The sequence below is a fragment of the Bactrocera neohumeralis genome, chromosome 3, assembly GCF_024586455.1.
Source record: "Bactrocera neohumeralis isolate Rockhampton chromosome 3, APGP_CSIRO_Bneo_wtdbg2-racon-allhic-juicebox.fasta_v2, whole genome shotgun sequence".
In the NCBI taxonomy this organism is placed as follows: Eukaryota; Metazoa; Arthropoda; class Insecta; order Diptera; family Tephritidae; genus Bactrocera; species Bactrocera neohumeralis.
The window spans coordinates 73,999,848-74,071,936 of NC_065920.1; the positions used below are offsets into that span (position 1 = coordinate 73,999,848).

At 37.6% G+C, this 72,089-nt stretch overlaps 1 protein-coding gene across 1 annotated transcript; it reads right to left on the minus strand.

The window, feature by feature from the left end:
* Window positions 1-12,511: 12,511 nt before the first annotated feature.
* On the minus strand, window positions 12,512-47,281 carry LOC126753755 (laminin subunit alpha-1-like). The gene is made up of 5 exons (XM_050465425.1): window positions 47,260-47,281; window positions 41,348-41,682; window positions 13,542-15,478; window positions 12,956-13,294; window positions 12,512-12,887 (listed from the first exon to the last, which is right to left on the minus strand). The coding sequence occupies exons 1-5, from the start codon at window positions 47,279-47,281 to the stop codon at window positions 12,512-12,514; spliced, it is 3,009 nt and encodes a 1,002-aa protein (XP_050321382.1).
* Window positions 47,282-72,089: the final 24,808 nt, after the last annotated feature.

Sequence of the window (72,089 nt, forward strand, 5' to 3'; positions counted from 1 at the left end):
AAATTTTGCTGAAAATACACCACCTGCCACTCTATTATCTAGTTTGAAGCCATCCCTAAAGATGCTTATTCCTGTATCCCTGTTTTCTTCACTACCTTCCCGCTCTTCTCTGGACGTGAAGGCAATATAGGGTACAGAATTTAAGTTCAACTCTTTAGTATTTCGAAAATCCGCGGAGTTGGCTAGAAACGGGAACTTACTAAGTATCTTAAAATCTCCTTATTGTAATAACACTAGTAAGGAGGATGCTCTCCGTTTGAGAGCTGACTTCGTTGCCAGTTGTTTACAGAACAAGTCTGTTGGCAGTAAATATAAAATGATGTTTAGTGCCCAGCTTGGTGAAAAGTGAAAGGAACTGAAACTTATATTCATCATAATTTTTCAGAAATCAATTCATGTGTATTTCCTCCGCGAAATAGACTGGAACAGGTTCAATTTTGTTGCATGAATCTTCGTAGAGAAATCCAAAGCACTGAGAAGACTTTTCTTTGCGAATGGTTGACAACCAAGTCGAGATAATACTAGACATTAAACTCTCCTAAGAAAACGACCGACTATGGCATAAGACTCTTAAAAATTTCAAGCAGGAAATAACAACAATTAACATTAAAAGCAATAATCGCTAGAGTTAACTATAAAGATTGGTCTCTTTTCTGTATTTGTTCCCGGCAGACAAAAACAAACATACTTGTAGTGACATAGTATTTACGAATATTCGTCTCTCTAAAACATAAAATTATTGTAAAAACTTTGCTAACAGCCAACGATCCCCGGCATAGTAGGTCTAGTACAATCGAAGTTTAGGAAAATTGTGTGAACGATTTCATAGATAAAAGCGTGAGGTCTCAGAAGTCCAAAACTTTTGTTAATTAAAGAGGGTAACCATACGGATGGCTATTGAGTTGACCAGTTCTTGTATGAATATATACCGGCCGAAGCCAACATTTGTATGGATTTATTGAGACTATAAAATTTATTCAAATCAATAGTAATAGAAGAAGATCTGCAATAGATCTGTAATAGATCTGCTTACCCTCTCCTCTTACACCATATACATACATAAATACATAAGCAAACGGCAAACTAAAATGTATAGCTTTGAACCAAAATTTTCCCTGACATTTTTTTTCCCATCACCACCAAATTCCTGTGTCGAAGTAATATTGAAAAAAAAAAAAAATAGCAATATAATTTCTTGCAACCACACGAGCTGCTGCAGCCACCACAGCAGATATCTTATCTGTTAAGAAAGCAATGCAACCGTGACAATGAGAATGACAACCCGAGTAGCTACTGTATTGCGGCGCCGATTGTTGTAGGTTGGTCATTCGGTTGAACCACGGTGGCAGCGAGCTGCTGGTTGCTGCAACAAACGGAAGCCACTAGGCCATGGCAACAACAATAATAATCAACACCCACACAATGCATGCCGCAGCAAAAAAGAGGAACAAAAAAGACAAAAAACTATACAAAAAATAAAAAGGAAGGAAATAAGTAGCAAAAAATAAATAAAACAAGTAGAAAATGTAAAATGTAAAAAGGAAAAATGAGAGAGAGAGAGAGATAAAGATGGTAGGATAGCAGTAATAAAACTCGATGAAAAATTTGTGTTTGAATTGAGAACTTTTTTTTAAACAAAAATTAATTTTTTTTAAATATATTTAATTTTTATTTACAAAAAAATGTATGTAAAAAAATTAAATTTTATTTCTAAAAAATTAGAATTTTTTTATATATATATTTATATATGTTTTTATATAAAAAATTTTAATTCGTTTATATAAAAATTTTAAATTTTTAAACCAACTGGGCTAGTTTTTAAAATTTTTTTAAATACTAATTTTAAATATTTAAGTAATATATTTATTTTTAAGAGCAATAAAATTATAATCTATTTTCTTTCATCAAACACTGCTCTCATTTGGAATTAAAAAAATACATTTTTTCTTTTTGTTCTGAGAAAAAACTTGAATTTAATTTTTTTTTGAAAAAATTTCTAAAATTTTGAAAGGTTCACACATTTTTTTTTAATATTTTTTTCTTAATAATTTTTTAGTATGTGGAATATTAGTTTTTACTGTAAATATTTTTTAAAATTAAAATAAAAGAATTTTTATTTATTTATGTATTTATAAAACTATTTTATTTTAATTTTAAACTTTTATTTTAATTTATAATTTTTTCCTAATATTTTTTAGTATTATATATAGCTAAATTGTTTTTATATCAATTTACAAAATTATTAATTTTTTAATTTTTAAACTTTTTATATAAATCTATTATTCTTTTAACTTTTTTTCTTAAAAAGTTTTTAGTACGTGGAATATACATTTTTACTCAAACATTTTTTTGGAAATAAAACAAAAAAAAATTAATTTTTTTATATATAAATTAATAAAATAATTTTTTCAAAATTTTAAAATTTTTGTATAAATTTATTATTTTATTAACTTTTTCTTAAACGTTTTTTGGTATGTAGAATATTCGTTTTTACTTAAATTTTTTTTGTGAAAAGAAAACTATTAATCTTTTTATATAAATTTATAAAGGTTGTTTTCAAAATCTTAAACATATATATCTTAATATATATAAATCTTTTTAAATATATTTTCCCTTATCTATTTATCCCATATTAAACATATTTTTTATGTTTTTTGTTATAAATATTTTCTATTAAATTTTCTTGTAATAGTTTATAGGCGATTTAAGTTATTTATCTAATTTTCATATAATTTTCTTAATTTTTTTTCAATATTATTCACCTTTCTATAAATGTTATAAAAAAATATTTAAAAATTCCTCCACACCCTTTTTATTTTCCAACCCACCCTACCACAACTCGTTAAGTGTTGATAGTAGATCTTTTCATTTGATAGACAATAGAATAGAAAGTCACTTTGGTTCTTTGGTTGCACACAGAGGACATTGTCGCTGTGACAAAACGGCAAAAAAATGCAGGCAATGCCATTATGGACAAAGCAATGTAGAGAATGTGTAGCAACAAGTCACTCTATATGCTCACATAAATCTTCCTACACCAGTGTGTCTGCCTGTCTGTCTGTATGTGTACGTTTGTTGCCTATCTGTCTGTACGTTGTGTGTATTTGAAGCCAGAATTCATTGTTGCCTCTTTTGAAAGTATTTTTTTATCACAACGAACTATTCTAGTTGAGTAATTCGAGGCGAGTGACCAAGTTGCTGGTACTTTGAGCCGAAGACTGCATGGTCGAAAGATGCCACTTTGTTTTGTGTATGTTGCGCAACAATGTTGCGGGCGTTAAGTGTTGCTTAGATGTATTTGCTGTTGTAATGGATGTTGAATTACTGCGCAAACTTATAAAGATGTTGTTGCTTGTTGTTCGAGGATTTTTTAATATGTGCATATGTTGCGCAACAATGTTGCTAAGTTATGTTGATGAATAAAATCATTTGAAGGGAGCTTTATACTAATAACTAAAAAATAGAATAACAAAATATAAAATACAAATTTCAAACATTCCAGAAATATATAGTAAATCTGGAGATGATTTCTAGATACTTATACACAACAATTAAATAGTTCGGAAAATTATCAAAGCAATCGTGTATCTGAAATCGTATATTTTTTATATCAAGAATCGGGTATATTAAGTATGTCATAAAGTTTGTAACACCCAGAAAAAAACATCGAAACCCTATAAACTACATACATTTATAGATAAGCATAGCTAGCCGGGCCGATTTAGCCATGCCCTTTCGTCTGCCTGTATATAGGCAAACTCGTCCCTCAGTTTTTGAGATATTGATCTGAAATTTTGCACACACACTTTTCTCCCAACAAGCTGTTCATTTGTCGGAATCGGCGATATCGGACTACTATAGGGTACAGCTGCCATACAAACTAAACGATCGGAATCAGGTGCTTGTATGGAAAACTCTTTATTTAGATATCTTCACGAAATTTGGCATGGGTTATTGTCTAAGACAACGAAATAATATCCCAACATATTATTTAGATTAGCCGATTATATCATATAGCTGTCATACAAACTGATCGAATATAATCACGATAAAGGCCTGTTTGTAACCTTAAATGCCATAAGAAATACACCTGTGAAGGGTACTGTGATTTCAGGTTGTAGAATGTATCAACTTAAACCTCAAGTTCCCAAAGAGAACCCTAAAACTTAAACTTGAGTTTATCGCGCAATATTAAAGTACGTTAAACTGCAAAGCAAATGTCTCAAAGTAATTTGTTCGACACCTTAATTTACTGCTGCTTAATGCAGATCAATTTGTAACGACTTCCGTCATTAACTTTCTAAAATAGGTTCTGAGAAATATGCACTCCTAGCCAGTCAATTACATGCTCAAAAGCTCAAACCATTTCCGAAAATTCACCAGAAAGGCATTTACGACTCCCCTACAAATACCAAGCGTTTTTAAGTGACATTCAACGGTTTTAACCGACCATAACCTCAATAAAAAGCCTTTACAAATCCACAAAAGCCTAAGCTACCACATAGCAATTTGACAGCCTTTGCTTAGCCCATTAATGCTGCTCAATCAGGGAGCCAAGTTGCAAAAGTGCTACTGACCAAACCGTTTTACATGGAAATATTGCAAGCAAAATGGCAGTGAGCGGGCGCCTGCGGCAATAAAATTAGTTGCTTGTGGGTCTGTGTGCTGGTCAAATCGTCGAGTAACAATGTCACCGGTGCACATATATAATCCGAGTGTGTGTTTAAGGTGGCATTATGCTTTAGTGCATAATAACAATAGTAATAATAAAATAACAATGGCGTGTAGCCAAGGTGCCACAAGCGGCAACACAACGGTGGCTGTGGCAGCAACAGCAAGTTGGTTGATAACTCGGCATGGCTGGGCTTTGTTGGCGCACAGTTGTTCATATTCGCAGAAAATTTGCTTATGCCGATGTCAAGTGAGTTTATGCGCTTTTATGCTCGTCTATATAGTATGTAGAATATGGTGGGGTGTGCTTTTAAGTGACACGAAAGCAAATAGTTTTTGTGTTAAGTTTTTGTAGAAAATTAGTTTGAAATATTCAAATTTTCCATTCCTCAAATATTTGTTATCAACGTTATCAGTTTGTTGCAGACACCACACCAAAGGTTTTAATAAATTAGAGTAATTCTTGGTAACAGTTAAGTACACCAGCGGCATTAGTTAAAAAATTTTTACATGAAAAGTTTGAACATGACGGCAAATATTGACGACACTTAAACTGAAATCTTGGAAAAATAAACTTAATTTTTTAAAATAAATTTTAACAATTAATGAATAAATTTAAAAATTATTGACGTCAAAATGATGGGCTAGAATTTAGCCTCGAAGATATACTTATTTTAATGGAATATACTATCTGATCAAATTTGACCCGGACTGATCCATTCCAACTACGCGCGCAAACGTAATCGATACAATTTTTTTCCTAGTTTATCAAAATCTTCTAAAGTCTTCTTGAAATAAAGTCCACTCTGGACGAACAAAGAAAAAATTCTACAAAACATTTATCATCCCCATCCTGCTTTATTGCGGATGAGAGGAAGAAGAAGACCTCCACTTCGTTAGACCAGGTGGAGAAGGACTTGGAATCTCCAATTGACGTCAAACAGTGAAAAGGAAGAACGACTGGCCGTTGTAAACTCGGCTATAACCGTGTAAGCGATGTCTACGCCAATAAAGAAGAAGACTCAAATCACAGTACAAAACCGTTAGAAATATTTTAGAGGTACTTTATCAGGAACACAAGTATTTGAGCGCCAAAAAGTAATCAGTGAAGGTACTGAGGTCATCGAAAACTTGCCTCATGGTAGTCCAACCTTCTCTGTTAATGACGATAATATCGAAAAAGTTAGTGAAACAGGGTTTTGATATCAACGTGTTAGGATCAGAGAGATTGCAGAGGATCTCAATTCCCTTTATGAATTGACTCAACAGATTTTGGTTAAAGTTTTGGGTTGAATCATGTCAATCCTTGACTCGTACAAAAGATATGAAATTCAAACAAAAAGCAACGTCGAGTAGAGATCGAAAAATAAATTGTTGCAACGTTGCTAGGGACCTTACTTTCTTCAAATGAATCATATCTGGTGGCGAGACGTGTGTTTATGAATGTAACGTCGAAACCGTTTAACAATCTAGCTAGTCCAAAAATAATCGTAGCCGTGGGTTATAACAAGATTATGAAAAATTGGATTAAACGTTTGGAATGCTTTCTATTTTGAAGACGACAATAAAGATTTGTATTAAAATAGAGGTACGTGAAAATGTTGTTTGTTGTTAGGACAGAATCAATTCAAAGACTAATATTCTTGTGATACCCAATGCATGAAGCATAATACGTGATCTCGTCACCAATACTGAGCTATTGGAAGGATCTGATCATCCATGACTACTCCTTATGGACTTAGTAACTGAACTCTATCTGACATCGCAAAGGACCAAAACTGGTCAATGCGTGACTCATTGGCCTACCAGATTAACCTAAAGTAACCTAATTGTCAATATCATCTGAATATTAAATAACGTTTTGAATTCGCCCACGAAATTGGGTGTTTGTCAGTCACTTACAACTTCATGAATACATTAATTTGCTGACTGAACTTGTAAAAAATATATTTTGTGATGAGTGTTGATTAAAAAGCCATTACCGTTTTTTGTTGCAAGGAAATATTACCCACTCTCTCTCTCTCTCTCGAAGACAGAGGTTGACAATCTTAATGCGATCAGTAGTAAAATCTTTTGAATACTCCCATATTTTTATTTTACTTCTTTGTACTGATCATTTTATGCTTTAGAATAGCCATTTAAAGAATTCCATTGCCATTAAAAGCAAAACTAAGAAGATCAAGCAAAAATTGAAACTACCCGATGAAATATTTTAAGTAGACCTAATAACCAACCAAATTGTAGTTTTTTTAAGTAGCAAGCAAATATATGGAAACTATTTATCCTACTTTTTGAAAAGTTCTCCTTTTTCTTTGAATATTTGGCAAAAGAATATGCACTTATGGCCTGGAGTGCTTTGTTTTAACCATTTAAGTGTTTGAGCAAATAAAATAAGTTGAAATTGTTTCCCATTTAAATTGCTCTGGCTCTAATAAACCTGATTAATTTCATAATAATGCCATTGAAGACACTTCAAAAGCTTTCAAATTCAAGTGAAAGAATACGAAATGAGAAAAGTAAATAAACGAAAAAAGAAAATTAAATTACAATCATGAAATTAAGAATTCAAGAGTAGCGCTACTCGCCTCGACAGTGAGTTGATCAAAAAGAAAGAGGAAAATACTTAAAGCAACAGTGAAAGTTGCAACAGAGGGCTAAGAAGGCAAGTTGCCGCATTCTGACGGTACTTGTAGGAACAAAAGTGCATATCAGACAGGTGGAAGTGTGAAGAGAAATGGTAAACATCTTACTACACCATATATGAGATTTTAAAGCAGTATCATAGTCAGTCAGTATCATATAATGGAATCATATTTAAAAGCCTCTATAGCTAAATTTAGTGAAGTATTATCGACTACCAAGTGCAGAGAGTAAGCTTTTAAGATTCTAAGTGATCTTAGTCGCAAAGATCCCGCGGTAGAACTATAGGATCAGTCCAAAGTACGCTCCCTTTATGCCCTTGTACCTATTTTATTGAACAAAGAGGAGTGTTTGTTAACCCTTTGAGAACAGCGTTTCATATTGGGAATAAACTGAACTTATGAAACAAGGCAACTTGGAATATGAATACTGTAGTGAAATTAAGTTCAGCACTTCATAATGTTTAGACCAAACTAACACCCTTTATTTTGAGATATACTCAGTGATATCAGCTATTAAACTCCAGGTATCTGGTGTTAATAGATAATATGAAATTATCCCACAATTTCCTCGGTACATGTCAACTTAAAAGTTGTCTGATAAGTCAAAGTCTTACTAAAGCATGATGTCTGATCAATAAATGCTGCTGAAATCAGTGCAAGGTTAATTATCCTTATTCGTGTTCTTAAAAGCAGGGAGGCAATATATATGTATATTGGGTTCCTGGCCATAACGGCTTTCTGGGAAACGAAATAGCTGATGAGATTCTCAAAAGTTCCATCATTTGGTAACCAGACCAGACAGGAAATTGGTAAAAAACGATATATTTACAATAAAATTTTCGAAAAGACAGACGGATCAAGCTGAGATGGAATGCCTTAAGGACAAGCAGAATCGCCAACACCATATCTGTAAGGGAACGGAAGGAAAACTCGTAGGATTTTTGCTCACACTGTCTCGAAAAGGCTGCAGGAACGTTGTTGGATTAGTGACGGGTTACTGGCATCACATGCGAGCCATGCGAATGAAGGCTTAATCGAAATTCCAGAACACTATCTCTGCTTCTGTGATATCTAGGAGCTTCGCAGTATCAAGATTAACCTAACATTAACCTAATCTAGTAATCAATTCAAAAATTGATAGAGGGTCCTCATTCGGACAAAGAGTGCAAAAAATGACTTCTTGTAGCGATAAATTGGCAAACATTTTCAATAAAAAGAGTATCCCAGAAGGAGTAGAAAGTTTCTGGGTTACTTAAGCTTACTTCTTCCGAGCTTTGCAAATTTCCATTACCGTTGCTCTGATATACATAGATCCACCACGGAAACCACGGATTAGCAAAAGTAACCATATAACTCCTAAAAATTATATGAAAAACTTAACGGCAAGTAGTTTTACAGTTACTAACTAATGGTTATAGCCGCGTAAGCGGTGTCTACTCTAGTAAAAAAGATGAAGAACTCATGTGCATATGTGTAGTATATTCTCGAGCGCACTTATCGAACTACTCTCGTACTTCTGCCTGCACATTCGCTAGAACTTTTTCTTTTGTTTCGACGAAAAAGAAGAAGCATAGAAAATTGTAAAGAAAGCAAAACAAAAATGTTTATAGCCAATGCTCCACCAAATATGAATATGCGTCTGGTGCAACAGGTCAATTGGAACACGTAGCAGCATTTGACTATAATTACAACAAAAACAAAATATTAAGTGTGTTTATGGTTGTTGGAAAGGAGGTAAGAATTTTTATGAATATTTGAAGGTACCTACTGCAATTTATATAGAAAGGTGTTGGTGCTTTCAGGGGCACATGCATATATACATATGTATGTGAGTTTGTGTTGTTGCTTGCACTTGTTTTTGTACCGCACGCCTGCTTTATCGCTCGCTTTATTTCCTAAGGTCGACAGTGATGTTTTCAATGCTGCTGCCGATGGAGGGATCATCTGCTTTTCATCTCACCGTTCAACATGCATACATACAAGCATATTTTCCGAAAATGAAATACGCAGTGGGTGAAAAAATCAACTATACCAAGTGAGTGTGTGTATGAAACAGTTAAATAAGAAGTTGAATTGAAGAAGGGCAAGAAAAAACGTTACACCAAAGCTTTAATACCCTTTACAGCTGCACTTTTTATAGCATAAAAGGGTATAAAAACATATTTAACTTGATTTTGACCGATCAACTATACGCTGCACAATTTGTGATCAAGTGGTCCGATAGGAACAACTTATTCAGAGAATGTACTGTTGCATTGAAAAATAATATGTACCAAATTTCGTGCGAATATCTTGACTAATAAAAAAGTTTGTTTCACAAAAACTGCAGTTTGAACGGTCAATTTGTATGGCAACTATATGCTATAGTGATCCGATCCAAAAAAAAAATTTCAGAGATTTTAGTATTGTTTCAGATGATATTCTGTGCTCAATTCCGTGAGTATATTTTGTCAAGTCAAAAAATTGTCCATGCAAAGACTTGATTTCGATTAATCAGTTTGTATGGCAGCCATATGCTATAGTGATCCGATCTAAACAGTTTATTCGGAGATGATACCGTTGCCTTGAATAATAATCTGTGTCAAATTTCGTGTAGACTGGTCAAATAAAAATGTTTTCCTTACAGAAACTCGATTTTGATTGATCAGTTTGTATGGCAGCTATATGCTATAGTAGTCCGATATTGGCGATTCCAACAAACGAGTGGCATCTTGGAGAGAAAAGCACGTGTGCAAAATTTCAGATCGATATCTCCACATGATACACTCTGTTCAGGGTATAAATATTATATAGGAGCAGTTAGTGGCTTTACAGCTCTTCACCCATATACATATGTACATATGCTAGATATGTATGTGTGTATATGTATGTAAATATATTTGGTACGCAAGTACTCATGCATCATTGCATTTTCGAAAAACACTTAAGCTTAATTGCATGCATTGAATGCAAGCAATCACGCGTTCGCTCACGCATCCAGCGGTGAGAGTTCTGCTTATTGCTATGTGTTTGTTGTTGTTATAGTGCGCGCGGCACGAGTGCAGCAGCAGACGTGCCACAAAATGTTCCATCAAGCAATTCATGTTATATTTCACTCGTGCAACGCAATTGCATACATGTGTGTATGCCACTTGTTGTTGTTGCAAGTACTTTAAAATGTGGCATGTGCAATACTCATGAAGTTGCGTTTGGAAGAGGTGAGTAGGTTGATACTTTAATGTATATGATTTTAACTATAATATGTTTGCATGTATGTGTGTGTGTGTGTGCGTGTCATAAATGTTTTATTAAAGAGCTTTTAATAAAGATATGAGATTTTTAAGTGATCACTGTGTCGTATACGAAATGAAAAGTTGATGGATTTACCTTGATGCATCGGATAGAATCACAAGTGTTTTTTGTTTGTGTTGGAGCGAAAAATATGCATTGTAGTTAATGGTTTAAGAGAGAATACCGAGGGATCTGAAGCTCTGAGATCTGAAATCAGGTTTCCAAACTATTAACGCCCAGTATCAAGCTTTAAGTTCCAAAACTTTTGATGCAGAGCTGAACTTTTAAGGAAAATCTGTCCAGTTTTTGTTACTGAATCCTAAAGAATACTGGTAATCTCTTGGTTATTTGATTACAAATCCAGAAAGACAGCATATAATGCCCAGCATTTTTGGAACAGCTTCTTACTCTCTGAAGTCCTTGTCATAGTTCTCGGTAATATGTGGAGAAAGCCGTTTGACCTCAGACCAACGAATTCTAGTTTCATTAGAAAAACCAGGAAATGTGGCAAAAATTCAAACATAAGAGCCAAAGCCTAAATTCATAAAATATATTTGATATTCACAGGAAAATTTCTTCTGAAAGGAACTACTCATTAGAAATACTCGTACTTCGTAAAGAAAATGAGGCCAAGGGATCAAGTTAGGTAAGGTTAGATAGTTGATCCGTCAGCATGTTAGGGGATCACACCTGGAATGTTATTTTTAGTCCTTCGAGAAAACATATGAAAAACTCCATTAATTGGATATTAGCTTTCGATAATGCGCCTTGGACCTATAACAAATCTGCTTACTTATGTGCTTTATTGTTACTTCCGCTACTTCACCTTGAAGTCTATAAGTATGAAATTCGATATGATTGGCAAAGGTGGAATATTTGTGGAGGAATATTAAGATTATTCTATCTCAACTTCTTCCAGGTTTCAGATGCAACTGCCATTTCACTAGACCTTTTACTATTTACCGTGGGCTAGAAGAACCTAACAACTGCACAGTTCTAGTAATATACCAATGCTTGCTGGTTTGGTTTGAGGTTCAACCATCCAGTATTGAACTAGACGAAGTTAACGCAGCTCCTATCTGACCAAGGAGAAGACTCTCTCCTTCTAAGGACCTTGCGTCTGCTCAGCTGCTAGTAGCTGAACAATGCTTGCGGGGCTAGTTTGAGGTCCAACACTGTACTGGAAAAAGCCACCGCAGCTCCTACTGGATCAAGGGGAAGACCGAATTCATGTTTATATAATAGTCGGCTTTACGTATTTTTATCCAGCCACCGTCTGGTTTTTACTATAATCAGAAAAGAATATCTAATCTGGCAAGACTTAGAGTGGATGCGTCTTTGTTATCATAAACATTTCACATCTCGGATAAATTAATTTGAGAAACTGGATAAGCTGATTGAGATCGGAAGATATGTTGTTTCGAGAATGCCTTCCAGTAACCGGTGAAAAGATGTGGTGAGGTATATTACCACCCGAGATTTCTACGTTGCCAAAGTTAAAAATTAACTACTTCCTTAACTAATATATGTTCCTACAGTCCTAGTCTAGCCCTCCGCACTAATTGTGGAGTACTGTGGAAAAAGCATTTATTACTTTCCTCTAGTTAGATAAGAATGGTTTTATACTTAAATCTCTCTAAACAAAATCATGGAACAAAATAGATCCTAGGTATAACTAAGAGTCTGCTTATGTATAGGTATATATATTCATATCTAGCACTGAGTTGATCCAAAACTTGTAGAGAATATAATTATAAACAAGAAGTCAAAATCAAACCCACCACAATACACTCGAGTATAAAACAAATACAATATTTTAGACCGAACTTGAATTAAGATCAATATTAAATATTTTATGGATTATCAAACTATTCACCTGTATTAATCTCGTTTATCTAAAATTAATTTTAAGTTAAGTATTAAACCGATCACTCACCCTCACAACCATCGGATTCCTCCTTGAGTCCAAAATGTCCCTCGGCACATTCATCACATTTCAGACCTGTCACACCAGGTTTACACTGACACTGACCACTATCGGGATCACAAAAGTCTATATCCTCCGCGCCGAATGGATTACAATTACACGGTAAACACTTCAAATCGACATTCGCGAAACCCGCGTCACACTCGTCACACTTTTGACCGGCGAAACGCGGTTTACATAAACATTGACCATTCGTGCTGTCACAATAATCACTATCCGAACCGTCTATATAGCAATCACATGGCTCGCAGCCCGCCGAGGGATCGCCCCAGTAGCCGAGCTTGCAGCGCTCACAACGCCAGCCCTCCGTGTTGCCGCTAAGGGTTGGGTAAGAAACAAAAATTTATATTTTAATGATTTTTACATTTTGTCACTTGCTACTCACTCGCATATGATGCATTGCCCCGTGAAGACATCACACGGTCCACCATTGCAATCGCATGGCCGGCACTGTGAGCCCAACTCCGTTGGATTGCCATAGTAGCCGTCGTCGCACATCTCGCAGTGGTCACCAGTGTAGCCGGGCGGACACTGTGTGCAAATGTATTCGGAATTCTCCACCACGCCGTATATGGGGTTCAGATCCATGATGCTGTATGTTTTCAACTGACAACTGGGCGAAAAATTGTTGCTATCCACCAGCAGAGGGCAAGCACAGCGTTTGCAGTCGTATTCGGTGCCTTGCAGCGGATTGCCGTAGTAGCCCACTTTACAACGCTCACAACTGGTCGAATAAGAGAAAAGAGTGGTGTTAATGCAATTGTGTTGAGTGTGGTGAAATATATGGGTTCTAGTAAAGACAAAAACCCAGTGGTGGAGAGGATGGTTTAAGGTGACCAGGTATTAAGGTCTGAATAATAATAATTTGCTGCCTAAGTTTTAGGAATATTTAAGTATTGTCAAGGGTAAAAAAATTCTCTTTATCTATCCAAAATAAATAAATTTATATAAACTTTCAACAATTTACTCACCGCTCGCCATAGGTGTTGTGCATGCAGTTGCCACAGCCGCCACTCTGCAAGTCGCATGAGTTCGAGTGACCATTGCACGGGCAAGGTATACACTTAGCTACCAGCTGATGATCAGTCGCGTTCTCCCAGATGCGTATGAAGCCGAAATCGCAACTCTCACAAGAGAAACCTGAATAGCCGATGGGACAAACGCATTGTTCAACGCGCGTGCTTGCCTTCGCGGCACCTAACTCTGTGCCGCCCGAGTATATAATTACGCGCTCCAATGAGGTTTCCACTTGATCTGTGTGAAAAGTGCCGCGTACAAGTAAAGCATCAAGCGCAGATAGAACTGAGAGCATTTGAGCGTGAGTCACCGCCGATCCGTGATATTCAGTGCGTCTCAGGCGCGTCTTAATATCGCGCACAGCTGGCGGCACATGATACCAACCCGACTCTTCGAGCGTAATGTTAATGGTAGCCGCTGAGCCACGCGTATATGTAGTGTCGCCGTAAGCAATTTTAAGACCGTTGCGTCCGAATAGTATGATATCGGGTCCAGCGGTAGGTTTGCCAGATGTATCGCCACGAATGGTGACCCAGTTAATTTGTATGGTGAGACGCGAGCCATAGCTAGTGAGTCGATTACCGAGATAACCTTGTGGCGCTTGCCAGTAAATAGCTTCCACATCATTCAGGTCGTCCATGCCATAAACTAGATAATTTGTATCGGGATCCACAGTCGCAGCGACCACTTGGGAGCGCGTCATGTCCGTTACCTTCCAATCGTTCAGCGTCTCGAAGGCGAGCGTTTGCAACACAGCGCTACTGCATGACAAGCCCACACCCGAACACCAGCAGGGCGCACAGCCATCTGGATGCGCGGCGCTTAGATCATAATAGCCTGGTAAGCAATCACCACAGCTATCGCCGGTCACATGCGCCTTACATTTACACACACCCGCGCATTCCGTGTCTGGTATAGTACCGCGCACATCACACTCACAGCGACGACACTCGTCCCCATAGTAACCACTAGCGCATTCGTCGCAACGCGCACCCTGAAAGCCCTCCCGGCAGTGACATTGACCACTCACGGGATCACAGGTGCCTGCGGCGCCGCGTCCATCACATTCGCAGCGCTGGCAGGGCGTCGCGAGCGCTTCATGTAGGGCGCGATAGTAGCCGCTCACACAAAACTCACACTCATTGCCGGCGGTGTTGTTTTGACACTGCTGACAGATGCCGCGGTCCAGAAATGCATCATAAAAGCAAGACTCCGCATGTCCGTTACACTGACACAGCGCGCATTCGTTCGGCTCACGCGCAGTGCCGTTGCGAAATGGTTTGTCTTGATAGAGCGCACAGCATTCGCCGCAATCGGCGCCACAGGTATTATGCTGACAGACACATTGCAGCGTGGATGCGAGTTGCGCGTACTCCAACTCATCGGCGCGCTTCTCCGCCAACTCAACAGTCTTATCAGCATGACCGTGGCAATCGAGGCGCGCACTTACGCGTATCTGTTTGAGTGAGTAGAAAGAGCGCTTCTCCAGCGATTGCGCATCCAGCAGCCAATCGACGCTGTTATCCAAGTTCGCGGTTGTGTGCATGCCCTGCAAGCGTATGCGTATATAACGCGCTGTTATGAAGTTCATTAGTTCATCGCTTTGATCCATAGCACCGGGGCGGTTTTTCAACAGCGAAACATGTAATTCGCCGTTCTCGAGTGGTAGCGCTTTTGAGAATTGTGTCGTGCATATGACTTCGGTATCATTTTCGAAAACGTATTTGCCATTCTGGCCGGTCAAACCGTAACGTCGCTGACAATCCGCGTCGCTGAGTCCAAAATATTGCCAGGGATTGTAAGTGAAACCGTCCAGCGATTTCTCCAATACCCAAGAGGCGGGTCTTGGTGAGTTTGCCGACTTAAGCATGACAAAGAAGACTTGATATATCTGGAAGTAAGATAATGGAAGACAATTGATAAAAATTAGTCATGCAGAATAATGAGATAATTTTTAAAAAAAGTGTTGGTTCAAAAGTTGATTCAGAGCTATTGTAAGCGAGACTATGTAATCATAACGCGTAATAGTTCAGGACATGATTCTTAGAAAACGAAAATTTACAGGAGTAAGAACAGAATAACACTCTACCGGTAGTAAGAACACTCACGTCGTTTTGCTGCTTTGACAAATTACTCTCGGGCACCATAATTATACTCAAAAAATCCTACCTCACCAGAAACTAGTGTTAGGGAGCTGACTTGTTATGGATATCCAAACAGCTTGCTTAACGTATGTCTTTAAGTAGCCTCGTAGTTGTCGACTAAGCAGAATTATATTGTATATTTTTTTGGGTTAGTGGAAATCAGAAATTAATCAGGTTATATTATGAGGTTTAGTACAATAAGCTTATGTTCAGTTTTTTGAGATAAAGTTAGGACAAACTTGACTAGATTGTAGTCTAAGAGAGATTACAACGTTCTGACTAATTGACTTCGAGATTACTATTGACTATTTTTATCATAACGAAATCCACTTCAATTAAATAATTGATTATGGTAAGCATAAAGATCAAACCAATATTTTTATTTCCACAAGATCGAAATGAAAAATTGTAAAGCATATCTAAAACGTAGAGTCGTCCTCAATCTCGCAAAATTTTATAGAAAAATTAAGGTAAAAAAATGGATTAAAAAAAAATATATGAAAAAAAAACACAGACGATAATAGCTAAATGGCTTAGCTCATTAACAAACGCAATCATCCTGTTCATTGATCATTCATCACTTGACGACATTCATCTGATACAGTTAATCACTGCCAGAAGATTGGAATACAGCACCAATTATCGCCATTCTCAAAAATGCGATAAAAATTACCGCTGGATTTGTCTTCTCAGCGCGATATACTTACAACATATTTGCGAGGCTTGTAAACAGAAAACTCATACATCAAGCAGAAAACGTCCTTCCTGAATATCGATGCGGTTGTGGACCCATAAGGTCAACAGTAGACCACATTGTTTCGCTCAAACGTCCATGGGGATACTTTACGAGCACAAATTAGATTGACACATATTAAATAGAACCTCAAAGGATTCTTGACCTATACAAAACTTTCACCGATATTGAAGGGGCAGCTGAACAAATTGGTTTCAAAATCAATGAAGATAAAACGAAATTTACATATGATGATTTCCAGAAAAAACAAACCAGCACAATGAAAATAGATCAACACGAACTTGAAATTGTAAAAGTCTATACTTACTTAAACATCGAACTCAGTAGCGATAACAATAGGCGTCTCTGTGGAATGGACTGTTTAAAGCAAAGCTACTCAATAGTCAATGTAAACTGGCCGTATGCAATACCATCATTCGACCAGTATTGAGCTAAGAGCAGAATCATGGACGGTACACGAAAAAGAAAAAATAAACTGCTAATTTTCGAAAGAAAAACCATAATCAAGACAGATTAAAGAAATCGAGGAAGACATGAGAAGTTTGCCATACAAAATTATAAACAGATCGCAAATGACCGGGATATCTGGAGGCCAAAATATCATGATATAAAACGAATACAAGACTTCTTAAATGAAACTTTGGGATTTCTTTTAGTTTGAATTTTTTAAGTGGGGTTATTATAACCTTACTATTTGCATAGACGAAGTTTCTTGAAGTCTATACCATCCGCTAAGAGTCGATTGGTCGCCTTTCGCATTTTACGTCTAAATACAGTTTGTGCAGAACTGAAGCCAATCGACCTTCCCAAGCGCAATCGATTCGCTCTTAGGGCTCTTGAAAAGTTCCAAGAAGATCCGACGTTTTCGAGCCAAATTTTGTTCAAGGATGAGCCCCATTTCTGGCTCAATGGGTATGCCAACAAGCAAAATTGCGAGGTTTGGGACGAAGAGCAACCTGAAGAGTTTTAACTGCTGCCTTTTTATCCTGAAAAAATAAAACTTGGGCTGTTTGTGGGTCGGTGGAATCATCGGTCCATATTTCTTCAAAAATGATGCCGATGAGAACGTAACTGTCAATGGCTTCACGTTTTGGGCCGGTCGATTGGCCACCAAGATCGTGCGATATCACACCGTTAGACTTTTTCCTGTGGGGATATGTAAAGTCTAAGTCTAGCGGACAAGCCAGTTACCAGCCAAAATGCTCGAACGAGTCATCGAAAATTGGACTTAACGGATGGACCAGGTTTGAAGAGATATTTTTCAAAAAATAAATGAAGTCTGTATAAATTTATAATTTTCACCTTGCTTGAAGAGATTGCTAAGTCCCACTGTCATACCTTTATTATTTTTAGAAAAACAAATTCACAGCTCAGCACTCCAACCGACCAACCAACCCCGCTCATAGAACAAATAGCAAAGCTGACAAACAAAAGCCGCACACATACATACACACCCCAGTCATTCGCCACGCGCAAGCGCCACATTTTCAAAAGCGTGAACATGTCGTCAAACAATTAAATGTAAATACCGCACCACACCAACTGATTATCGCATGGCAAACATAAAACAGCACCAATATGAAAATTTCGTGTATTATTTATCTAAATAAGGAAACTCGAAGGTCGATTTTCAAAGAATTGGAAAATTCAAATAAAATTTATGACTGTGACAGTCGACACCGCCGCACGCTGGCGCATTGGGCTAGGTTATTCTATGGCTATACAATTCAAAAACGAAAAAGCTTCTTAAAATCTTGAAATGTGCATGCATATAAATAATTTTGTCGTTCAAAAGTAAATAAAATTCCGTGCAACAACAACGAGAACAAAACGAAATGCTCAGTCGTTCGACAACGACGCAATGTTTGCGGTCATAAATGTCATTTTGTGTGGCTGCACCTTGGCGGCGGAAAATTATCTACACGATTTTCTTGATTATTTTGATTGCATTGTTTGTTGTCGTTGTATTTATTTACCATTTAGAAACAATTTTCGGCGCGAAAAAAAGGCACTCGAAAGATAAAAGCGTTTTCCACACATGTCAGCATGCAGTGCGAGCAAATTTACTCAAGCGCGAGTTAAAGAGCGGAATTTCGGGTGGTGCATTTGTGGGGCATACAAACAGGCGAAGTGGCTTTCAGTTTCGTCGTAGGACAGTAACAAATTCATATGATATTTGATAATAATAATAAATAAACAGATTGAGAGCGAGACCTTTCTGGCACAGAGCGGAACGTTAAGAGGCTAAATTGCTTGCTGTAAGCAAAGTTCATCTCTCAGTAATTTTCGGCAGTAAGGCTACCTAAATATCTTGGTTGCTGTTTGTTTACTAAAGCCATATGAAGGTAGAAAAATGGAATCGTCTAGTTACTTTCTCCTCTACTGTCCTGAGTGACAAACCTAGCGAAGTGGCTGGGATCGATACCAACAACCTTAAGAAAGCTTTGGTTATCTCAAAACGCTTCCTCATTCTGTGAAGATTGGTGGTGTGTAGTGGGAAGTTTTGGGTTTCGCAAGGTATCGTTTCGTGTTTGGCTCAATGTTATGGCGTATTATCGTGTCAAGAAATCTATGAACTTTCTGCTCACAAATCCGGTCATTTACGACGAATTGCCTCACGTAGAGTCCTCAAAGTGACCAAGTAGTATACCTTATTGATCATTTGACCCTGTTGAATAAATTAATGGTGCACCTAACTACTGTAATCAAAATCATTTTCACTTTTGACCGACTTTGAAATTCTTGTTCTCGGTCTCGGCTCATTTTTGGGACGTTGGTCGCTATATTGTTGAACAGTTTCGTCCTATACACAAACCCAAATAAAATTATTAATATAATACTATTTCTTGTTTTTTGTTTTTTATGGAGGTGGAAGCACAGAAAACCGGAGTACGTCACTTTAAACCGCTAAATGTATTATACTCCCAACTCAAGAGTCTCCCAAGAAACCACCTGATTAAGTATTCGTGGGAATAACACGACATTGTAAGCCTCCTCTATGGTACAACATGATGGAAGTCTAATCTTATCTATATGCCTCAGTTTGGTCATAATTGAAGCTGCCGTGCTGAAGCTGAAGCATGGCGGAATCAGTAGAGGTATCCTCTAAAGCAGACATGATCACTTAGTATTTCTTCTTTATTGGCGTAGACCCGAGCTTAAACATTGCGGCGGTCGTTCTTCCTCTCCTTTGTTTAGAAATTCCAAGTGTATTCAAGTCCTTCTCCATAGGCTGTTTTGTTCTTTTCATTGGGAGGTGCTTATTTTTATCTCTACAAACTAATATTTTTTGGCTACCCAGAGAATATATCTAAGACCGGAAGTCGTGAGCTGCTTGGGTCATATGTAAAATAATCGTTTCTCGCCACTCCCAAGTGAATGGGGCTTAGAGAACTTTCCTCACTTGCGTGAACTTCTGCAATGGCTCCATTCTGCCCACTTAGTATTTGAGTCAGGTGAAAATCCAGGTCTTCATGTCGTCCGAGTCAAGTGTGAATGTTCAGTATCAGTCTGTGGGTCCACCGTCCTTTATCTGAAGTTTTCCATCGTTGCTGCCACATTGTGAAGCTTATGATGCTTCTTCTTTTTCTTTATTCTTCTTCTTCTTCTTCCTGTAGACGACTCTGATAGCTTGTATACTCGCGCGAATTCGGCACTCTGGACCTTAAAGGACGGTCTACCGACAGCTTATTGATTTAATGTCTAGCGCCAGGAACCATATTGAAGCCGCATGCAGGTAGTACGACCGATTTTTTTTACCTTTGCGGGTAAATTTCACCGGCTAGAACGTCGTTGACTGCTATTTTTCTCATAAAACGTCTCGTTGCCAGTAATAATGTGTTTGATTAATTTAGTGTATTCAAGCTATCTTGTTAAGCAGCACCTTTGATACGTCATCTTGACGTGTTCGTGATAATGTTAACTCCCAAAACACTTCAACCACGTTTTCAAAGACTCCAAAGGCGTGATTCCATTGGAAGCACAAATCTCAAACAAACTCGTTGTTTAAATTGTTTTCATGTTAAAGCACTGTTAAAAGTACCAGTCCGAGTCAAATTTGATCAAGGTAAAGTACTGTTAAAAGCACCATCCGAGTCAAATTTGATCAGCTGAATATAATTGATAACTTGTTAAAAGTCCATTTCTGCTTTATAATAACTTATTTTTGAACATACTTAATCTTAGTAAGCGAAAATTCCCACAATTAAGTTAAAACGATTGTAAGTAATTTTGAAAATCATGTCAAAATTTCAGGTCAACTCAATTCAACTCTCAAAAATCAGCGTGCTTGTATTATAATTATAAATATGTGCCATAAATACATTAGTTATCGCTTGGTTGCGACTCAATCAATGGCTATCTTTGTCAGTTAATCATGAGTTATATTTATGAGCCAAGATTATCCGCTGGAAACAGTGCTTTGTGGCGGCGATGAGATTATCTAAACACGCAAATGCAAATACACGTACATAACTGACCAATTAACTGACAGTTAGTTAAAGCGCATTAATGATTTGGCACAACTTGTTAGAATCCCCTGCGTCCTTTGCACAACAACCGCCTAGAGCTACCCTCACTCGTTAGACGCAAGCGGAGCTACAGCGCCGAGGCACTGGCCAAACACTTCTAATGCCGCGAAAATGTTATCTTTATTCCTGCATCGATATGCCGACACGCAAGCAAAAGTTCAACAAGTGTGCGCAATGCGCCAAAATTGGCCAACTTGCAACACCGGCGCGGCAGTGGCTGGGCTGACGCGACACCAGCGCCAAATGCGACGCGGCGATAAGATTACCAAAAAACCGGTGAGCATTGCGTTAGAACCCGGTGGCTTTGTTATATAATACATATTTATTCATTGCGGTCGTAATTATTTTGTATGGCACTCTTGTCATGCCTTTTTGCGCTTTTATTGTGTAAGAACGTTATTTATTATTCATAGTCGGCATTCAAGGCCGCGCTGGCGCAAGACCAGCTGTTTTTGGTGGGTAAATGAAATGAAATCGGAATACTTGATAAATGAACTAGGAATACTTGAGTTATTTAGCGGCGTGATTGGTTGTGAAATAAATTAATTACGCTAATATGTAAACAACGCTGGGTAATTCAAGCGTTTATTTATGTTGTAATATGCGGTGGTAATTCCTCTTTCCTTCCTCTTTCTCACGCGCTCATAAATGCCCAGCACTCTGATGAATTTCAGCATCCTGCTGAGCGCTATAGAGACAAGGTGAACCCTATTTGGATATTCAGACCCAAGGGCCTTATTCCTTAGTCTACAGATTGCTGCGCAATCGAAAAGTGCTGCGTAGTTATCCGTACCCCTGTTGGAAAGGTGTTTCTTGTACTGGTAATGGTCATAGACATTAATCAACTAGCTGAAGGAATATGTATTTCAGATCACCTGCGAAATTGGATACTATAAAGTGATGATTATTAAATCTTCTCTACAGATACTAGATAAGCCTCTGATCCGTGATCAATTCGAGTTCTTATTGAAGTAAAAAAACTAATACCAACTTTAAACTTCCTCTTAGTTACTTTTTTCAAAAATGTAACGAAAATTCTCATAACAATAATAATCTGGAAGTCCTTGGACTAATTCTTGAACATCGCATTACATTTCATTGAACAGTGATATGCACAAAAATGTTGATAGTATTATAGACATAAAAAGCTTATCATAAAGGTTCAACGGCCTTTAAGGGATACCTAAAGAAGTTTCACTACTTTCGCGATTTGATCAGAAAACACCATTTTTTTGAACATTTTTAAATCAATCATCGTTATCCGCTCCACAATCCGATGAGGACCTTTATTTGGTACAACTTAGTTCTCCAGATATTTTTATTTCTTAAGCAGTAAAACTAAAAACATGCGCTAAAAAGGCTATGATAGAAAGCATGTTCGTTTATGAGATATCGAACCCCAAATCCGGTACATCGCTGGCAATTCACGTCGCACAGCTTCATCCTTAAATCAAGGGTAGAAGTGTTTTTTTAGTTTTCGAACCATTCTGGCAGAACTATATATTCAAAACCTGTCACATGTCAGTTATTCATGAAAATTATTGATAAGTTTAAAAACAAGCTTTTTGGAATTTTTTTACTGTTTCAGACAGGGCAGGTTTCTAAATATTCAAAACTGTTTCAACTTTATTCATAAACTTAGTCATAAATATTATGTCAAGTAACTTTTTTTGTCTACCAGGTTCTGAAGCTGATCTCTTGCCGAGAAGTCGAAGACGTTGCACCGGCAGTGGTGGATTCAAGGAAGGCGTCAAGGCCAGAGTTTAAAAACTAATATTGTTATTTTTTCTATATTCTATTTAAAAATAAATGAGTGAGATAAAAAATGACCATTTATAGTTTGTTTGCAATCCATCAACAAAACTAGACCAGCAACACTAGCCTTTCTCTTCTTTCGAACAAGAGAAGAAATTCACAAAAATAGTACGCACCGAACAGGGTATATTAAGTTTGCCATGTTGTTTGTAACACTCAAAAGGATATGTCGGAGACCCTATAAGGTATAGCTGTATATATGTATAAATAGTCAGCGTGTCTGTACCCTTGTCCCTCAGTTTTTGATCTATGGACTTGAAACACGTTTTTTTCTCACCAAGAATCTGCTCATTTATCAGAAACGCCGATACCGGAAAACTGTAGCATATAGCTGTTATATAAACTGAACGATCGGAATAAAGTGTTTGTATGGAAAACTTTTTCATTTGACGAGATATCTTCACGAAATTTAGTTTGGGTTTTTATCTAAAACAATAGTCCAATTCTCGAAGAAATTGTGCAGATAGGATCATTATAGCATATAGCTGCCATATAAACTGAGCAAAAATGGTTTGGAAAACTCTTTCACTTGATGAGATATTTTTACGAAATTTTGCACAGATTATTTTTTAAGGCATCGCTACAAACTCTGAACATATTGTCTTGTTTTGAACTCGAACAATGAAGTTATAAATTCATCGCGCTGTACTCTTTGCTCTCATATCTTTCAGTCTTTTCATAAAGTATGGATGCAACTATATTTTATTGCAGCGAGTCACGAGTACTGGGTTTCTTAATAGCCAAATTAACTGTTAATTAAGCGGAAAAACTGTAAACACTGATAAAATTTCACACTTTCATTGCTTGCTGAAAATTTTGTAATATTTTTTTCTTTTGTTTCGAAAAACCACTGACGCGTCAGCCTGTCTGATGCAACGCTGTCTGAGTGTCAGCCTAAACGGGTTGCATGCGCCGTCATTCGCAGGCGTCCAATTGTGGCCGCGTTTTTTTCGCTGTGCGAGTTTAAACTTTTAAATTTATAGGAAATGTTTGTTTTGCCCGGCGTTTTCTGAATTTTAGTGCATTGTTTTTGTTGTTGCCGAGCATTCATCTGCCTTTTATTGGTGCAAAATATTTTTCCTCCTTTTGCTTTTGATTTTTTTTTCGGATTTGTTTTGCGGCCGCTGCCATTTCGGTTTGGCGAAACGCGCATTGCCGCGTTGTTGCTGTCAGTCACTTGTCTGTCTTCGCTCACGCGAGCTCGGCCATTATCTAATGTGCTAAATCTTTCACACTTGGCACTTTCTTGCGCTTTATTTTTATATGCCCCCAAAAATTTGTTGTGCAAACAATTTGTTTAGCGGTGCATTTGTTGCTTTATTTTGCAGTGTGCGTGTTTCGTTTTGTTGCTATTTCGCGTAAAAAGAAATAAACTGCTAATTTTTTTGGGAAGCAAAACTCGAAAAGGAAGCAAAAGTGAGCGCACGAGTTTTTGAAATTTTGGCGCGTCGCAAACTAAAACGCGCAAAAAGAAAAGATTGAAAGGTAGTTTGAGATTTTGTGATAAATCAGTAGGGCCCAGGCTTTGGGTAAGCTTTGGAAAGGTTTACTAAATACTTTTTATGCTCTTTCTCTTCCTTCCTTTCTTATATTTTTTGGTGTGAAATATTTTTTATTATTTAATTGAGTTCTGAGGGTTAAAGTCTGCATTATTTTTCTATCTTTTTTGGACTCAGTTTCGTCTACAAGAGCGCGCTCATTATGATTTAACGGCGGCATGCAAGTTTTTCTGCTTTTTTACATTATTACTCCGCCATACAAGCTGCTACTCCAAGTCGTCTTCGCTGGCTCAGAAATTCACACAAAACCTGTTCCATGTCTCTTGCTATTATTCACTGACAGTTGTTCATATGTATGTATGTATTTAAGTTTAACAGTTAGCCTGGGAAATACTATGAAGTTAGTATGCTTGTTGTTGGCGGTGCAGCTCTGGCGCCTAAAAGCTTTCAACTCAATTGTCAGCTGTCACTAAGCGTTGCTTTTTACAATTGAGCCATTTTCGGTTGTGTACAACGTGCGCTAATTTGACATTTGAGAGTTGCCATACATGACAAACACACCAACATTGTGGTGGCTATGTGCGTATTTGTTGTTACGTACATATATACTTAAATGCATCACTAGTGTCTTAAGCGTTTCAATTAAAATATAAAGACTGGAAATCATGTCTAATGTGGTCTTGAATGGAAACTAGTACAGAATAAAAAAAATAAAAATAATATATAAAAGTCAGTCGTTGCGAATTTGAGTGTTAACAATAACTTTATGTCTTAAGAATGAACGAATTTAAGAGAGTAATTAGATTATAAATACAAATACCATGTTAATTGTTAAAAACATTTACTAGATTTCCGAGAGCTATTAAAGACAAAGTACGTTCATAAACATCGAAATTGAAGCGGTAAATACTATTTTCTGATGGAATGGAAACGGATTTAAATTTTTGTCAATACCAACCCAATTATCCATTACCAAAACCAATACATGTTTCAACATCAATGTCAGTTAGAATCTGTTCACTGATATAATCCATTAACATATCAGATACCATTTTAATATAATTACCAATACCATAATCGAAATTCACCAATATCAATAACATACAAATACCAATGCAAATACCAATAAATATAACTATACTTGTACGAATGATTCTCTGAACAAAAATCTCAATATCATTTATAATCAAAAATCAATCAAAGTTAGAAATACAATGCAAATATGAATACTGCAATAATATTACTATTCCAAATACTAATAAGAATACTGGCATCAATATGAAATCTAATACGAAAGCTCTCAATAATGTCATTACTCACACTATTAGCATTACAAATCCTAGTACCATAATATATAATATTAACACAAAAGTTTCTCTTTAGAATAAGTATACCAGTACATACCATTACCATTTATGTAATCATTACTATTAAAAATACCATTACCATTACAAATACAATTACCATTACCAGTACAATTACAATTAACATTACCATTCCCTGTGTTAATGCCAGCCTTCATAATGCATTTATTTTCAGTACTAAAAGATATACTGATAGTGTAATCATTACCATTACAGATCCAAATACCAAAATATAAGAAATATATGATATCAATACAAAAGTTTTACTGTATAAATACCAGTTCATACTAATATCATTAACGCAATGATTACCATTACCATTGCAAATACTATTACCATTACTAGTATAAATACCAGGATCAATAATAAAGCTATTTTCAAAGCAAAAAAAAAAAAAACTAATAGTGCAATCATTACCATTACCAATCCCAATACCAGGGATCAGTACAATCATATTACGATAGTTCACACTAAATAAGACCATTAACGCAATAATTCCCATTACCATTACAAATATCATTACCATTACCTATATGAATCCCAGCACCAATATTAAAGATATTATCAATGCTAAAACATATACTAATAATGTAATCAATACCAAAATATATGATATCAATACAAACGTTTTACCATGTATGTATATAAATACCAGTTAATATTACTATCAATAACACAAAAATTACCATTACCATTACAAATGTCATTACCATTACCAATATGAAAATGTATTAGTAATAAATCTATTATCAATGCTAAAAGAAATACTAATACTAATAACGTATCGGATACCATTACAAATTCCAATAACATAATATATAGTATTAATACCATTACCATTACCTATTACCCATTACCATTATCATGACAAGAAGCATTATCCTTGTCAATACGAAAATCAGCATCAGAAATAAATCCATTTTCAATGCCAAATCAAATACTAATAATGTAATCATTACTGGTATAAATTCCAATACCATATTTTATATCATCATAAAAATTCCACTATACAATATACAAATACATACTAATACTATAAACGTAATTATTACCATTACCACTACAATTACAAATATCATTACCATTACCACTACAAATACCACTATCATTACATATATGAATATCACTACTAACCATAACACCATTAAATACCAATGCGGAACTACTAGACCAACACGTACACGGTAGTAAAACCACTCAACCAAAAGTAATGCTTTACTAGCAGTACGTAATCGGTGGCAACCAATGATTACGAAAAAAATTCAATTTTCAGCTTGATTACACAAAGAGATAAGACGATGCTAAATTTCAAAGCTAGCAATTTCATAATTTTTCTTCGTGTCTGCAAAGCAAGTGCATGGTGAAAATCGCCAGTGCCTAGACACACACATGCAAACATACGTTCGTGTATGTATGTGAGTGTTTTGTTGCCGCGAATCCGAGCAACCTGTCGTCTAAGCAAGTGAGTAGCTTATCGCCGACTCAAATCAAACATTATCGCTTTTAAAATGTTCTGCAACCGCGCGAACGACGGCAACATGTTGCTGCTACACGGCGCAGCAGAGCTTCCTCAGTTGCCTTGCCGTCAAATGCGGTTAGTAATTTTTCGTGTATGATATTTAAGCTGCTGATATATAGATTGCTGCTGCCGAAAAAAGTACAAGCAACGATGTTGCTGGCAATCAACAACAACAACAACTTTTGCTAGGAATACCAGGATATATTTGCTTGAAGCCAGCGATGCACCATTTCTTTATGCATCTTCAGGTAAGGGTTGTTAGTGTGAGAGAGGCAACATACAGCCGTTATGAAAGCAGCGTCAACAACAACAACGATAACAGCGCTGATAGCAACAACCACAAGGACAGTAGCGTAACCGCATGCAAACAGCTGATAAAATTAAGCATTTGTTATTGTTGTTGACTATACTTGCACATGTCATACATACTTATGAACGTTGCTGTTTGTCTAGTGGCATATTGCAGACACCAAAGTGCTGATATTCAGCGATCGCAATCGCAATCTAGTGCATGTTGTTTTGTTACATGCTTTTTGTAGTTATTGCTTTTTATTTATTTTTTGCTAATCTGCTTTATTTGAAGCCACATGTTTGCTAATGTTGCCACCGACACTTGCAGCAGCAACAAAATACAAAAACAGCAATTGTTTGTTGTTGTTTAGTGTCTATCGTTGCACATATTGGAATTTTTCTTAACTTTACTTTTGTTTGTATTTCATTTGTTGTTTTTGTTGTGTCTCAGCTGCGCGCATACTTGCTGCTGCCAGCTTGCCGGTTGCCATCGTCCATTTGCGTTGGTTGTTGGGGGCTCTTATCGCCTGCACAGCTTGTTTTCACACAACGCACTGATTGTCGTTGTTTTTGTTATAATCATGTTGTTTTTATTTGGAGTATTGAATTCTTTATGGTCTGATTGTAATGTGGTATTTGCTGCCAATCAAGGTTAACTTGGCTGCACACATACATACATACATATGAACTTAAGTTGATGCATGTACTAATACCATTACCAGTATTTGTACTAAATACCATTCAAATAGCAATTCCAATACTAGCGCCAATCTCAATACATATGCTAATACTAATACCCATAAAAATACCAATATCAATACCAGTACTACATAATTTAATCTTCTTAACATATACTAATACTAATATCAAAACCAATACTATACAAGTACCAATCCTAACACCAATACCGATGCTAGTGTCAATCCAAAACCTATGCGAATACCAATACCTATATCAGTATCAATACCAAATACCAATACCAATACCAATACCAATATCAATATCAATACCAATACCAATACCAATACTAATATCAATACCAATACCAATACCAGTACCAATACCAATACCAATACCAATACCAATATTAATACCAATACCAATACTTATGCCTAAGAATTATTAATCCAAACCTATACATATACTAATTTTATAAATAATCAAAAATCTCACTAACAAATAATATTGTATTAAGAAATATCGGGAAATTTCTTAACATAGACGTTTTAATGGTCTTATATATGTATGTATGTTTCTTGGAGAACTTTCGTGAAAAAAGCAAATAACATAAATTAATGAAAGAAGTCACACTTGTTAGTTTTTCCATACACATGTGGTTTACATCTTCCACTCAAAAATATATTTTCAAAATATTTACAAAACAATGAACGCATTCATTCCCCACCACCATCATATACTTATGACATTCCCCACCTTTTACGTCATTCCCACATCAATTTGTACTGTCAAGACAATATGTTTTTCATACGCTTCAGTAAAAGCAGCAATTTCCAACAATCTGTTGAGGAACAGCATCAACATCAACTTGAAGAGCTAATTAGTTGAATCACTTTATAGACCACCTCTATGTGAAGTGCCTACTTCTCATTCTTAAATAGTTTTCATTGTTTACTTCTTGGTAGTTCATATGACCCCATTAAAAATTGTTTCCAATCCTCCTAATTTTCATTAATAGTTCGGCTACTTAGCTGCTAAAAGAAAGTCGTTAAATGGTTTTCATGTTGATCTTGTCAATTACACACATTTCGTCAACGTTGACATTTGCGGTATTGACTTTTATTTTGTTGTGTTGTTTGTTGTCTCCGGAATTGGTGATGCACATGTGTCACTCTCGCAGTGCATTAAAAAGGGTGGGCGTGTGAAAATTTATATGGCATTGAACTTCTGTTCGGAGCGATTTATTTAGTTTAAAAGGGAGATATAAGATGGTATCTGCGGGGGTTCTTTGATGTGTAGATTTGGAAAAAAAAATCGAAAAACATCCGAACTTATATAGAAAATATCACTTTTTCCTTTTATTAATTAAAAAAATATATTTGAGAACGGAACTCTTTACTTAAGTGCAATATTCAGGTAAGTTTCATTTGATCGATCAGTGTCCATTTTGTTCTCCAAGGGTTCGGTAATCAGAGTTTGTAAGGTGGCTGATTCTGTAATTCAAGTTATATTTTTATTGTTTCCCAATTAATCCTAAGTTCTGCTATGTAAAGACTTGATGTCTTTTGAGAAGTTTTTGATAATATTCAAGTGCGCCTAAAAATACTGGACTTGAAACTAATTCAGTCTTCTGAGGTCTCACCTTTCGAAAAAAAGTTTTCTGTGTCATTGTATCTAATAAGCTCGGAAAGCGCTGGTGTACATCCAGAACTTGTGCAGCTGCAGAAACCTTCTTGCACAGAGTGAAACATAAGAAGTCCTCTGAAGTAAAGTCGATCTCGCCGCAATTGTAGGTTTATGACACAGACATTGTCACACACGGTGAGGTTATATATTTTATCAAACGGAAATTGCCAAAATTGTATGGGAGAAGGCGGGGTAAAATCATCTCTTATTTTCTTTTCTCTTGCCCGACTTTTTATCTTGGTCGACGACCAGTTCCTATGCAACTGCGAGATTCTTTTGTACTAAAATACTTGACCTCAACAGAGTACGTATTGTCGCAGTCGTAGGCGTTCTTCTTGCACTTTTCCCAATAGACATACTTATCAGGCTAAAAATTTTGCGGACATTATTGATGTAGGAAGTTGTATGGAGGTGGGTGAGTTGGTAATATCTAGGCACTTTCTCCTCCACTTTCTAGCCTTTGTAACATTGAGGCTCAAACAGCCCAAGTTGACAGTCGTCATACCAACCAATTGGTGGTAAGCTCAAAGTGCCAATTTGTTAGGGTCTTATGTTCTATTATATAGGAGTTTTAGGTACTACATTGGACCAGCGTTATAAGTTGTACAAGTGAGATTCACGTTCGGCTTAGCTAGCGAAGTGGCTGTCAATGGTACCAACCACCTTAACAAATTTGTGGTGAGCTCAAAACGCTTTGTCGATCTATAAGGATCTGGTGATACCCTTTTAGTAGTTTTTGGGCATCAGAAAGGATCGACTGATAGCTGTAAAAGTGAGATTCCTCAATAGAAACAACCCTACGATCTTACCTTGCTTAATATAGTATCTCGATGACCAGACAAACATTAACGAATATACTTTTTTGGTAACAATTAGTAACCCTTTCGATACGGAACTGTTGTAAGAGAGAAATAGCTGAAGATAGCACCATAGAGAAGTACTCAAAAAATTGTTTTTTTTTGTATACAAAGCCAGACATTATCTTTCCTCAATTGATGAAGATTCCAAAAATGAAAGAGGAGTCACCAATAACTCCACGCGCTAACGGTTTAACGAAAAACACACAAATTCAATTAAAACCGTTTAAGCGCAATCAATTTCAACACAACCATTTGTCTTCAATTAAGCACCGAAATAATGTTTCAAAAACTGGCTAACAACCGTTTACAGTTAGTTAAAGCCAAATAGGCAGTCAACAAGTGACGACGGTGTGGCATCCTCAGCCGGCACACGCCCCTTTCGATTTGTGCTGCAAACAATATGCAAATGCATAGCTGCCACATACTGAAGTGCCTGCAACAACATGTGGCATGCAACCAGGATTAATTCTAGCCATACACGCGAGCCAGCGCCGTGATATGTGAATTGCAATAGAGTACAAAAACAAAAAGCGAATTAAACTAAAATATAAACAATTGAAATTTTTAGAGGCAAAAGCACCAAAAGCAAAGCAAAGCAAAGTAGCCGCAATGCTAAGTAAGTAAATAAAATGATCATTAAAATAATTGCTGTGGCTGTTAAATGTTGTTGACGGCTTGTTGCTGACTGCCAGCCAGCTAAACAGCCAAACAACCAACAACGAGGTCCCGCTTTAGTCGCTTAAGTTGACTTATTGTTGTTTTGACTTACTGGCCTGTTGATCGTCAATTGCTTGGCGTTGTTGTTGTTGTTGTTGCGGCGACAGTGAGCGACGAGTGCAACTTGTCAAACAACATGCGCTTTTTGAAAAAGAACAGTTACGAAATGGCAACACAGTGGCAGCATTCCCGGCTACAAGACACTCGGCGAAGGCGGCGGCAGCGGCTTTGCTGGCGTCAAACCAACCAATCGACCAATTTTACAGTTGTTGCACGTTTTTATTCTACCCATTGGTATTGTTGTAATGTGTGGACAATTTTTCGCCAACCAAGCAGCAAAACTTTTCAACGGTTTATTGCCGAATTTGGTAAAAATTAATGAAGCAATTTAAATGCCTCGAGAATTGTGGGTTCAAAGTTAGGAAATGCGCTATACGCAAAGGAGACAAGAACCGTTAAATATTTTTTTTTTTTTTAATTTCCTACTTTATTTATTTCAATTATTTTTTAAATTACTGCTCGCTGTCCGGCAAGAAGTCATAGTCATGCGCTCTGTCACCATTGACGTTATAATATTTATCGTTCTGTAATTTTGACATACCGCTTGTCAATTCTTGACATCTAATATTGGTTTCTTACTAATTCCCGCTACAAATCGGTTTGCTTACTCTCCGCCAAGAAGTAAAGTAAAAAAAAAAAATGTTGCTTTCGAAGATTTATTGTTGTAATTGACAAGAATTGTGCTGACATGGCATGCATGTCACTACTGTGCGCCTTTTGACAAGTGGTAAGTGACAGTTGTGGCAACGGTATGAAATGTGTTTGCTTTCAATTTGTTGTTGTACAAAAACAAATAGTTGATGTAAACTTTACATTGCAAAGTTGTTTTGGTTATTGACTAGAGAGGAGTGCTTGAGTGGAGTGCTGGAGCGAAAAATAACAGCAGCGTTGCATTTCCATATATTTGACGTAAGAAAGTCAAGAGTAGCGGTTTTGAAAAATATCTTACTTTATCTTTGTATTTTAACCAGAAAGCTAAGAATGACATATACAAAGTTATTTCCAAAGCTTGTTGACACAGCATATCTCCTTAAGCTACAGATATACATATATTGAACCGAATATCAAAGTCCGAATGAGAACTAAGTTCTTCAGTAACCGATATTCCCAAATAAATAAAATTTTAATAAGGGAGTCTAGTAAAGGGCTAACTCCGCCCAAAAGCCGAAATTTTTTATGAAGCATGACTAACAAATTCTACATCTGGGTGAATATCGGAATTATATCCCAAATATCCATGGGGTCTAGAGAAACATCTCAGATCTTAAAACACTAGCAACACATGGCATAAAAGTACGAGTACTTTCGGTTAGCGTTGATGGTGGACAGATCAAAAACACATTATTTTAAGCATGAAAGATTTAAGTAGTACTATAGGAAGAACCACCACATCTTATAGAAATCGATATTCGCAAATACAATGTAAGAGTTAGTCTATCTTAAGGAAACTACGGATTTAGGGCCACGGACATGATTTACTTTTAGTACGATGGATGGATGAATGAAGGAGCCTAGTCGAAGACTAATTCCTTTTCTTTAGGGTCCCGAATATCAAACATTTTTTTTAGCAAGATCGACGTAGCTTTGAATGAATGAGCCCAGTAGAAGACTATTTCGTCACTTAACTCGAAATGTTGCATGAAGCTTGGCTAAATGGATTAAAATTACGCCTCTCAATCTATATCTGGCTGAATATCGAAACTACTACCTGATTAAAGGTTATTTCAAGGGTTATTTGAATCTCTAGGGATACATCTCATGTCAAAAGTTCAATAGTACTTTTGGGTATTGTTGACGGTGAACAAACCAAAAACCTCTACTAAGCAATGTGGTAGATTTCATCACTGGGCACCTACCTATAGGATCTCATATTCAAATACTTGATGAACGTGGAATGCAGAGCATGTCTAGAATGAGGAGAAACTTGAACATTGTCCTTGTAAATATACAGCCCTCAGCCAGTTCAGACAGAACATATTCCACTCAATTGGATTTGAAATAATAAAAACTTGCAATCCACTGAGATGCTTCATAAGGCTGAATGCCGACGAGCTCGAAAGAGAGAGCAACCTTACCTAAATACCATCAGGTTGGGAGCGAGTTGTTGGTGTTTTCCTATCTTCGTGCACTCGGGAGCTGGATCTAAGTGCCTCAAGAGAGCTTAGTAAGCGTTGGTTAGCTATCAGTACTTGTAGGTTTGCGAAAACCTTCTGACCCAAAATGGAATGTAAAATATGCATGGAACTACTAGCTCTTTGTAAAATTCAGCTAGTGATTTAGGAGAAGCTAAAGATTATAGAAAATGCCACTTGTCAACGTGCAAGGAGGATGATGAGGTGGAAACATATCGACACTTTCTCCTTCACCAGCTTTCGGAGGGTAAGATTGAAACATTTTGATTAACATACTTTCTACGAACCCGGCGAGTTCGCTGAAGTAGCTCTCTCTAGCTGTCTACATGGGATTATTCGTGGACTTAGTTAGAAGTTTGGTCAATATCTAGTATCTAGTAAAAATGAATCAATAAATGTTCCAATAACATAGATGGCTTTGTAATCATATAATCAATAACATAGATGGCTTTGTATCGAAGCTTGGCTGGAAGGTTCCAATGCATCCACCTCAACGGTTCGGGTTAGGCAACAAGAGTTTACACCCTGTTCTGTCTATGGCGAATCATTTTGCTAGTGAAGAGAAGCATGTGAAAATCGACTGTCAGTAGTTATTTGCCAATAAGGTCAAGGATTTTTATAAGTTATAGTTATCGCTAGACATAAATTTCTTATTAAGGTTGTGAATTCATCATGTTCTTATGTGGGATCTTTCGATGAGTGACCTGCCATTCGAAGGAAGGACTAACGAACAGAAAACAGATACATTTATATATATGCTTTCTTGTCAAAAAAAGGAATTATCAATAAGGTTATTTATCAGACACCTCTCTTACTTTCCATAATTCTTACTAAATAAAAGAAGAAGCCGGAATTTCAATAATTCAAAATATTTCACGCATTTGCGCTAAACATTGTCTGCTCCAGCCACAGGAAGCATTAATCAAGTTGCAACATATTTGAAAAATATTTATGCATATGGTAGGTGAAGGAATGTCAAAACGATGAACACCCACACTTGTATACATACCGCTAAATTATGTACAAAATATGAGCAGGAGCAGTCGCTACCGCCACTGACTTACTGAATTTTGAAGTGACACTTGGAACCGACTGAAGTTTACCAAGAACTCCACTACAAACACAGCCGAAGACCAGACGAGGTTCTAATGACGCCAATTCGAGAACATACGCGATGGTGAGTCATTGAAGTGAATACGAAAATAACAACGACCACGAGTACACACTGGAATATCACACACACACATAGCTGCGTGTGCATGGAGTACGCAAATAGGCGAATATCAGTCTGTCGCTCCGAATGTCTAACTGTCTGTCGTTGGGCACCTATTTCTGTATGAAGTTGACATGCCTGAAATTAAAGAGAGCGTGACGCTTTATGACGCTACCTTTTCGACTGGGGTGGCAACGCTGACATTGCTGCAAGCGCGACTGTCATTATGCTCATTGTGTGTATGTATGTACTTGTGTTGTTCGTATTTGCACGAATATGTAGGCAATTTATTGGCACACACTGTGAGGCAACTGCGTATGTATGTATGTATGTGTGAATGTCTGTAAGAATGAAAATTTTAAAAGTGTGCGGCTTTTGTGGGCGATGGCAGACAATGACAGCAGCTGTCAACAATTTGTTGTTATGCAAAAATATTGTCCGCATGGCGCTTGTAGATATGAATTCGTTTAGACACATGCGAATTTAGACAATTTTTTTAATATACAACAAGGGCTCATGGATTAAACGTGTAACGAAAGAGTGGACCCAATCAAACATTATTTGCGTCGTGCACAGAATGGATAGAAAAAAGATCGTAGAAGAAGAATCGTTAAATGGTTAAACGGTGGACCACTGGGCCGTGGTGTCTACTTCTATCGGCAACTTCTCCGCATCCATACCTCCGAAGCATATGTGGGTGGGGTGGACAAGGTTAGAGAAGGAGTTTTCTGTCGGGAGCTCTTTATCGATTCCTGTTTCAGACGGCCAGACTACCGTATTGTCTTTCAAACAGACGTGGCAGCTGTTAAGGTAGCAACGTATGCACTTCAACGAAGTGCGGCTACTTTTAGGGAACTATGCAACCACTCTGACAGCAGAGCCACTATGCAGGCCTGGAACTCGCTGAAAGTGAGCTTAAAGTTAGTCAAAGAGTATATGACCTCACTTGCTGTAGTATTAAGTTACTGGACATTCAACTCGTCTGGAAGCCTGATCACAGTGAAATCGTGGAAAATTGTAAAGCCGACGAGCTTGCAATAAACGTCACCCTTACCCAAATTAGATCAGGATGGGATCGAGCAAATGTTCGAGTGCATTCGTGCACTCGAGAGCGAGATCCATGGGTTTCGCACGAGCTCAGTAAGCTTTGGTCGGAAACCAGGTTGCGAAAGACTTCGGGTTCAGAGTGGAAAACAAAGGTTATGGAACTACTAGCTCTTAGCAAGGTTCAATGCCCACAATGGTAGGTGTTTTAACTGAACACTGTCTCATTGGCACTCACACAAAGATACTAAAGACTTTGAAGGACTGCATTTATTAAAGTTGCCGGGTGGAAAATGAGGTGGAAACATCTAGACACTTACTTGGTTGACATACTTTCTACGAACCCGGCGAATTGGCTGGATTAAATATCAGCCGGTTCAATAAATTTGTAACTTATTCCAAGCACTTGGATATGTTTTTTGATACGTAGGAGTTCAACAGAGAGATGATTCAAGCTGTCCAAGTGGGGTCATTCTTCACGAAAAATCAGCCTATTGACCTAACTTAACCTCAATCATAGATTCAAAGCCAATATGGATATGTCTCGAAGTACTTCAATGCTAACTTCACCTAGCGAGTAGAGAAACTCAGGAACTTAACATTCATCATTAAACGGCTTAGAACCATTTTTGTAAAAAAGGCTGGCTACAAAAAGAATCTTTGGGTAGCTCATTAATTCTTTGCTGAAACGAATGGTAACAGGAGACGAAAAGTGGATCAAATACTACAATAATGTGTGAAAAAGATCATGGTCCAAGTGTGGTGAAGCTCAACAAATGGTCGCAAAGCCAGGATTGACGCCTCGAGAGGTTATGCTGAGTGTTTGGTGGTATTGGAAAGGAATCATCCACTATGAGCTGCTCCAGCCTGGTCGAACGATTGATTCTACATTTTACTGTCAACAACTGATGAGATTGAAGCAAGCAATCGAAAAAAAAACGGCCAGAACTGATCAATAGAAAAGACCTTCGTCTTCCATCTGATCAACGCTAGATCACACACATCTTTGATGACTCGGCAAAAACTGGGAGAGCTTGGCTGTGCACTTGCACCATCGGACTACCATTTATTTCGGTCAATGCAGAACTCTCTTAATGGAGTAAAGTTGGCTTCAAGAGAAGCCTGTGAAAATTACTTGTCGCAGTTTTTGCCGAGAAGACAGAAAAGTTTTAAATTAATGGAATAATGTCTCTAGCGAAAAAATTGCAAAAGTTGATTGACCAAAATGGTTCATATTTGGTTTATTAAAGTTCATTATAAATATGAAAAAATAAGTTGACATTTTATTAAAATACGAAAATACTTTTTCGACTACCATTATTTTTTGTGTGTTTTCTGCACACTTTTATATCATTTACTGCCAGAGGGTTGGAAAATGAGGTATCCACAGCGACCTGAGGTTTATTCTGGCAGATAGTTACACACCCGTTGAATTCCATTAAATTAGGAAACCTAATAAGTTATATGTAAATATATCGGGTGATTTTTTAAGAGCTTGATAACTTTTTTAAAAAAAAAAACGCATAAAATTTGCAAAATCTCATCGGTTCTTTATTTGAAACGTTAGATTGGTTCATGACATTTACTTTTTAAAGATAATTTCATTTAAATGTTGACTCATGTGGTTTCAACAAGATGGCGCTACATGCCACACAGCTCGCGATTCTATGGCCATTTTGAGGGAAAACTTCGGAGAACAATTCATCTCAAGAAATGGACCCGTAAGTTGGCCACCAAGATCATGCGATTTAACGCCTTAGACTTTTTGTGGGGCTACGTCAAGTCTAAAGTCTACAGAAATAAGCCAGCAACTATTCCAGCTTTGGAAGACAACATTTCCGAAGAAATTCGGGCTATTCCGGCCGAAATGCTCGAAAAAGTTGCCCAAAATTGGACTTTCCGAATGGACCACCTAAGACGCAGCCGCGGTCAACATTTAAATGAAATTATCTTCAAAAAGTAAATGTCATGAACCAATCTAACGTTTCAAATAAAGAACCGATGAGATTTTGCAAATTTTATGCGTTTTTTTTTTTAAAAAGTTATCAAGCTCTTAAAAATCACCCGATATAAGCAAGTGCATGCCCCTTTGCAGATTTCCACAATCTCTTGCCATTATCAGCTCACCTCCGAATATCAATTCGTACGATCACAAATCGTATTTCAACAAATTGTCAACTTGTTTTCAAGCGAATTCGACATCCTCATGTTTATACAAGTGTCAAAAATGGTAAACCAAAACACAACTTGACAACTACATTGCGCCGCGCCAGAAGTCAATGAGCCAGTGGGACCGACCGCTGCTCCACAATTGCCACCAAAGTCAACGGCGACACGTTAACCGCGGGGTCTGAGCCTGAGCATATAAAGATACATGGCTTACTGTTTGTATTTTTTTTTCGAAAATTATATTTACTGCAATGTTTGTATGTATAAGTTTGTACCTGCCACAGTTACAATTTCATTTTCATGCCGATTCAATTTGGATTAGATGGGGATTTGGATTTTGCATCGCATTCAAATTGAAATTGAAGTCAGAGTTGCACGGCGTCGCGTCGTTCTGCTTCGTGTATTTGAATTTGAATTGGAAGTCAAATTGAAATTTTTTATGTAGTTGGCAACTGTGAGTTTGATGCAAAACAAATACGCGCCGACATGGTGACAAAATTGTATAAATGTTTCGCTCAAAATGGAATCTTAATTGGCACCCAGTGCCACGCTACAAATTTGGCGGCAGCGTTCGTACACGAGTGAGCGCCAGATCGATCAATCACCGTTGGAGTGCAGTGGTGTGCGACTTTGCTAACATTTTCTGACTTCTTTTATATGTCATTTATAAATTTATTTAATTTTTGGTTGCGAAAATGTACGATTTTGCTCTCTTTGGGGGCTACCGATTGGAAACTAAAGTGATTAAGGTGTAAGAGTCAACGTGGCAGCCTGATATATGTGGGAATATTTGTGACAGATGTGAAAAGCTTTTCAAAATGTAGTCAGAATTGTTGATTCAGGACCACGTAAAACGGCTGACTATAGTTAGTTCCGTTCCCACGACAGTCTATGTCACCGGAATGGAACCGGAGTTTTATGAGGTGTGAACCACACAGCATTTCTCTAAACTAGCTGACTATAGTTAGTTCCGTTCCCACGACAGTCGAGTCTACGGACCCGAATTATTATGCGGCCAAGGTCTGTACCACGCAGCATTTCTCCAATTTACTTAAGTAATTTTTTCTGCTGCTACTACAACAACAATGATACTCACTATAACTTAAAGCTATCTATATGAAATTCCTGAAGAAGTCTAGAGTGCTTAATGCTTAGAACTGGATTATGCTGACCCAATGAGAGGTTTCTGATCGAAGAACCCGGAAGAAATTTTATTTTTTTAATAAATAGTATAACTTATAAATATTCTATGAACCTTGATTACCTTATCGCAAGCTCCATGAGGTATAAGAATTGTATACCTACTAAGACTACAAATATCCCGGATGCACCACTGACAAGTATTCGCCTGCGAGCTGTAGATACGGTACATTATTTAGGGCTTGTTCTAGAACCTAACATTGAGAACAGATCAATGATGGCATCAATTGCTTGTTACTGTTGCAGAGGAGCCATTGGCAGCAGATAGGGCATCTCTCCAAAAGTAGTCTTCTGGGTCTACGACACTATCGTCAAACTTATTCTGTTCTATGGGGTCCTTGTGTGGGAACCACTTTCTAGGAACCTCGAGACCATGCAATGGGCGACGCTAATAAGCATGTATAGTTCAAGAAGATCCACACCAACTCTGGCTCTTAATGCCATCACGCATATAGTGCGCATCGATATAGCCGGAGGGTTTATGACCGTGAAAGTTTCTATCAGAACAGAGAATTTGGAGATTTGGATGGTTCAAAGCTTGACGCGAAGGTTGGTGGAGGAGTATATTGTCAGGTACTTTGTATCAACTTCAACTATCAGACTTCTTGACTATTCAACCCGGGGTTGCTGCCATTGAAGTAGCGATAAATTTAATATCAGACTTCCTGACTATTATAACGTTTTTCAAATCGAGGTTGCTGTCACTAAAGTGGCGGTAGATTACTGCTACAGAGTGCAGCTTCCTTCAGAGCAGTGACTATTCACTCTGATAGCAGGGCGGCGTTACTAGCTTTGAGCTCACCAACCGTGCGTTCAAGGCTGGTTAAGAAATGCCTAACCTCATTGCCAATGGCATCAAAAAGTGAGCTACAGCATTACATTAAAGAGGATGTGTTGAGCACACTTCACTAATTTAATTGAAGTATTTAAATTATTGGTCATAAATATCATCATGTGCCTAAAAAACATGTAAAAACAAATACTTTTCTTAGTAAATCTTCAACGGAGCTATGTTTAAAGAGCTCCCTGATCCGCGCTCGCTTGTCAATTAGTTTTAATTGAATCATGCCGCAAGTAGTACTTAAGTATAAACAGCAAGTGCAAGTGTCTCGACATAATTAATGCATGCGCTTTGGCCATAAATTCCCTTTCGCTGCCTTGTAGTGGTGAAAAAATGACTTTGTTTGGACTTGACGCAATATTTATGGCGAATTTTTCGCACAAACAAAGAACATTTCTGCTGAAGTACTTGAGAACTGCATTTTTGATTTATGTAGTTTTTGTATACATTCCTGAGTGTCTGGTACTTTATAGACATTTTTCAGGTTTATTAAGACTGAGACTGTTTTTTCAACAACTTTTCAATTACAGCGCAGACAACAATAACTTCTGCTCGGTTTGTAAACTCATTTGGCGGCCAGACAGTTGTTCTACAAACATTCTGCAGCAACTCAACTCATTTTGCTGCCATTAATCATGGGTGTGATGATGAACTGCAACTCGCTTCCGTCATTTCTGACGGCTTTATCTGCGACGCTAACGCGAACTAATCGAATTAAGTAAACGCCTGTTTAGGAGCGACAAGATCAATGTTACTACACACGCACAAACAAATAGAGATCTCTTTATCTGCGTACTAAACTGTGGCGCATTCCTACTTGATGCCGTCGTGACCGCTTAATTGACATCATCAATCAATTGCCAATAGCAGCGTGAAAGTTGCAAAGGCGAACGATGTAAGCTGAAGTTGAAAAGGAACAGGCGTAAAACGAGAGCGCGCCGTGGAAAACAGGATCTGCAGAGCGAGATATAATTACCGAAGCAAAAAGAAATTACTAAAGCGCGTCTCGATCTCGAGTGATCACCGCCATTGAGTTGATATTCAAACGATCGGCGATTAAGCCAACCCACACAAACGCCACAGGCGCGCTAATCGATCACTATCCGCCGGCCAAACATTGATTTAAATGTCAAAATATTATGGCAACATTGCGGGCTTGTTGAAAAGCCGCCGCAGAAAAAGTAGCGCAACCAAAGAAATAACAAAAAAAAGTAACTTTGGATCACTCCTCTTCATTCCACTTACCTGCCGCAAATCCAATGTTATCGTGACGTATTCAAAGTGCCTGCCATACTGTAGCGTCGGCGATTGCCACCAACGCTCGTCGAAATTCGTATTGGAGATGACAGCCTCGATCGGTCGCTGCTTGGCCACATCGGACGATTGCACATTGCAAATGCCACATTGTGTGGCCCATTTCTTGTGCGGATACGCGTCGACTAATTTGCAATACTCTTCGCGCCCACTCTGTCCACAGGTGGCATTGACGGTGATATGTGCGCGTGGTGCAACATTGAAGAGTGGCGGGTAGAGACCGCCGTCGGCTTGTGAGTCCGATTGACTGTTGAGCATGCGCAATACTGTAAGAGAGAGGAAGAGTGTGAGAGAGAAACGAATATTGAAATTATATGAATTTTAGTTGTGGAAAGTTGATTATGTATTTTTGAAATTAAAAATATTAAAGAGTTGGCGAATATATTCAACTTCAATAAAAAAGTAAAGAGGGTCTTAAAAGTATAATGGTTTTAAGTTTAGTCACCCAAACATTGGTTACTCAAGAATAGTAAGCGGTCAATAAAGAAGTCCCCACACCAAAGGTGTTTCAGAAAATATTATTGGTGGATCTTTAGTGTAAAATAATTCTACTCCAATCGTCTGAACCGAGAACACAAAAAAACGTAGGAATCTTCTATGCGAATTACATGAGTAATCTGCTCCTCAAGGAACCATTTGCTGACAAGAGTTATTCTGCGATCTTAATTTGCAAGCTTATGGACTACGATGTCAATGTCATCTGCGAACTCCAGTAACATTGTACTTTTAGAGTATACCGCGCTTTGTTCAACATTAGATTGTAGAAGATGCACGAGAGAGAGAGTCACACTGTCTTAAACCTCTGGTGTCGAACGATTCAGCGAGGTCCCAATTTTATTGAAAATGGTGGTTGTGTTCAACTACATTCTGCTTAGTCGTATGAGTTTCGAGGGGGACCAAATTTAGACACGACGTCAAATAGGCAGCTCCTGTCAATGCTGTCGAAAATGGCTTTGAAATCGACAAAGGATGATGTATGTATGTTGATCTGTTTGCCGACGGTCTTCTCTAGGATTTGACGTAATGTGAAAATCAATGGTGGTAATGCCGCACTGAAAAGGTTCAACCAGTTTGTTTAAAACGGGCTTAAGCCTTATACAATATGCAATGTTAAGAAAGAGGATCCCGCGATATTGAGTAGAACATTTATGATGTAAAAAGTAGTTCATTTCGAATGTAAATAAGTGAACCGCCAAAATGGTGGAAAAGTATAGACATTGTAGTTATTCGAGACCAGAAGAAAACGACAACATGATTAATGAGGAATGTTATATATTTGATGTCAAGTTTTCCTCCAACATCCTTATGAATCCACCTTTCAAAAACAACCAATATTGTCTTAATGATACTCGAAAGCATTATCTCAGGATACAGAAGATGCCAAGTCGTTTTGGAAGACATCTTAGACAAACATATCATATGAAAAAAAGGATATGCTGATTTGGATGGATTGTCTTTTATCCGGGATGACCCGAGATTGACTATTTGTGGCTTGAGGAGAAAAAATTAAATCTTTATATTTCACTTCCTCTAGCGTTTCGGATTTGAGTCAGTTGAGTCCAAATTTTCCTAAAAAACAGTCTACTTACAGCAAAGATCTTAATATTATGCAGCTTCCATTATAGTCCAACGTCTAAGTAATTACTTTAGTACTAGTAGGAATCTTTTTTGGGTCGTTATGGACTTTTTTGAAGTATATCTGCCTTCTATGACAGTTACAGCAGCTTGGATAACCATTTCGGTCGGCAAAGATCTACTATAAGATTTTGGATTCCTACCACTGGACTCGCCTTGTGTCATAAAGGTCAACACTGCATTCTTTTTTATAGTCCATAGTCTACATATTTCACCGAAATAAATCTAAAACTTTTAAATCCACTTAAATACCGATTACTGAACAATCACTAAATCAATTAAAGAGCCTATTTATTTATTTTTGGTTACGGAATGCGGATTACTGTTAGACAACTTGCATAATTTATTGGCAAATTTTGTCTTTTCGGCACTAAATCACGGCAGTTTTTCTAAATCGCCATGCCACCCAAATTTTTTGCAGCAAAAATTAAATAAAAATTGAAATAAATAAAAATCAAAATGTAAACGAAGTGATTTAGATAAATAACCGGTAAGTCATAAATACCGCAAATGATTGACCCCGAATTCATAAACAAATTTAACGCAAACAAATTTTTTTCTTAATGTGGCAAAAAATTGCTCAGAACTTGAGCTGTCACAACGAACGAATAAATCTGTCAGATGAATGCAATACAAGAAAGCAATTAATAACGCATTTATGGTGGACAGACACACAAACACACAAGTTTATAGCAGAGGTATATGAGGGTATTACTTGCCACGAAATACAACTTAATTTCTCATATTTAAGTGGCGACTAAGCGGATAAGCAACTTTAGTTGTTTGTTGGTGGCGCAGGTGAGGTTCACTGTTGCATGCTTTTTCGGCAACATTTCGCTCTTGTTGGCCGGTGAAGCTGCCAAATTTTGTCTGTCTAGAGACAAGTGTGACCGAAACGCATGTGCTGCGCCCGGCATATGTCTCGACGGACCGTGTTGTATGGTAATAATTTTAATTATGTGGAAATAGAACACTTGTAATGAATTCTCGGAAAACTTGCTAGAAAATTTCAGGCATGTGTGGTTCAAAGAAAAAAACATAAAAAGGAAAAATAATAAATAAATAAATTACGAATAAAAGAAGAAAAAAGATATCTGCAGCGAGTCGTTTTTATAAAAATCCGCGGGCAAGGCAGTCTGCTCAGCTTGCTACTGGCAGAGTTTGATGTTCGCTTAGCAGCAGCTGGTTTCAAAACTAGATGCTTAGAACAGCCGAGCTGCCTGCTGGTATTAAGATTTATTTATGATGAACGTGTTGCAAGTGTTTTTCAATAATTTTATGATTTTTTAATAATTTTTTCAGTTAAATTTAGTCATAAAATTGCAGCATCTGTGCTCAGTATTGAAAAATTTGAAAACAAAAACTGCAAAAATGATTCAAGACATGTGACAAATTGCTTCCAATAGACTGGTTGTACTTTGTTTAAAAAAAAAAAAAAAAAAAGATATCTCTTCAAATTAAAAATTGTTAACTTTGGCTTTGTATGGCAGAATACCCTTCCCAGGTCTGATTTTTAGAGCAAAAAATGGTCCGTGCCAAATTTCGTGAAGATATCTTTTTAAACAAAAAAGTTTTCCATATAAGGACTTTTGATCGATCAGTTTGTATGGCAGCTATATGCTATAGTGATCTGATCTTAAGAATTTCTACGGAGCTTATAGCGCTTCTTAAAGGATAATTCGTGCCAAAATTTCGTAAAGATATTTCATCAAATATCAAACGTTTCCCTACAAAGACCTTAGTTTGAGCTGTCAGTTTGTATGACAGCTAAATGATATAGTTGCTCAATATCAGCGATTCCAACAAATAAGAAGCAGCTGAAAGAGAAAAAGGCGTGTGTAAAATTTCGGAACGATATCTCAGTATTAGCACCATAAAACTGAGGTACAATTTTTGATATATACACAGGGATCGTTGAACATGGCTTAATTGACTTAGCTCATTATTCTAATCATAATGCTGTCTCCAACGCTTTCTTCTGAGTATTATACACTTCGTGGTAAACATAAAACACCCTGTTGAGACTATAAAAAAATGAAAAACCAGAACAGTTTTACATTTTTTGCTCACTTTTCGAATTGAAAAGAAAAAAAAATTTGTTTTTCTTTTTGCATAAAAATCAAAGCAGAGTAATATTTGCAAGCGAATTATAGCATGTGTAAATTAATTACTCTACTACAAATGCTTTTTGAAACGACAAATTGCGCATGCGTGCAGACACACATGATTTCTCAGCTCATTTACATTAAGTGCAGCAAAAAAAGTTGCCGCCTCGCGTGCTTGTAACGAGCGAACGTTAACAAAAATGTATTATATTTTCATAAAATTTCATGTTTGACAAGTCAAATGCATATTATAACTGTAAAATGAACAAGTCATAAAATTTTTATTTCAGTAAAAACGCACCACTAATGACAAGCTGCCACCTTCAAGTAGCTCTGACGAGGTTGGGTGAGTAATAACAGTCGCTTGGCGACGGCGGGCGCCAGTTTATCGCAAAATTGCCGATATCGCTTCAGCGTATTTTAATTTAAAAAGCCATTTGTGGCGTTTTGAAATGCATTACGAATTCATGAAATGCCTCGGCTGTCACATTTATGCGCACGTAATTGCCGAATATTTACGAGCAAGCGCTTGCAAGCGGTGAGCGGTGAGTACAGGCGGTGGGTGAGGGCGTTTCGAGTATTATATCATCGGCTTCGGCTTATCAGCGGCTGTCAGGCGTTGTGCATTTCGTATTGAATTGCATATTGAGTGTTATTTGGAGATTGTCGAATTTATAATATATTTTTGGTAAGACGAGGAGAATTTTTGAAGAAAGGACTAAGCATACTTCTTTCTAGGTACAAAGCTGGTGATAAAATTTGACTGTGGATCTAGATTGCAAACTAAAACGCGTTGTTTATACATTGTTATGCCTTTTTGCTATTTTATTATAATAATATTATATTCCCTCAAATTTATATAAGCACTAAGTAATTGTTTGAAATTTTCACTGTGAATATTTATACTGTTGCAACATACTGCTAGAGGGTATAATCGTTTTGTACACCTAAAAGTTGCAAGTATCACCTAAAACTAATTAAGCTAGATATAGGGTTTCGTATACATAAATGATCCGGATGACGAGAAAAGTTGTATGTCTGTCCTCCGTCCGTGCAAGCTGCAATTGAGATGAAACTTGATATGCGCGTTCCTTAGTAAAAAACCACTGCCACGCCCACAAATCGCCATTATCCGAAAACCTATAAAGTGCCATAACTAAGTTAATATATAGAACAATAACTAAATACGCCAGAGACATTAAATTTTACCTCCGAGATGATATGAGAAGATGTGAAAATTGAAAGCTGAGCGTGGTACCACCCACTTTTTTCGACTAAAATTAGTACGTCGCAACCTTCTCACATTCCTATGTCCCAGCGTGTAAATAGGCGAAATCGGCTACAACCATATAGCACAATTTTAAATTCCACTTGATTCTTTCACTTTCCAGTACACAAATCAAGATCAAATTAATATAACGACAAGTATGCTACCTTATGACTAAAAATTGACCACATTCAACCAAAACTATTCAAGCACCAATGTACCTGGTATCTACAATTGACTTTCGACCGAAAATATCGGTCCATGTGCGAGATATACAATTAAAATTCATAGAGAGTTCTTTCCTGACAATAATATCTTAGTGTATCGAAAATGGATTGAATCGGATCAATACTTCTTTGAGCCCCAATATACCTTACATAAAGACTTTCGAACTTCCAGGTGTCTTTATATTGCACATATCGGCCAAAACTTGAGTTATCTAAATGAAAATTATAGAACTTGTTTTATTCGCGTGTACCTTTGGGCCTAAAATAGATACAATTTGGTGAAAAATTGTCCTAGCTCTCATATAACTAATATCAGAAGTTTTGATAATCCGGCTCCATATAATTAGTGATTGTATGTATGTGAGGTACCTTAATGAAACCCAAGAAACATTTTTTAGTATGTAGCGTTATAAGAGTTAATAGCTAAAATCGCCGATGAGCTTGAAAGAGATGGTAACCTAAGCCAATGACATCAGATTGGTAACGAGTCGGTACTCCGCTATAGCGTTAGATCTATGAACCACCGTCAGTTTAGCAAAAACTAAAACTTGTGCAGCGGCGAGATCATTCTGGCCCAAAGTAGAACCCAGGAGGTCCTTAACTACTTACTCTTAGCCGCCATGGTAGGCATTCTAATTGGACACTGTCCAATAGGCCCTTCCTACAGACTTTCGGCGAAACAATGAAATTGCTGGATTGATATTCATTGATTTATATGTGTCTGGTGATCTATATCTAACAGTGGGTGCAGAAGCTAGTGGAATCCTGCGTCAACTTTGGCGTGAGGACCGGCCCTACAACCTAAGCAAACTCGTATAAATTGAACTGGGTAACGAAAAATGCACACTTCGACAGTCAAAGTGGTATTTTGTGAAATGTATGAAAAACTAAAAAAAATGTTTTCGAATCATCAAAATTTAATGTTTTTTTGTCTTTAAATCTTCATGTAAAATCTATATTATTATAGAACTGTATTTATTTAGTATTAGCTTTAAAGCAGAGTTTATGTGAGTTCAAATACCTAAGTTACATTTTTGTTCTCTTTTAGTCAATTTCTGTTTGCAATGTCACCGGAGTCATATAACAAATGCATAATTTCTGCTGATAATGCGATAATGTTGTAGTTTGCTGGTTGTTGCGTTAAATGTTTTATTTTTATCGAATATTTTGTTCTCTTCTTTATTTTTTAATTATTTTTTCCTTAAGGTTTTTTCGTTTTTTTTTTTTCGATATTTTGGCGCTTACCAATGCATTAGCCTGCCATAAATGAAAAAATTTTAATTTTTTTCAATGTTGGTTATGACTGTGGAGCATAAATATACATTACTTACAGCTATATTTATGCATATTCATTATTAATAAGTAAAAACATGTGGAAAAAATTGCTGGGAGAGCGTGGGAAATTATTGAATTTAAAGGCTTTATAAATAACAAGGAAGGAAGGGCTAAGTTGGGGTGCTACCGAACAGTTTATACTCTTGCAACTTGCAGGAATCGAAGGCAGGGAAATAGCTTAAGGTGTAAAATGTCAACCGGATCGGAATTCAAGCAATTTTATATATACTATATATTACTCATTCACTGACCCACATATTCCTTAGAAAAACAAAAATCTTTATACATAGGTAGTATATGGGAGTTGTGCTAGTATCGACTCAATGCAGGAATTTCGCTAAGCCCTGGCAGCTAAACAAGTCGCCGCTCTCACCTTTCAATTAATCTTCGATCTATGCGTTGAAAAGCTGTTTGAAAAGCGACTACGTTAAGGTTATATATCGGTTCCAGATATGTTCGCAGAGAAGGAATCGCCCGGCGAAGTTTCCCCGATACAGTGGTCTATGTTTTCAAGGCTGCAATTAAAGTAGTATAGGATTTCAGAAGGTTCCTGCTTGGGACCCTTGATATACACGGCTTCGCTATGTCATATAGTAGGCTTTCCGCAATGCACCGGTCAGTTATATACAAGTATGAAGTCTGGAACCATGTGTAGAAGTTCACCCAACTGGAAAAATACTCTAAGGGCCATTCACTTGGGAGTGGACAGAAACGATTCCTTTTTATATGGCTCAAGCAGCTCACGACATCCGATCTTAGACCAGGTATCCTCTGGGTAGCCGAAAAACATCCGTTTGAAGGTGAGCTAAAGAGAGAAGGCGAATAATCCCTCCCATTCATCAGGGTTGTGTGTTGGGCTTTCCACACTCATCACCACTAACCATACTACCGATATAAATACATATAGTGCACTGATTTTATGTCAAATGCCCTGTATTGAATCACTTTAGCCGACGCTTTTGTATGCCGCGCAATTTTACCGCGATTTCGCGCCGAACGCAAGGTGGAGGAGGGCAACTGAGGTAGGCTGATGCGAAGTGTGAGCGACATGGCAGCGCAATTTTTTACATTTGTATATTTTTTATGCATAAACCGACTTCTGTAGTGAAAACATGTCACTCAACGGCTGCTGTTTGGCATTAAATGTTGCTTTTATTGCTTTATTTTTGCATACTGCAAACGTATGTGTGTGTGTGTGTGTGTGAAGCATATGTGAGTTTTTCCATTTGTCATTTTATGCCGACAGCTGAGCGTACATATGTGTTACGACTTGCAAATAAATAATGGATATTTAAATTTTATTGCTTTTGTAGCGATTTTTGCAATTTCACACTTTTCTCGCAGATTTCACCAATTACCGATAATCGCTGCGCATTAGCATTGCGAAGTTAATGAAGATAACTATTTTCTTTTGTAATATTCGGAAAATTGGAAAATCATCAGTAATAATTATTTGAATTTGAGAAACTTCGAAAACTTCCGCTGTTAGTTTCAAATCTCAAAAAACAAAAAAAAAAAATGCTGGGAAAATATTAGTTCAACCCAACCTTAAAATTTCTAACACTTCATTATTCAGTTTTAGAATAGTTTAGGTCGTAAGATTGTGCAGAAGAGCAACCAGACTGTGTCGAAAAAAAACATTTCAACCTTTTCGTTATATTTTTTCTTGGCGAAACTATTGAACCAGAAATTGGCCTCTTCTGAGAAGATGAGTGTTCTTTTAATCACTTTTCGAACAATCTCTAGCATTTAAAGCGTTTTATCGAAGTGAAACGTGACGTCACATAATTATAATGGCAAACCTTACTGATCTTCTTCTTCTTCTTTATTGGCGTAGCTTGCGCTGAGTGTAGTTGGGTAGGTGGGGTAGCTCAGAAGCCTTTTCTTTTCGTCGGAGATAGGATACTTATGTAAGTCTCAGATTGGATGTTAATGACTTTCGACTTGTTCAACAGAGTCCATCCTTCCTTAGTCTTAAAATTAACATAATCCGAAGAAAGCCGGCACGACTTCTATGAAGATGATATAAACTGGATGCTGAGTTTCGAAAAAATACTTTCCTCCATATAATTATCTTTCATTTGGTTTGGTATATTTTTGATTCTAAACCGTTTCGGATAGTTCCTTAACTATGACTAAACTCAACATATAAAGTACTAGGTCGCCTGGATGCAGTGGTTAACGAGTCTCAGATTGTGATATTACTTTCGATTGTTCAAAGGTTTACTCTCCTAATGCGCCTAAACTTAGAATACGTGCTTAACCAGACTAGTTGAATCGACGGATCTGATGCAACTCGGAATATGATGAAAATTTCCTCGGAAAGATGAAGAATCAGTATGAACGCATCCTATGCCACTCCAATATGGTCGCAGTGGAACAGTTCAGACCTGTCAGAATACGTGCATCCAGACTACGACGAATTTGTTTCCTATGGAACATCATCCTTCTAGTTAAGTCACCTCTCCAGGCAGTTGCTGCTGGAAGTTTTCCTAGAAATCATCTCTGCAGTCACCTGCTTGGAGCGGAACCGCCTCCTAGGAACCTCAAGAGATCATTCCTAAATTACGTCGACGACATCAGACAATATGCAAACGAGACTTCGGACGCAACAAACTTCCGACAAGCACTGGCCGCCATTCACAGTGGAGCCATCAACACCTTCATCGACTACCTTCCGATGAACGGCGAACTCGGAGTCAAACCACCACCCATTGCAGACGAAGAGCTCGAGTTGCCGCGATAAACGAGAGTGACCCTTGCGCAGCTTTGTTCTGGATACTGTAGCAGGTTAAACTCCTACCTATCCAGAATAGACCCTGACATATGCAATATATGTCCTGCGTACAATGAGTCTCCGCATGACGCTGGCCATCTCTTGCATGACCCACAAACCCCATTCATCTGACACCCCTCTCCCTGTGGTCCGAACCCGTCAAAACAGCATGTTTCTTAGGCCTTCCATTATAGGACGTCGACGACAACTTATGTATGTAGCTAATCCTTACCATCGGGAGGACTAAATACCAGCTAAACAACAACAACATAACCAAGTAAACCTTTGACTGGTTCAAATTTAGAGAAACTGCCGACTGTTACTTCGTTTCCCTTAATAGAAATTCAGTTTAGGATCCGGAATTTAGCGCCTGGGATTAGATACTATCAATAAGCTGCAATTTTATGGTTTCGATTTGTAATAAGAGCAAGCTTTACCTACGCTCCTAACCTCAAGTCGAAGTACCACAAAATGAATAGTTATGAATAGTGAATTCCTAACCTCACAAAACCAAAATTCCATGTGCAACATTAATTTGTCACAATCTGTCAGCTTCTCAATTGTCAAATGTTCATCAAAACACAAAATTATGCAGCGAAAATGAGCAAAGCGTATGTGTGTGCGTGCGCGACCAAATGTCAGCATGACTCACGTGTGTGCAATATGCCAGCCAATGCACACATACACACACACATCGGCAACTATTATTAACACCGCTATTTTTGCCACAATCTTGTCCGTTTGCTTTTTCCTGTTTTGATTTCGCCGCATTCGCCACGTTGCATGTGTGAATGTGCCGTGGCAAAATTCAAATGGACAGACAAATATTTGGCCAGTCGGCCGCCATCGCCACCGACGCGTGTCGCAAATGTCGCGATCCCCCGCAAAAAATGTCTGCGTTGGAAATCATAAAATTTTGCCAACGAAGAATGAGCGAAAAACAAAAGGCAAAATAAAAACGATTAACTGCGAGTAACACATTCTCATTTGTGTGTATGTGTGATTGTGTTGGTGTATGTGTGTTTGTGGAGAAGTTAGCGGCTGAGTGCGGTTTGGCGGTTTGGCTGATTGCCTAAGTGCCGTTGCGTGAGTGCATTGCAGGAGCGCGATATTTCATGCTTAATCCCCAGTGTTTCTGCCACTGCATAAAACGCCTAATTGTTGTTGTTGTTGCTGTTGGTGGTGTTTTAATTAAATATGCACGGCGCAAAAGTCGTTGATGAGGAAAGGAAAAGCGCAGCACAAGAAAAATGCACTTTGTTGAGGGAGTTCAAATGATTGCATTGGGCCTCGGGTGGAGAGGGGAGGAGCTGAGGTTACTTTTCATTAGCAAAAAGTTTGTTATGATCACGCTTGCTCACTTGTCTTTAGATATGCAAATAAAGTCAAAGAATTTCACTTACTTCGGTACTTTCATCTAGATATGAGAATCATTAAGATGAAAGTGACTTATGTGGCCGGTCTAGACTGGGTCTAATTGTGTGCATGCATGTATGAAAGTAGTGTTGTTGTGTATTGAAATAAGTTGAATGTTGTTGTTGTAGGGGCAGAAATCTGCCGATTTAACAGTCTTTGGCCGGAAATCCGGGTCCGTTCCGGTTACGTAGACCCGACTGTTGTGGGAACGGGAAATAATATTAAAGGAAATATGCGCTTTTTAATTTTATATGGAGGAAGTAAGGGGTAACTCTCTAACCCTTATGGACAAAATTTCTGATTAACCTTTTTTTATTCAATTTGGTTATTCCACACAGTCGCCACCAAGTGCGATTATAACCAACTTTTTGAGACCATTATTGCGATATTATTTGTCGAAAGAGACCTCTGCCTTGGCGATCCATCGTAACTATTCTTTTTTTTGTCCGAAATTTCTTTTGAGGACGTAAGGTAGGTCTCCTCCGCGAGGTGCATACTTTGTAACCCCAATATGATCTGCGAACATCACGTCCAGTGAAAACTGCTAACGGCTCTTGACCCCGGATTCGACTCGGACTAGGATTTCAGGACTGATTCTTATGTGCTGACTTCACGTACTGTGAAAGCTCCCAATGGATCCTGATCTCAGATTCTACTTTAACTAGGATTTCAGAAAGGATGCTTTTGGATTTGTTTGAACCTGGGATGGTGGTCCATGTATTCCCTTAACAAGGAAGGGAGGTGGATGGAAGTAGGTCGAAACCGCCCTCGAAATCGGACTGTGTTCCGTTTGGGTCACTGGCTGGAGTGAGGGAATCGTTCTCCCCAAAAGGCAGCGATAGAACTTTCCTTTTGAAAGCGCGGTTACCGCTTAAGGACGGTAAGTCAGTCAGCGGAGTCCCGTATATACAGCCGGACAGATGAACAAACAGTATAAACAGTATAAAAATAGCTCCTTCATATTCCTTTTTTGTAGTCTGAGGACATAGAAGTTACTATTGTGTAGATACATTACCATTAAAAGCAACTAGCGAGGCAAAGGGTGGTGTGAACAAGAGCACTCTAGGAAGTTTCGGTTGCTAGGCATGGACAGCTGAAGAACAAACCATTTGTGAAATGTTATGGAAAGTTTGAAGAAGGTTTTTTCAAAATAATAATTTGGAATAATATTAGATATGAGAAGACGTCATTTCAGTCGGAGATTCAATGCGGTTTTATGTATTATATTAGGCCTGCCGATCTGCAGCTCGTCGTATTTGATTTCTGATGAAAAAAGTTTAAACGGAAGTCGACTGTTATTCTTATTATAAAGTGTCTGTACGTGAATATGGAAATGTGTGCTCAGTACAATTAGAATCGTCTAGTCTTTTGAAGAAGAAAAAAGTAGAGACATTTATTGATAGTTTGGAATTCAGTTTCCAAAGATGAGCTGCAAAAGCATATCCCAGCTGAAACCAACTAAAAATTTTCAAAGAAAATTGTAAGCTTTTATCGGAATCTCAGTTTGCTAGAAGAGCCTCCAGTTGGACTAATAAGCAACCATTTATCTTAACTTTTTTCAAACCATAATCCAAGCTTTCAATAATTCATGCATTCAGTGCTCACAACAAAAACAGAGACACAGAAATATTTCAATAAAAGAAATTAAAATTTCCTCATTGAACCCAATGACCACTCAAACGCAAATCGATGACCACTCGATGCCTCAGCTTGCCGGCATTTGGTACTAAATAAATATTTGTCATTTGCCTATGATGTTAATAAATAATGTGCGGGCTTACATGTGTGCATACTACAACAAAAGCTTTGTGGTTTCTTACTCCTGCTGGGCGCATGTCTACCACCTTTCCAACGCCTCCTCCCTGCTGCACTTCAATCAGCGTTCTTGCGCAACGAGCGAAGTGCAGAGAATACCTGCTGCTGAACAAATAAACAACAACATTAACTAAAACAATAAACAAAGGGAAGAAGACGTCGTCTGTCTGCAGCAATAATAACAAACACAGTGCTGCAATCTCGTGCCCTTTTGGGCAATGCAACCGTGGCGGAGAGAGTCTCCTTGCAGCTTTGCTTGGATACGTGTGTGTGCGTAATTTTGAAGTTGCAGACGTAAGGGAACATTAATTTTTCAAGTGTTGATGTGTGCATTTGTTTATTTGTTTGTGTCACACTGCAACAACAACAAAAACAGCACCTGCGCTGGCTGCAGCAGTCACAAGAGGCTGCGTAGTCGTGGTCATTGGCCTCCACCTGCGGCAAAGTGCAGACGTTACAAGTGTATGACCGGGCAAAACAACAACAACAACGACAATAATGTTGGCTGCCGAAGTAAACAAAGTGTTTAAGTAAAATATTTATTTTAATTCACATGCTCGTACATACGGTTGTCTGACATGCTGAAGTGTGGCAAGATGAGTTCAGTTAAAATCAAGGAGTTGTTTCCTTGAAAACTCTGATTAAGTTCGATTTTTAAGTATGTATGTAATAATTTGCTTAAGTACTTATACTTGCAACATATTTAATTAATGCACAGCGGTGATGAGAAACCACTTATGACTTGAGACGAGCGGAGAACTATGAAAAAGCTTTGTTTTTATTTCGAGTTTGAACAAGTTTTGAATTTCGTGGTTCTTTGTAGGTCCAACTGATACGAGTACACATCAGCGCTGATAGAAATTTTTATTTAATTTTAGTGACGATCAGATCTGATCAAATTTGACTTGGACTGGTCTATCGAAAACTTGCCTGAAGCAAGTCGTCCACCCACCTCTGTTAATGACGATAATGTCGAACAGATTGAAGTAACAAAACTTGCAAAACATGGTATTGGCCTCACAGAGATAGCAGATGATCTAAACATCCCTTATGGAACGACTCACCACATTTTGGTCAATGTTTGGCCAAAATCTTTTCCAGTAACGACGTCGAGTAGAGGTATCAAAAGCTATCATGGATATAGTTGCTCAGGTCCTACATTCATTGAACGCATTAATATTGGTGACTAGACATTCGGCAGGACATCTAAAAGTGTGATATCAAGAGTTTAGGCCATGATCTCACAAACGCGGGATAATCAATAAGGAAGTGTTGAGATGACTTCAACTCGTCTTTTTCGGCAGGCGTCCAGTAAGATTCTCTACTTTACATGTTGTTGTTTTTATATCGGTAGAAATCGGTAGAAATCCGCTCCGGTTATGTAGACCCTACTGTTGTGGAACTTTACGTTATGAAAGCCGATAAACCAATGGTCTGTTAAAGCTCCCACAACTAGGCAGAGGCTAGCCTTACTGTGAGCAAAGAATGCATTGAATCTCTTATGATGGATTTTGATCCAAAAGGATCTAGCGGCAGCAAATGAACCGATGATAGCCCTGCGCAGGCCAAGTTCCCACGAAGCTCAACTATCCAGTAGTAGAACACACGAGGACACCATCCGTTCCCATTCTACTGATAGCGGCGCTACCCTTCCTTGCCAGCTGATTCCGCTTTGGCCTGACACACATATTAGTCTATCCGCTCACTGCCCCCTCCTCCAATGGGTTCTATCCGCCAACAGATCCCACGCCGCCAGAGTTTGGTTCCAGTATAAATTTAAAGCGAGTGAGGATTTTCGAAGGCTCAGACATGCGTTCATTTAGAAACCCAGACTCTCGGTAGTCAGCACATTTGGCCCTCAGCAACTTTTTTTCTGATTTCGAAACTGAACAATCGGCATTGAGCATAATTCCATTCAAGCCATAAAAAGTTATTCGCTGAAGGCACTGAAGGCCATCCCATCTGAGAAAGTATATTCCAAATTGAATAAAGCGTTGCCATGTTTGGCTCTAAAGGAGTCTTTTTAAAGGTGATAATAAATATTTGTGTTAATATATGTATATCAGTCCGGGTAAAATTTTTCCAGCTCATTCGGTGCTGATGCTTCACAAAACATATTTGTATTAAACTTTCTCTCCAACTACCACCTCTAACTCATCTCCACTGGCTCTCAAACATCACCGATAATCAGTTGAATGTCATCCAAATTGGTGGTCGCGACAAAATTCATCTCCAAACATTAAACCAATATTTTTCAAACTTGAAAAATGCCGGCCAGCGCGTGCAGCCACTTATTGCCGTATCACTTGCACCGCAAAAGCTTTTATTGCTGCCTTCGAAAAGCTTGTTTTCATAGAAACCCACTTTTTTACATTTTTCACATGCATACCTTTGTATGTATGTATGTATGTGCAACATGCCTGAATGCATTTTCTAAATTTTAATGGCTAACAAATATTTGGACAGCTTCTTGAGCAGCCACAAACACATAAACGCAGTGAAAATGTAAAAACGAAAACAATAACAACAAAGTAAATAAAATAAAAGTTTCGAAAAAATATTTGAGTTAAATAAAAATGTGTAGATATGTATGTTTGCGTGTCAGCTTGTGTGCTGTAGAGGTAATATTTGTTAGATGCAATGTTTTTCATTGCGGCGCTCAGCTGCAACTGTGATGTGTGGTATGCCACATTAACGCTTACGCATAATTTGAAGTTATGAATAAATATTGTCATGAAAAATACGCGTTTATGGAAAATACATATTTTTACTTGCATTACTTTAGAGAGGCGATCCATGTAATGGTATTTACATATTTGTAATTTGTTTGGTTTTCGAAGTTAAAACAGAAAGAGTTAAGTTGCTGCAATCTGAGTACGGTCTTAGTACGGATTTAGTGAGTAAAAGGAAATACAAAAAGAAAAACAGTTACACTGAAGCTAAAATACCCTTCACAGGTGCTCTTCTTATGGCCTAAAAGAGTATACAAAGTCCTTCATATTGATTTTTGTCGGTAGATTTGTATGTCAGCTACATGTTGCAGTGGTCCGATCTGAACTGTTTTTTTGGAAATTGTACCGTTATTTCAAACCATAATCTGTGCTAAATTTCGTGAAGTTAACTCGACACATAAAAAAGTTTTCCATACAAGAACTTGATTTTGATGTTTCGGTTTGTATGACAGCTATATGCTATAGTCGTCCGATCAGAACATTTTTTAAGAAAATTATAGCATTGCTTTAGGCAATGATCTATACTAAATTTTGCGCAGATATCTTTTCAAATAAAAAAGTTTTCCATAGAAAAACTTAATTTTGATCGATCAGTTTGTATGGCAGCTATATCTTTCAATGATCCGATATAAGCGGTTCCTACAATTAAGCAGCTCCTTGCCGAGAAAATAACGTGTGCAAAATTTCAGGCCAATATCTCAAAAACAAGAGGTCTATAAACGGACATGGTTCACTAAGAATCGACTCAGCCCGTCATGCTGACCATTTAAATATACATATGTATAAATATGTATAAATTACACGGTCTCCGTCGTTGTAAATTTAAAATGTATACCATCTTCAATGCACCCTCCATCAACACTAATGGTCGGTTTTCAATAAGAAACCGGCTAATTTGAGAGCCAGGGGATTGCTTAAGTCAGGTTTTTCGTTATATTATTTGATTTTGGCCCATCTAATGAAGTAAACTCGTAGTGAAATCAGATTAGTAAGAGCTCGAAGTTATCTAACGAGGATTGAAATTACCACCGAAGATATCTTACTCACTTCTCAACCTAATTTAAACGGCATTTCGTTTATACGATATTAAGTCATTATCTGACACCTTTTCACTAGGCTTCAATTAAGTCGCAATTCTAAAAGCCTGGTCCTTTGGATATTTCTTGAATATTTAACAAAGTTAAGAGCTATAGCAACACGATATGAGTTCGTTCTAATAACATATGGTTCTAAGTAATTAGAAAAAGCACAAATTTGTTTGCAGACATCGAACTTTTCGATTCACCTGCGTAGTACGTTTCATCAGACTCTACTCGCTCTCTATGTTTCAATATTTTCGTTTTAGATTACAAGTGTCACAATTGCTCTATGTGATATTAGATTTGGTCGTAGGGTTAATCCAAAATTGATGGATCCCACTTGGACAGATCTTCGTGTTTTGTGTTACCTAAAAACTCCTCGAAGTGCATATCTTCAAAGATAGACGAGGCCTTTTGAGCTCACCACAAATATATTGACGCGCTTAATATCAAATCCAGCCACTTCGCCAGAATCTCTAAAGGTGTCTACTGAGATATTTAAAACTCAGTCTGGCAAAAGCCGATAAGTGGAAGAGAAAGTGATATGGTGATTCCACTTCACCTTCCTATAGCTTCCTTCCATTATATAAAGCTTCGGTAAAGAGGGTTCGACAAAGTATTCAGTCGCATCGTGTGTACCTATTGGACAGTGTCCAACTAGAAAACCTACAATTGCGACGACATTGACTTTGCGAAGTGCAAGTGGTTCGGAAAACCTCTTACGGTAACCTTTATGCCAGTAGGATCTCGCATTCGCAGAAGTTCGTTCCGGTTGACTTGGCGAGCTCACTAGATGTCCATAGATCCGGCGATAGAACAGAAGACGACATCGGACAACCGAAACGCTTCCAATCGGAGAATACCCTCCCTAGCAAGCTCAACGTCTTTGCAGTGTCTGCCCTACTTCCCAGCAATATACAGCCAAAGTTACAATGTAAACTTTACATAGATAATAAATAATCATAATAATCACTTGTCCTCTGACCCCACATTCACTTGCTGCTCGCCTGTTTACTTTTCAAAACGTAATACCACACAATGTTGCTATCCAAATATTATTCATATTTAACGAGCTGTTGCTTTGTGGCCAAAATTGAGCTTTCATGCACGTGTCTATTTGTATGTGTGTATATGTGTGCTAATACATGAATCTCGCGCTTTTCAGATTACCAATGAAAATGCCCATTAAAGGCGACGCATGCAACGCAAACTCTTACAGCTGGCCAGCACTTGGATCGCAAAGTCAAAAGTCGTGATCGTGAACAGTCACTAACACACACACTCACAGATAAGCAGGCTATGTATATAAATATCTCACCAGCTGTATGTATGTTGCAAAAGGCTCCACACAATTTCAGCTGACACTTATGACACTCTCATTAAAAATAACTAAACGCCGGCAACCAACTTAATGCGAGATCAATTACCAACGATTTCGCTCTCCAGCATGCACACACAGAGACATACTGCCAAAGGGTCACACATATACATATGCACACATGCACTTTGGTCATCCGCCGAAAAAATTGATCGCTTATTATTGATAACACGTGACATCGTTGGCTGTTGGCCGGCTGCTGTTGCATCTGATTTTCGGTGGCAGTTTAAGGGAAGTGATTTTTGCACACCGATAAGTCGACAAAAATGCAGATCGCTTCTGGGAAAATTTCATTTTATTTATTATCAATTTTTATTCCTTCCGCGTGTTGTGAGTGCTCCAATTAAATTATCGCAAAAGGTGCGATAAACTGATGGTTGATTGAGCGACAGAAAAGAAAAAGGAAAAAAATCGATCCAAGAGCCTGTACGTTGATCGCATTTGCTTTCTGAGGCGAAAGAGATAAAACAGGTAAAATATTAAAAATAAAAAAGAAATTGTATTCTATCAGGATTCTATCAGGACAACCCAAGGCCTAACGCATCGATAGTGACTCACTGGAAGCTCAGGAAGCTTGGTTAAGAAACTCCCTGTTTCGGTTTATGGTTCATGATTTTGCTGGTGAAGAATTCGTTTTAAGAGAAGCTGTCCCAATTTCTATGAGAAATGTTTCTATGAGAGCTGCATAATCAAATCATCTTCAAAACAGCAAATTTGCAAATATATTTAAATCAGATCATTCTTACAATGCTAAATAAAATCATAATATTAATGCGAAAATAATAGATTTTTTTTACATGGACTTTATATAACTTCGATTCTATCACCCGAACTTAGGGGATTTTGATTTATCCACAGTTAATGTAGTTTTCCAACAGATTACATACAGTAAGAAGAAGAAAAACGAGGAACTAAATCAGATATGATTTAAAAATTTCGCTACTGGATTAGAATGTGTTATCCACAGGTCTGCTATAAGGACACTAATGTAGACAGAAGTTTCTCAGTATTAATGGAAACGCGATGCTTTGTGAGTTTTTCTTCGGATGACTGAGGTTCTTGGATATTAGGCATAAGATTGATACAGTGAACCAAACGGAAATACAAGAATTTGCAACGGCAGCATATGTCTGTTGCAGTTTCGGTTATATTCTAAGTAATGAAGATTCTAGTGATTCTCAATACATGTCGTTACCGTTTTTAAACTAAATTGCCGTCTTAGAAATCATCAATATTCTTGATAAATTTCAAAAAACCCTATATAAATTGAAAAATCGAGGACAACTGATACTGTTGAATCTTTTGAATAATTTAAAATGAAAAAAATCACAGTAGGATGAAACCCTTGGAAAAGGAAGATAAAATAAAAAAGTTAAATGAACAAGTAAGGAACTCAAATGACAAGTAAGGAAATATCTTAAGATATATGCGCTATAAAAGATCGTCTAGAGGTTCGTACATATGTAATAATCGTTGTGTTAGGAAATTTCGATGTGAAAGATGCATATCGCTCTGGTTGACCTATCGCTGAAAAAGTCGATGAAATTATGGAAAAGATTGAACTTAACATGTTTTGAACCATTTAAAAAAGGCTGGCTACAAAAAGAAGCTCCATGCTTGGGTACCACATGAATTGACCGAATTAACATCTGCGATTCTTTGCTAAAACAAAATGAAATCGAACCATTTCCGAAACGAATGGTAACAGGAGACGAAAAGTGGGCCAAATACGACAATAATGTGCGAAAAAGATCGAGGTCCAAGTATGGTGAAACTCAAAAAAGTCGCAAAGCTAGGATTGACGTCTCGAAAAGTTATGCTGAGTGTTTGGTGGAATTGGAAAAGAATCATCCACTATGAGCTGCTCCAGCCTGATCGAACGATTGATTCTACATTTTACTGTCAAAAACTGTTGAGATTGTAACGACCAATTGAAAAAACGGCCTGAACTGAACAACAGAAAGCGCTTCGTCTTCCATCAGGATGACGCTAGACCACACACATCTTTGATGACTCGGCAAAAACTGGGAGAGATTGGCTGGGATGTTCTGATACATCCAACATATAGCCCTAACCTCACACCATCAGACTACCATTTGTTTCGGTTAATGCAGAACTCCTTTAATGGAGTAAAGTTGGCTTCAAGAGAAGTCTGTGAAAATTACAAATTACTTGTCGCAGTTTGTCGTCTAGAAACCAGAAAAGCTTTACACTGATGGAATAATGTAATAATGAATGGCGGAAAAATTACAAAAAGTGGTCGACCAAAATGGTACATAAATATTTGGTTCATTAAAGTTCATTATAAATAAAATAAAATAATAAAAAAATAATAATAATAAAAAATAAATAAAAATCCGAAAAGATTTTTTCGACTCCCCAATATATCTCATATAAATGAACAGGGAATATAATTCTCCGGATTGCGATTTTGTATTACTTTATTGAAGCTAAGATAATGCCTGATTTCCAAAGTATATCATCCTTTTATCGTTTGTTTTATAGCTTCATAATTGCACGGAAAAGTTGATTCGAATTCAATTTTGAACTTGGTCAAACCAAAAAATATGCTACAACACAAAACCAATTTTCCATTAAAATTCTCCCCAGACCAGAGATTAGCGAAATCCGCGCCACTCAACTAAATCAGCGGAAGGCTAAGTACTTCATCTCGCTTACAGAACACATTCAATTAAGACAATTAATTCCAATTAGCTGCAAAATGCAAATCCATTTAAAATTAGTAATGCGCACGCACACATGCACACAAACAGACACACATATGTGTACGTAACGAGCTTCCTTAATGAAAAGCTATTTGTCATTATTCGCCGTTTGTTTCTCGCATTGATTTGTTGCATTCGCATGTCAACTGTCAATTTGGCTTTGAAGCATGTCAAATAAGCCGCTTGCACACAAAGAAAATATAAAAATTCAAAAGCACACACACATACACAGAGACAGCGGCTTAATCACATGCAGCATGCACCATTAATAATCGACCTGTGATTGCGGCAAAGCGGCGTGTGGGGGGCGTGGACTTCCGTTCGACAGAACTCCAACTGAGCGTTGAGTTGAGTGCAACGAATGAGAGAATAAGTGAAAAAGAACAAGGTTTGAAAATCGTCGAGTGATTCCACCTCTTTTTTACATATCCAACGCTTTCTTTCACCACAAACACACAGCACCACCTGCACTTTAAGCCTCCAATGTATATGTCTGTATGTGCATGCCGTGCAGTTTGCCTATTTGCCTGACGCGCAACTGTAATTTCTTATTTATTGCATTATTTCCGTAGTGTTTGGCTGCCGGGAAGCCACTGTGCAGGCTGTTGGTGTTGCTGCTGCGCCGCGTCTAACTGTCAATGTCAAACGAGCTGTCAATGACAGCAGACAACAGCTGAGTGCAGGCATGCAATCATGCGTGCATGCGTCGATGCGTGAGCGCTTACGTGCCACGCAGTGTTGCTCCGACAGCAGAAGAAAGTTTCACGCTGTCTGCCTGTGCGCATGTGTGTGTGTGCGCGCGATTGTGTTTGTTTATGAGTCAGCGACATGCTCATGTCAGCAGCACTTAAAGTTTGCATAACTTCTATATTGCTCCGTGGCATTCGCGGATTCTTTGGCGATTTACACGTTAGTTCATTAGTTAGAATTGTTGTTGGTAAATACAAGGTGCTTTCCAAAGTAAACAGGACAGGACCTATTCACACGGACAATCGGTGAACGAACCGGTTTTTTCCCTCGATATGTCAACCTCCAAACCAACACCCCAAGTATTCACGATCTCTAAGAGATCTCCTCTCGCCCGCTCTAGCTCAGAACGCGAGCGACCTTCGACCATAAGAAGAAGCAGCAGAGTGTCCATCATAAGACTCCAAATATGTGGACCACAGATGGAACCCTGCGGGCAGCCACGAACAACTCCAATCTCCACACTCCCAATCATGCCGACAAGAGAGACTTTTCTGTCCGAAAAATAACTCCGCCAAAGAGTAATTTCCAGCCAAGCTCCTCCAGCTGTTGCACCACTCGATCCCAGCTTAGGTAAACAAATGACCCCTTGAAGTCAACAAATATGCCAAGAACATACTTGTCGATTTTCTCCCTAACGACATTCTGAACATAAAACCATGCATCCTCTATACTGCGTCCTTTCCTGGACCCAAACTGTCTATCCGAACACATACCCCGCGTTAGCTCCTGAAGCCGTTCCACCATGACTCTTTCCAGCACTTTTCCAAGTACTGGAAGGAGACTGATGCCCCGATAAAATCGAGGATCGCTCCTGATCTTACCAGGGGACTTCAGGAAAGAAACAACCCTACTCGCGTGGAAAGTATCCCTCCCAGACGCACTTATTATAAATGACCTCCTGGTATTCCGTAATAAACTTCCACATGCTTTACACATCTCTTCGTTCAAACTATCAAAACTTGGGGACCGTTTAGACCTAACCAGACCAAAGGCGGACCCCAACTCGCCATCATCTAATGGAGAGACAGGCACCTCTTGTGCTTGAGGTACCTGCACCTCCGACCTGGGAAAGAACGCACCTAACAGAACACCCGCACACTCCACCTGCTGCAAAAGTCATACTTTTTCAGTCATACGTTATACGTCAGGTGTGGTGATGTTGAGTTGGATCTGAGACCCATGTGCGCTGATGTAGCCGTTCTTTCGTATGTGCTCTACATTCTCTACCCAGTATTAGCTGTGATTAGCTCTGCCTCTAGAATTACGGCAATCTATGCGGATGAAACTGCACTGCTGGAGTCGAGTAGCAATTCTACTGCCTCCTCCAGGTAACTTCAAAAGTAATTGACTGGTCTAAAACCGTGGCTCACCAAATGGAACATACAGAAAAGTTAATTAACATTAACATTACATTAATATTAAGTTAACACCTTTTATGGTTTTATTACAATTGATAAGAGTAGTACATGGAGAGACTACGTGAAAATCAATATAACCCAACTCAGGTTAAGTTTTGCGCAACTGTACTGGATACTAAGGTTAAGATCCTGCCAAGAAACTATAGAAGAATATAGTAGTCCTTATAACTCTGGATTGGAAAACCCTGCTGATGTACTTCCGTTTCAACTGCTGGATAATAGTATATAAACAAAGTAGGAGAATAAAAATATATCAGTCATTAAAACTCTTCTTTCGATTCATTTGATCTCACCCGCTGATCTGTGAAATATTTTTCATTGTACATCAACATTTTAATAATAATTTTAAATAAAATTGAATATTATAAAAAAACTTGTTGAATTAATTTTTTTGATATGAAGAATGAGGCGTTAGGTGTATTAAGTCCCTCTATAAAATCAAATCAAGCTTGAAATGTATTGCTGGAAAATAATCATCTTCTTCGCAATGGACAGAAGAAAGTTATAACTACATTAGAAGTGACAAGCCAGTGTCCAGTTCAAGCAAATTAATATGAATTTATAATACATAAATAAGATCTATAATAAAAGCCCCTTGAACATTTTTTCACATATTAAGGTATGACATGCATTTTATTTCTAATCTTTCCTCTCTACGAAAGAAACAAAAATTTAATTTATTTATTAATATGCTTTTCTAAGCTCACATCATACATACAAGTAGTCGTATATCTAACACAAAACACTTTCATTTTCACTTTTGTTATGATAATTATTGCTAAGTGCTTATAAAGTGTTACAAAGGGATTTGAATCAAATCAAATAATAATTAAAATATATAAAAGCTGAAACACTGAAGAAAACTGGTAATTAATTTTCGATTTAAAGTTTACTTTTATTTCGAAAAAATTCTTTAACTTCTATTTAAAACAAGGGTAACATGTAAGGAAGTGTTAAGTTCGGATGTACTTTCGCAAGAATCCAAGCCAGAAAAATACCTTCAGGTATTGGCAAAACTTTAAACTAAAATAGTAAAAGTATTGCCATGACTTCTTACATTTTACTGTTACAACAGATGTCTCTTTCTGAATTTCATTAAGATTTCTTACATATTAATATATGGGGGCTACGAGAAGTATTGTCTCGATTAGACCCATTTTTGGCCCAGGGGCATGTTGTCATCACAAATATATTCTTTACCAATACTAAATCACACAGATTGACCAAAATGTGTGGTAAGGGATCAGCCATATGCACTGGGGTTCACATATTTGCTACTTGGTTGATTAAAAATTTATAGCTCGAGTTCAACAATTTTTGGTTGTAAGATAAAATGACTTAAAGGCACTATTTGTGCAAAGTTTTATTATAAATCAAGCAAGCTATTTCAGTTTTTACTCAAGTAATGGTTTGCACAGACGGTTCGACGGACAACCAGACTGTAACCCAGATTTCACCACGTTTCTTCATCCTGATCCTTTATATATACCATATATAACTCCATATCCATCTCGATTAGTTTTAGGGTATACTAACAATCGTTAGGTGAAAAAAAACTATTATACTCTGCAGCAACATGTCGCCTCAAGATCAACATGTAATTCTTCTATTTGCGAAATGTATAGCAAAAAACGGTAAGGACTTTATTCATTCCGAATTCCACTTCTAAGAAATTGCTTTCAAACACCTTAAGTAACTGTTAAAGAACATAATAGCACACTATTCTTAAAAGTCATAAAAGTGTTGGCCTCGCCTCTGAATCCCGCATAGCCTATCGATGTGCTAAGTAATTACGTGTCGGTAGCTATGGAAACCTCATGATTAAATTTTGTATATGATATTAAACTTGGACTTTCCTGCAAATATCATGCAGAACCAGCTTCGTTTATTCCGTTCTGGGCAAAAATTCTGACCACGACTCTTTAATTTTTCTCGATTTATTTTTTCTACTTGGTCTTAGATTTTTCTACTGATAACGCATACGACGCTCTGAAACCTATAAAAATTAAACAATATTTTTCCGAAGTTTCGATAATTCTCTATTCCTCTAACCACACTGCTGACTTCTTCTCGATTTATTTTTTTCCATATGATCTTATAATTTTCTATGGCTAACAGCCAGTCCTTTCTGAACAAAAATTTTAAACATGACATCTGATGACAATAATATTCTTCCGAGGTTCGAAAATAATATATCCCTACCAAAGAACTCTCTCTCCAAAGATTGAAATCTGGCGTTTTTTACATTTTCTACTTTTTACTATCAGTTCTCTCGAATCTCATCTTTTTTTGGGGAGTTATTGGCTTATATATATTTCAACTATTAACTGGTGCAAGTCTCCGTCGATTTTTCTCTGTTGTCGATTTATTTTTTGTACACGATGTTAGATTTATCTGAGATAAGATCCAATTCATTCTGAACAAAAATTTTAATCGCGACATCTTTCATCTATTTTTCTCTGTTTCTATGATTTACAGTGAAGAGTTCCCATATTATTTGGTATATTTATTCCCATTAAGAGATCTTCCCTATGTGTTTAACACTTTTCCCTAATAAACCACTTCCATAAATAACAAGAGACCACCCTGTCAAGCACTAGAATCCAGCATAAGTTTGATTGTGCTCTTAAAAGACTATTCATATTTTATAAAGGTTAAGAAATGGATTCTAGAAATAAAAACGACTACAGATTAATCACTCAGCTGAAGATTTCTCATTGATATGCTCGAAAAATGTGAAAAATTATAACTCCACTAATCAATAACAATAAATTCTTTCGCACAATATGGTAATAAATTGTCTCCATTTAATTTTTAGTAACATATTTTTCACAGTGTAAACCCAACATACCGCTCTTTTATGAAAATTAGGTAAACATTCGGCGAGCTTTTCATTTTCACAATCTTTTGTTTGTGTTATTATACAAAAAGCAATTGTTGATAACTAAAACACACACGCATACACATACACTAATACGCGCTTATAATGAAATTTATGTGAATTTGTGCCTTTGTGGATTTTTTTGCTTATCACCATTTTCCATTAATTTATTGCCACATAAACAGCAAGCAAAAGAGTTAAAGAGCAGAAGCTGCCAGAAAGCAAAACTTCAAAGCAACAACAACAGCAACAGGCAGTCAGAGCAGGTGAATTCTACAGCCTAGTGCCACAACGTTGCACCACTTCATGCGTGCATATGCGTGTGTGTGTGTGTGTTTTCCTTTGTGAGGCAGGTTTCGGCCACGGCGCATATCTCAATCGTCTCCGATGGCCATTGGAGCTAGCAATTAACAATAAATTTATTCACTAATTTTTATCTAAACGGGCCGCTTGATATGCCTCATCATCATCGACCGGATCGTTCACAGCAGCGCCGCGATACTCGTTAGAACCGCTGCAACAACATTTGTGAGGCGAAATTAAGCGCTGATGGCTGCACACAAGATACCTAACAGCATACTATATACTATAAAGACTCGCGACCGTGCAACAACAGGTTTATTTTAGTGAATGACCAAAGTTCGGTGTTTACTTCGCGCTGTGTATGTGTGTGTAATGGTGTGGCGTGGTCAGAGGCGCAAAAGTGGCAGACGTCGTCACTACATCATCACTCACACTTCACGGCAGCGCCCGTCTCAGCTACTAGGCGGCTGCTGCAACTGCCTCGCGCAGGGCTTTTATTTGATACAAGCTTTGCTACAGTGGCGAGAAAAATAAGAGGACGCGAACGTAGGCAGTCGGGCGGCAGACTGTTACCTCAAAACAGTACTTGGAGTCTTAGTTGTACTTGCCAACGTTGGAGAAATTGTGGAAGAGAGAAGGAAAACACGAAGCCTTTCTGGGTCTGTTCTTGATCTCTATTAATCTATCAATTAAAAGGGCGTTATTTTTGATAAAATACTGTTTTGTGTATTCTGGCTCAACGATTTAAAATTTTTCATATATGCACCTCAGCTGAAGCAAATTACCGCCGAGCGTCCAAATGGTCTTTGTTCTTCTTCTGAGAGCTCCTGAAAAAATCCCTTTATGAGACTTTATTCGTATCGAATTAGCGGACGCGAACATTTAGATCAACGCATCGGAATGTCAGTTTTATCTTCAAACAAATCGGTGATTTACGTATCACAGTTCCAAGGATGGAGTCATGAGTAGAAGTTCACGCCAGTAAAGAAAGTTCCATGATTGCCAATCACTTGCGAGTGGCCAGAAACGAGTCTTTTACATATGGCTCAAGCAGATCACGACTTCTGGTCTTAGACCAAGTTTCCTTTAGGTAGCCAAAAGGACATCCGTTTGAAGGCGAGCTAAAGTGAAGGCGACCATGCCTCACCAGGGTTATGAGCTGAATTTGGGACCCGCCACGTAAAAAACGCCCTCAATGAAAAGAAAAAACATCTTCGGACCAGAACGTCAGTCGCAATAGGCATCATAGCGAAGCTCTTCAAAATATCGCTGATTTGCTCCCATGCTGCGATAGGCCATCATTAATATGATGTTTACTTAGACTGAGTTCACATTCGAGCTCTAAGCCTAATCTAAGGGTTCTAATTGGATGTTGTACTATCTGATCAAACCTGACTCGGAATAACACTTTTTAGCTTTCAACATACGCGCACTTTGAGCCAATACAAGCATGGCAAAACTTAATATTTGTTTTCACACACTTGTTATAAACCTCGGCTGTAATGCCTTCAACGAATTTTGTTTATTTTCGGTTTCGGCTAAATTTTGGAGTGTCCTCAGTTAAATTGTTGGACAGTCATATTTCAGACAGACAGTATTCATAAACTTATGTCCCGTCACCAGTAACGACGCGTTTAATAATAGGGTTCTCAGCTACAATGTCAAGTTTTGCAAAAGATTCAGGCCTTCTAAGACGAGTCTGGCATTGATATGCTTCATACCCTAAACATGAACCAAAATGTGTTGAGTTGATCCATAAGCGATGTTGAGATCCTCTACAATCTATATCTTTAGACTCCCCAAAACACTTCTCTAACTTTTTCAGTGATTCTGTAGCTGTGATTCCATTGGAAACGAAATAACTATTTTTAATTTGACTTCAATCCTTGCCTATTAAACACCTCTGCCCATATGTGGCACATCACTGTACATGCCTTGCGAGCCCTGCGCTAAAAATATTTGTTGCTTTGTGTGGTATTTTTCTTCTTTTACAATACATGTTCCCCCTTTTCAAGTATATAGCTGACTGCATGCGTGAAGACACTGTGAAATCTGCATAAGAATGCAGCCGTCAGCCATTCGGTTGGGCAGCCATTGATGACATTCAAGATTCGTGTGTGCCGCGCATCGCCTCATTCCACTGCCTGAACGGCTGAAGTGGCATTTGTTTGATTACTTATCGATCGTTGTTGCACGTTGCCGGTGGCGCTGAGCGATAGATGTGGCAACTTTGCAGCTTGATTGTTTATTTACAAATGTTTGTTGAGTTCTTTCTTTCTTTCATTTTTAAGATATTTATTGCCGCCGCAATGTTTACAGGTCCCATTCAAATTGCTGATATTGTGAAAATGAAGAGAGTGCAGCTATGCGGCTATTGTCTCGTTAGGTTGGAAAGAGTTTAAAAATTTCCTATCACGAGTGCATCGTGCGTGTATTGTCAGCTTGTTGCATGTTATTATAGTCATTTACATACACTTTAAGATGCTCTCAAAACAGTCCACTTAATTACTACTTCCCAATAGTGACTGGCTGATTAAGTTGATTTCACGTTGGAGCTTCCTAGACCGAGACTAAAGATCGTCATCACGAGCACGACGAGAGCGCTTTATACAAATTCCTTATTGTATTTTTTGTAGAGATTCATCGTAAATTAAGACTCTGGCGTTTTTTCCAGCAAGCTTGTGATAATAGTTATAATTCAGATACTACAAGTTAAGTCAATCGTGATACCATTGAAAGATAACTGAGACAAAAAAGAAGACTCTGAGGAAGGTGTATAACCAATTGTAAGTCGAGGTTTAAAGTGTTCAAAATATTTTTAAAAAAGTGCGATGATCTCTGGTCTAAGTTATAATAGTTGAGCCATGTGAATACGTTTTAGATAAGCAGAGCTCAATTTTTGGTGATGTAGTGGCATAAATATTGAAGGAACCTCTTTAAGAAATGAACAGCTGAAACACAAAGATACAAAAATTATGATTTTTGGCCTAAGGAATGACGCTGAAGGTTGATGACTAAAATGGACATGAGTTTGTACCCGTTGTGGCTATAACAATATGTCTGACAGCCCAAATGGAAGCTCAGGAATGGTGAGAACTTCTTAGTACTGTAGAAAACCCATTTTGAAATCATGTTTCGGAATGAGATGATGAATTGAAGGAATATGATTTAATATTACAAAATTTTGAGGTCACTTTAAGGATGTTGGAGGTTTGAAATTTGTACTGCAAGTAAGTGGAAGTTATAAATGATTTTCAAATCTCTTTCTATCTAATTTAGCACAGACATTGTGAATTGAAGTCTTGTTGTGAGGTTAGGTCAGGTAAGATCAACGACGATGGTGACAATCTAATCCCAGAAACAAGGAAGAACGCTGGTGTTAGACCTCGACTTTTCTTGAACTAATCTATCACTAACTGTAGTGGTGAAATCATAGGCTTTGAAAGTCTAACTGGGTAAATATTGAATATAGCAGGTTGTAGGATGAAAATTCTGTATACGATAAAAGATATCGATGAGACGAAAGGTTGAATGAAGGAAAATATTACGATATTTCGACGTCACGGAAAAAAGTTGTGAAAAATTATTTTCTAAATCGATCTGGAACAAATTTTGTATCAACTAACATAGTGGAATTGTGGTCTTATTATAAAATAAGCGTGAGTAAACCGATGGTGATGGTGAAAACATAACCCCAGAAACTGGGAAGCAAAGTCCATCGCACTTCTAAAATTCTAATTGAATAAAGAAATATCGGTTTCGATACGCTCTTGAAGGGTGCACATTCTGTATAAGGTAGGAAAAGATATGGACAAAAGACTGTAGGAAAAGCTGGAAGGAGGTACGAGGACTCTTAAAGAAATTGTTCTCTGGTCTCCGCGGATAAATCCATAATGCGTTTACCACAAGAAAAAGCTCTACGAAATTGTGCGAATCTCTCGTAATCTAAAAAATAAAACTATATTATACTATATAGATACAGATGGCCCGACAAAGCGAAGAAACGAGTGATCAATATTTTTTCTTAGAAAACCTCAAAACTATCACCGCAAAATATTTATTGCGACAGAAACTGTATTCTCAAAATGGCAGGGCCACACACCAACAAAATCGGTTATTTACGAGCACATCAATGGGGAAAACACCACATAAATTCGGCAGCCAGAAAAATAACAAAAAACAAACAAACTTTATAATAAACTCCAAGTTTGCACAAACAATTTATGGTGTACTGAGAATTTTCAGATGAATGTAACAAAATCACACTCTTCAAAGCAAATGCATTTCCTTTTCCGCAACTTATCGACTGTCTGCGAGTATGTGTGTCAGCAGCCAAAAGTTAATAACCCAAAGGCTGGTTTCTTCGAGCGCACAGGTCTCGAAAAGCATTTATAGGCGATGGAGTCTAATAAGTACAGCAACTACACACATACACCACTTTTGTATGTGTGTCTGTCTGTAATTGGTCCGGCTTGCGGCTCAGTCGATTATTGATTGCTTTTTTACCTCGTCTTGGGGGAGCTCCAAATTATTTTCTGCATTCTCCAAAGTTTGTTTTAGTTTTACCATAGATGTTTGTTGTTGTTGCAGTGTTTTTTTGTTCACTTTACATTCCTTGAACTTACAAATATTTACACAACATTTTGGAGTGTTTCGTTGATTTTTCACTGCACCGCAAAGGCAGCTCGCTTGCATTCAACGTTACAACGATTCACACACACACATACCAACAATTTTTATTTAATTTTTAAATTTTTTCGGTATGTTTGCATTTGTTTGTTTACTCAGAGTTCAGTGCGATCATTGAGTGGAGTAAATAAATGCGCTTAC

Excerpts from the sequence above, each read along its gene's own strand:
- LOC126753755 (XM_050465425.1), bottom strand. The coding sequence starts at position 47,281 with ATGCCTACCATGGCGGCTAAGA. Across the intron at positions 13,295-13,541 it reads CACAACACCTATGGCGAGCG|TTGTGAGCGTTGTAAAGTGG; the intron begins GTGAGTAAATTG and ends TTATTCGACCAG. Across the intron at positions 12,888-12,955 it reads GGGCAATGCATCATATGCGA|CGGCAACACGGAGGGCTGGC; the intron begins GTGAGTAGCAAG and ends CCCAACCCTTAG.